This window comes from Apodemus sylvaticus, chromosome 4, assembly GCF_947179515.1.
Source record: "Apodemus sylvaticus chromosome 4, mApoSyl1.1, whole genome shotgun sequence".
Taxonomy (NCBI): domain Eukaryota; kingdom Metazoa; phylum Chordata; class Mammalia; order Rodentia; family Muridae; genus Apodemus; species Apodemus sylvaticus.
The window spans coordinates 168,833,412-168,905,500 of NC_067475.1; positions in this window are offsets into that span (position 1 = coordinate 168,833,412).

The window sequence follows — 72,089 nt, forward strand, 5'->3', positions numbered from 1 at the left end:
TGGAAAAATCCCCCATGCTCATGTATCAGCAGGATTAATATAGATAAAATGGCCATTTTGCCAAAAGCAATATACAGATTCAACACAATACCCATCTAAATGCCAACTGAATTCTTCATAAAGTTAGAAAGTGCAAATCTCAAATTCATCTGGAATAACAAAAAACCCAGGATAGCTAAAACTATTCTCAACAACAAAAGAAGTTCTGGGGGAATCAGCATGGTATTGGTACAGTGACAGGCAGGCGGATCAATGGAACAGGATTGAAGATCCAGAAATGAACACTTATACCTATGGCCACTTGATCCTCGACAAAGGGGCTGAAAACATCCAATGGAAAAAAAGATAGCCTTTTCAATATAAGTGCTGGTTCAACTGGAGGTCAGCATGCAGTAGAATGGGAATTGATCCAACCTTGTCTCCTGGTACTAAGCTCAACTCCAAATGGATCAAGGACCTCCACATAAAACCAGACACTCTGAAGCTAATAGAAAAGTAACTGGTGAAGACCCTTGAGGACATCGGTACAGGGGGTATGTTTCTGAACAGAACACCAGTAGCCTATCCTCTAAGATACAGAATTGACAAATGGGACCGCATTAAATTACAAAGTTTCTGTAAAGCAGAGGACACCATCAAAAGGACAAATCGGCAACCAACAAATTGGGAAAAGATCTTCACCAACCCTACATCAGATAGAGGGCTAGTATCCAATATATACAAAGAACTCAAGAAGTTAGACCCCAGAAAAGCAAATAACCCTATTAAAAATGGGGTACAGAGGTAAGCAAAGAATTCTCACCTGAAGAACTTTGGATGGCGGAGAAACATCCTCAAAAATTCTCAACTTTATTAGTCATCAGGGAAATGCAAATCAAAACAACCCTGAGATTTTACCTGACACCTGTCAGAATGGCTAAGATTAAAAACTCAGGAGACAGCAGGTGTTGGCGAGGATGTGGAGAATGAGGAACACTCCTCTACTGCTGGTGGGGTTGCTTATTGGTACAACCACTCTGGAAATCAGTCTGGCGGTTCCTCAGAAAACTGGGCACCTCACTTCCTGAAGATCCTGCTATACCACTCCTGCGCATATACCCAGAGGATTTGTCAGCATGTAATAAGGATACATGCTCCACTATGTTCATAGTAGCCATATTTATAATAGCCAGAAGCTGGAAATAACCCAGGTATTCCTCAACAGAAGAATGGATGCAAAAAATGTGGTATATATACACAATGGAGTACTATTCAGCCATTAGAAACAATGAATTAATGAAACTCTTAGGCAAATGGATGGAGCTAGAGAACAGTAATTGATCCCATGAGTGGTTGGCAGCCATTGCAACCTGCACATACACTCCAACAGCAAACCCAATCTGACTACCATTGCCTTCATATCGACCTTCTCCTTGTAGTATGTTAGTATCCCCCTCTGGATTACCTACCTGAGCATTCATTGAGGCAGTTCTCTTACTAGCTTCTTGCCATTCAGAACTCCAATGCAAGAAATCTCCTCCCAACAAAGTAGATTCATTACATAGAATCTTCCAATCTCATGGGGTTAAATTTGACTCCATCACAGTGTCCAATAAAGTTTGTGTAAAAGGAGCTATAGGGCCATACTGTGCCACAGCTATCTTTAGTTCTTGTATAACGTTGAACTCCAAGGTCTGATATTGTCTAATTCTATTCTGCTGGTCTGTGATCTCAACAACAGGAAAAGCCAGCAGGTCAGATGTATCCTGTCCTCCCACTCGCACCTGACTTACAGCTCTTTCTATCAATCAGTGGTGATTGGTGCATCTCAGGATCACTGCTCTGTCCTGCACTTGATACCCGTTTTAGCTTCTGTAGCTCATTAGTCAATTTCTGAAGCTTAATTTTGAACTCCAATTTGTGTAGTTGCATATTCATCTGGGTATCATCTCATACAATAGAAGCAATAGGTGGAGCAGAAGGTGCTCTAGGAGGCCAATCCTCACCATTATATTTGGCAGCTCCTTCATCTGAATAAGCTTTCTCCTCTAATGCTAGCTCATCAGTAGGATCTCTATATCTTTCTAACTTAGGGTTGAGAGGACCCTTTTCTGAGAAACTCCTCTCTGGCAGGCTTCGTTCTTGAGATTCCTCAAGTTCTTCCTGTGTGCTCTCTGATGCCTATGAGGTCTCTTCATCAATAGCATCTTTTATAAACGTCCAGAGGCATATGGTAGTATTTTCCGCCCTAGTGGCTCTTAGCGCTTTTTCAATTTTTTTCCCAGGCTCTCTTATCTAAAGTTCTTTTTTCTCAGAACCCTGGGCAACATGAATCTATGTGATCTAAAAAAGTCTTTTAACCATTTTTCTTCAAAACCTACTCCTTTTGTCTGAAGCAGCTCTTGTAGGATTCTAACAAACGCCTATTTAGAAATTCCTATCACATTTTCCACTCTCAACCCCTAAGCAAGTTCAGCTTTAGGTCAACAAAGTTCCACCTAGATTGTGTCCTTCTGCACTTACAACAACAGCTTCAAAAAGATGAAATTTTAGACTAGTGCTAGTATTTAAGTCCTGTAGCTGCTCATCTTGCAGGATAATGTATTTTTCTGTTTTCTGCAAAGCTTCGCCAAGACAGGGTCTCCTCAGAAGACCATTTCTTGTTCAGTCACACATTCAGGTACCAATCTGTAACTGCCCAGTTACATTGAATAGGTTACCTGGAAGGGGAACTGGGGATGTGTGAGAAGGTGGCAAAAAGAGATTGAGACTCAGATGACACCTGCTGCTCAAAGTCTCAAAGTTTAATGGAGAACTCAGAATTTTAAGGTTTCAGGAAATATCCTTCCCCCAAATTCCAGGCTGTGTTCTAGGGAACTAGTCTGTCTATTAAATGGGCATTGGCTCAACTGGTCAGGTGGCTGCGCTGGTCACATGCTTAATTAAGGAATTTGTAAATCTGGAGAAACAATGAACTTTACTTTGGTCTGAGTGCTCCACTCTAGGTGGAGGGGATTATGGCTAACACAGGAATTCTAGCTCAAAGGCTGGGAGAGGAACTTCACCTTGGTAAATGTCAAGTTCCTACCATGTGGCATGGTATCCCAATAAGGCTCTCTAAACTGGATATCTTAGATGTTTGTGGACAGGAACTTTTGGCATTTTGCATTTTCTTTGACTGCTGCGTCATGCATCCTTTCTATGGTATTTTCTGCATCTGAGATTCAGTCTATCTCTTGTATTCTGTTGTTGATGCTTGCATCCATGACTCGTAACTTCTTTTCTAGCTTTTCTAAGTCCAGAGTTGTTTCCCTTTGTGATTTCTTTATTGTTTCTACCTCTGTTTTTAGACCCTGGATGTTTTAGCTCAATTCCTTCAGCTGTATGGTTGTGTTTCCCTGTAATTCTTTAAGGGCTTTGACCTGTTTACCTGTGTTCTCCTGTATTTCATTAAGGAATTTATGTCCTTCTTGAAGTTCTCTCTCAGCATCATTAGATGTGGTTTTAAATACAAATCTTCCTTTTCTGGTGTTTTGGGGTATCCAGGACTTGCTGTTGTGGGAGAATTGAGTTCAGATGGTGCCATGTTGCCTTGATTTCTGTTAGTAATATTTCTATGTTTACCTTTTATTATCTCCCGGGGTTAGTTGGTCCTGCTGTCTCTGGATGGTGCTTGTCCCTCCAGTGTTCCTGAAAGCCTCTTTGAACACCCTGGGGTGTCTTGCAGGTATGGCCCTGGCAGTTCGTGTCCCACTCTTCTGACACTCAGGTGTTTTCTGTGTTCCTGGCTGAACCCATCAGCTCAGTTACAGGAGCAAAGATGGTGGCCTCGATATATTCTTGATGTATATTTCACATGTTGTTCCCACTCCTGGTCCCCAACACTGAAAACCACATAACCATTCTCCCTCCCCCAGTTCAGCAATGCACCCACTCCCTCTTCCCTATACTGAGGCATCAAACCTTCTCATGGCCACAGGTTACTCCTCCCTTTGATGGCCAATAAGGCCATCTTCTGCCACATATTCACTTGGAGCCATTTGTCCCTTCATGTTTACACTTTCATTGGTGGTTTAGTCCCTGAGAGCTCTGGAGGTATTTGATGATTCATATTGTTGTTCCTCCTATGGGGCTGCAAACCCTTACAGCTCCTTGGGTCCTTTCTCTAGTTTCTCCTTTGGGGACACTGTGCTCAGTTCAACAGTTGTCTAAAAGTATCCCCACTATATTTGGCAGAGCCTCTCAGGAGACAGCTATATCAGGTTCCTGTCAGCAAGCCCTTGTTGACATTCACAATACTGTTTGTGTTAGGTGACTGTACATCGGATGGATTTCCAGGTACGGCAGTCTTGGGATGGTCTTTACTTCAGTCTCTGATCCAAAATTTGTCTTTGTATTTCCTCCTGTGGGTATTTTGTTCCCCCCTAAAAAGGACCACAGAATCCATAAGTCTTCCTTCTTCTTGAGCTTCATTTGGTCAGCGAAACTTCTGAACTAATATCCAGTTATCAGTGAGTGAATACCATGTATGTTCTTTTGTGATTAGGTTACCACACTCAGGATGATATTTTCTAGTTGTATCCATTTGTCTAAAAATTTCATGAATTCATTCTTTTTAATAGCTGAGTAGTATTCCATTATGTAAATATACGATTTTTTTTTTATCCATTCCTATGTCGATGGAGAACTAGATTTTTTACAGTTTTGGCTGTTATAAATAAGGCTGCTATAAACATATTGGAGCATGTGTAACAAGATCCTTATTACATATTGGAAAATCCTCTGGGTATATGCCCAGGAGTGGTATAGCAGGGTCCTCTGATAATAAAGCACCTAACTTTCTGAGGAACCACCAAACTGATTTTCAGAATGGTTGGTACAAGCTTGCCATCCTACCAGCAGTTGAGAAGTGTTCCCCTTTCTCCACATCCTTGCCAGCACCTGTTTTCTTCTGAGATTTTGATCTCAGGGTTGTTTTGATTTACATTTCACTGATGACAAAGCAAGTTGAACATTTCATTAGGTGGTTCTCAACCATTCCATAGTCCTCAGGAGAAAATTCCCTGTTTATCTGTCTACTCCATTTTTTTTATTAGATATATTCTCTATTTACATTTCAAGTGATTTTTCCTTTCCTGGATCACCCCTCCCCGAAATCCCATAAGCCCTCTTCCCTTCCCCTGTTCCCCAATGCAACACCTTCCCACTTTCCTGTTGTGATATTCTCCTACACTGCTGCACTGCGGCTTTCCAGGACCAGGGGCCACTCCTTCCTTCTTCTTGGACATCATTTGGTATGTGCATTGTGTCTTGGGTATTCCAAGCTTCTAGGCTAATATCAATTTATCAGTGAGTGCATACCATGAGTGTTCTTTTGAGACTGAGCTATCTCACTTAGGATGATGCTCTCCAGTAGCAACCCTTTGCCTAAGAATTTCATGAATTCATTGTTTTCAATGGCTGAATAGTACTCCATTGTGTAAATATACCACATTTTCTGTATCCATTCCTCTGCTGAGGGACATCTGGGTTCTCTCCAGCTTCTGGCTATTATAAATAGGGCTTCTATGAACATAGTGGAGCATGTATCCTTTTTACATGCTGGGGAATCCTCTGGGTATATGCCCAGGAGTTGTATAGTGGGCTCCTCCAGAAGTATCATTCTCAGTTTTCTGAGGATCCACCAGACTGACTTCCAAAGTTGTGTACCCCATTTTTAATAGGGTTATTTTGTTCTCCAGAGTCTAACTTCTTGAGTTCTTTGTATATATTGGATATTAACCCTCTATCAGATGTAGCGTTAGGAAAGATCTTTTTCCCAGTCTGTTGGTTGCTATTTTGTACCTCTGAGAGTGTCTTTTGCCTTACAGAAGCTTTGTAATTTTACAAGTTCCCATTCGTCAGTTCTTGATCTTAGACCATAAGTTATTTGTGCTCTGTTCTGGAAAATTTCCCCTGTGACCATTTGCTTGAGGCTCTTCCCAATTTCATTTCTTTTAGTTTCAGTGTATCTGGTTTTATGTAGAGGTCCTTGATCCAGGTGGACTTGAGCCTAGTACAAGGTGATAAGAATGGATCAATTTTCATTCTTTGGCATGCTAATCACCAGGTGGAAAAGTACCATTTGGTGAAAATGCTTTCTTTTTCCACCAGATGGTTTTAGCTCCTTTGTCAGAGATTAAGTGACTGTAACTATGTAGGTAGGGGACTTCAGTTATATTCTATTTGCTGAAGTTGGCCATCAAGTTTAGGAGTTCTCTGTTGGAATTTTTGGGGTAACTTAATATACTATCATATCATCTGCAAATAGTGATATTTTGACTTCTGCCTTTCCAATTTGCATTCCATGGACCTCTTTTTATTGTCTAATTCTTCTGACTTAGACTTTGAGTACTATATTAATTAGGTAGAGTGAGAGAGTGGGCAGCCTTGTATAGACCCTGTTTTCAGTGTGATTGCTTCAAGTCTCTCTCCATTTTGTTTAATGCTGACTACTGGTTTGCTGATTATTATTTTACTATGTTGAGGAATGAACCTTGAAATCCTGATCTTTCTAAGACTTTTATCTTGAAGATGTTTTAGGTTTTTTTCAAATTCTTTCTCAGCATCTAATAGAATGATCATGGGCCTATTTTTTTTCATTGAGTTTCTTTATATAGTGGATTACATTGATGGATTTCCTTATATTGAACCATCCCAGCATCCCTGGAATGATGCCTACTTGATCACGATGGATGATCATTTTGATGTGTTCTTGGTTGGCAAGAATTTTATTGAGTAATTTTGCATCGATATTCATAAGTGAAATTGCTCTGAAGCTTCCTTTCTTTTTGGCGTCTTTGTCTTGTTTATGTGCCAGAGTAATTTTGGCTTCATAGAACACAATGGGTAGTGTTTCTTCCATTTCTATTTTGCTGAATAGTTTGGAGAGTATTGGTACTAGATCTTCTGTGAAGGTATGTTAGAACTCATTTCTAAACCCATCTGGTCCTGCCCTTTTGTTGGTTGGGAGACTATTGATGACTACTTCTATTTCACTAGGGGTTATGTGATTGTTTATCTCATTTACATGATCCTGATTTAATTTTGGTACCTGGTATCTTTCTTGCAGATTGTTCATTTCATCCAGACTTCTCAGTTTTGTTGAGTAAAGACTTTTGTGGTAGGATCTAATGATTTTTTTTTTTGGATTTCCTCATTTTCTGTTGTTATGTCTCATTTTTCATTTCTGATTTTGTTAATTTGGATATATTCCCTATGCTCCATCCTTCATCTGGCCAATGGTTTATCGGTCTCATTGATTATCTCAAAGAACCAGCATATAGATTGCTTGATTCTTTGTATAGATTCTGTTTGTTTGTTGCTACTTGGTTGATTTCAGCCCTGAGTTTGATTATTTCTTGGTGTCTATTCCTCTTGTGTGTATTTGCTTCTTTTTCTTCTAGAGCTTTCAGATGTGCTGTCAAGTTCCTAGTGTGTCTACTCTCCAGTTTCTTTTTGCAGGCACTCAGAGCTGTGAGTATTCCTCTTAGAACTGCTTTCATTTTGTCCCATAGGTTTGGGTATGTTGGGACTTCCATTTTCATTAAATTCTAAAATGTCTTTAATTTCTTTATTTCTTCCTTGACCAAGTTATCATTGAGTACAGTGTTATTCTGCTTCAATGGATGTGTGGGCTTTCAACTGTTTTTGTTGCTATTGAAGACCACATTTACTCCACAATGATCTGAGAGGAAGAATGGGATTATTTCAATCTTCTTATATCTGTTGAGGTCTATTTTGAGACCAATTACATGGTCAATTTGTGAGAAGGTGCCAAGAAGTAGTGAGAAGAAGGTATATTCCTTTGATTTAAGTTGAAATGTTCTATAGATATCTGCTAAATCTATTTGTCAATAACTTTTGTCAGTTTCACTGTGTCTTTGTTTATTTTGTGTTTCCCTGATTGTTCCATTGGTGAGAGTGGGGATGTTGAAGTCTCCCACAATAATTGTGTGAGTTACAATGCATGCCTCCATCTTTAGTAAAGTTTCTTTTACCAATGATGGTACCCTTGCATTTGAAATATAGATGTTCAGAATTGAGAGTTCTTTTTGGTATAATTTTCCTTTAAAGAATATAAAGTGTCCTCCTTATGTTTTTTGATGACTTTTGGCTGAAAGATGATTTTATCTGATATTAGAATAACTATTCCAGCTTGTTTCCTTGGACCATTTACTTGGAAAATTGTTTCCCAGCACTTTACTCTGAGGTAGTGAGTATCTTTAGTACTGAGGAGTGATTCTTGTTTGAAGCAAAATGCTAGGTCGTGTTTACATATCTAATCCGTTAACCTATGTCTTTTTATTGGGGAATTGAGTCCATTGATGTTAAACGATATTAAGGAATAGTGATTGTTGCTTCTGTTATTTTTACTGTTACTTTTTGTTTGTGTGGCTATTTTCTTTAGGTTTGTTAGAGAAGTTTACTTTCTTGCTTTTATAGGGTGCAGCTTTCCTTCTAGCATGGGAGTTTTCCATCTATTATCCTTTGCAGAGCTGTACTTGTGGAAAGACGGTGTGTAAATTTGGTTTTGTCATGGAATATCTTGGTTTCTCCATGTATGGTAATTGAAAGTTTTGCTGGGTATAATAGTCTGGGCTGGCATTTGTGTTCTCTTATGATCTGTATGAGATCTTCCCAGGATCTTTTAGCTTTCATGGTCTCTGATGAGAAGTCTGGTATAATTCTGATAGGTCTGCCTTTATATTTTATTTGACCTTTTCCACTTACTACCATTTTTTAGATACATTCATTATTTACATTTCAAATGATTTCCCCTTTCCTGGTTCCCCCTTCCCTGAAAATCCCATAAGCCCCTCCCTCTGTTCTGCAATCAACCCCCTCCTGCTTCCCTGTCCTTGTATTCCCCTACACTGCTGCATCAAGCTTTTCCAGGACCAGGAACCTCTCCTTCCTTCTTCTTGGGCATCATTTGATATGTGAATTGTGTTTTGGGTATTCCAAGCTTCATACGATACATTTAGTGTTTTGATTATTATGTGACAGAAGGAATTTCTTTTCTGGCCCAGTCTATTTGGAGTTCTATAGATTTTTTGTATGTTCAAAGACATCTCTTTATTTAAGTCAGGGAAGGTTATTTTTGGTATAATTTTATTGAAGATATTTACTGGTCCTTTAAGTTTGGAGTCTTCACTTTCTTCTATAGCTATTATCCTTAGGTTTGGTCTTCTCATTGTGTCCTGGATTTCCTGGATGTTTTGGGTTATAAGCTTTTTGCATTTTGCATTTTCTTTGACAGTTGTGTCAATGTTTTCTATGGTATCTTTTGTACCTGAGATTTGCTCTTCTAGTTTCTTTTGTTGATGCTTGTATCTATGACTCCTGATTTCTTCCCTAGGTTTTCTTTCTCCAGGGTTGTCCCACTTTGTGATTTCTTTATTTTTTCTACTTCTATTTTTATAAGCTGGATGTTTTTGTTTAATTCCTTCACGTGTTTAGTTGTATTTTCCTGTGTATCTCTTTTTTAAAACACAGCCAAGATCTATTTATTATATGTAATTACATTGTAGCTGTGTTCAGACACCCCAAAGGAGGAAATCAAATCTCATTACGTATGCTTGTTAGCCACAATGTGTTTGCTGCGATTTGAACTCAAGACCTTCAGAAGAATAGTCAGTGCTCTTAACCGCTAAGCCATCTCTCCAGCCCCAAGTAATTCTTTAAGGGTATTTTGTGGCTCCTCTTTAAGGGCTTCTACCTGTTTATCTGTGTTCTCCCGTATTTCTTTAAAGGAGTTATTCATGTTCTTTTTAAAGTCTTCTATCATCATCAGGAGATGTGATTTTTAAATCAGACTTTTGCTTTTCTGGTGTGTTGGGGTAACCAGGACTCACTTTGTTGGGAGATCTGATGATGCCAAGTAGCCTTGGTTTCTGTTGCTTGTGTTCTTGCTCTTGACTTTTGCTACCTGGTTATCCTGGTTTTACGTGGCTTTGCTGTCTTTGACTGTGGCTTATCTTTCCTGAAAGCCTGTATGTCAGTACTCCTGGGAGACCAGTTCTCTCCATGTGGAATTTAGGTATGGAGAGATGTAAAACTGTGTCAGCTCTATGCTCACTGGTATGTAGACACTCTTTGGAGACCAACTCTCTCCTGGCAGTATTTGGGTATGTACCTCTGTGGCCCAATATCAGCTCTGGGCATAGACACAAATCAGAAGCCTCCAGTCCCAGGCTAATCCTGGGCTCCAGTGTCTTGAGAGTTCTGGGTAGATTCCTCTAAGCAGCAGAGGTCTTCCTACTTGCATTCTCAGTCATGTCAACACTCCTGGGAGGCTAGCTATCTTACTGCACCAACTGGTTATCGAGACCTGTGGGAGAGAATCACCTGTAGCTGCACTCATGGGCCTGTCAGCTCTCCTGGGAGGCTTGCTATCTCCCTGTGCAATCTGGGTATGGAGCTCTGTGGCATAGAATCCTCTCCAGCAGCAGACAGAAACCAGAAGGCTCCTGTCCCAAGGCTGTCCCTGGGTTCCTGTGTCCTGAGGGTCCCAGATAGGTTCCTCTGAGCAACAGGGGTTTTATTATCTGCATGCATAGGCCTGTCTGTACTCCTTAAACACTACTCTTAGTGCACTGCTTTTGTGCCTAGAAATTATCTTACAAGGTCATGGTAGGACAGTTCTGGAAAATTGGTAATACATTTCTAAAGAGAGAACAATATGGATCAGCAACTTGATTGTCTTTGTAGAGCATGTAGACACTGTTGTTACATTTTAAAAGAAAAGGTAAAATTATCTTATACAAGTTAGTATATTTACTTAAACATTCACATCAATTTTTATTTGAAAGTACACAGAAACAGGTCCACCTCAGTGACAATCAGCCCCATATTAGATGGTAGACTTCCTGGATTTTGTGTTTTCTTTTCATTGTTTTTTAGCATGCAGAATATAAGGATTTTAATTTTCAAAATGTGCACTACGGAGCAAGCCATAACTACTGCAGTATAAAAATCATCATTAGTATTTAGAAATAATACTTAAACCTTTTTATTATTATGTTTAAATATGTGTATGTGTGTGTGTGTGTGTGTGTGTGTGTGTGTGTGTGTGTGTGTCTGCCCTGGGTAACAGTATGTGAGTGCAAATGCCGAAGCCAAAGGGGTGAAATCTCCTGGAGGTAGTTGCAGGTGATATGAATGACTAGAGAAGGATGAAGGAAACTAACTCAAGTTCAATACAAGAGGACCATACTGGCTCTTGAACCACAGAGAGTTCTCTCCAGTCTGATAAATGGCATTCCTTTGCTAATGTTATGTATCTACCGATCAATAACCCTACTATAAAAAACTATAATTTTTTTTTCAATACAGGATCTCACTGCATAGTCCAGGCCAGCTTTGAACTTAAAATGATCCCACTGGGATTTTGATGGGCATTGCATTGAATATGTATATTGCTTTTGGCAAAATGCCCACTTTAACTATATTAATCCTGCTGATCCATGAGCATGGGAGATTTTTCCATTTTTTGAGGTCTTCTTCCATTTCCTTCTTCATAGACTTGAAGATCTTGTCATACAGATCTTTCACATGTTTGGTAATAGTCACCCCAAGGTACTTTATACTGTTTGTGGCTATTGTGAAGGGGGTCATTTCCCTAATTTCTTTCTCAGCCTGCTTATCCTTTGAGTATAGGAAGGCTACTGATTTGCTTGAGTTGATTTTATAACCTGCCACTTTGCTGAAGTTGTTTATCAGGTGTAGGAGTTCTCTAGTGGAAATTTTTGGGTCACTTAGGTAGACTATCATATCATCTGCAAATAATGATAGTTTGAATTCTTCCTTTCCAATTTGTATCCCTTTGATCTCCTTATGTTGTCGAATTGCCCAAGCTAGTACCTCAAGTACAATATTGAAAAGATAAGGAGAAAGGGGGCAGCCCTGTCTAGTCCCTGATTTTAGTGGGATTACTTCAAGTTTCTCTCCATTTAGTTTGATGCTGGCTACCGGTTTGCAGTATATTACTTTTTCTATCTTTAGGTATGGGTCTTGAATTCCTGTTCTTTCCAAGACTTTAAGCATGAAAGGATGCTGAATTTTGTCAAATGCTTTCCAACATCCAATGAAATGACCATGTGGTTTTTTCTTTGAGTTTGTTTATGTAGTGGATTACATTGATGGGTTTCCATATATTGAACCAAACCTGCTTCCCTGGAATAAAGCCTACTTGATCATAGTGGATGATTGTTTTTATGTGTTCTTGGATTCGGTTGGCAAGAATTTTATTGAGAATTTTTGTATTGATGTTCATAAGGGAAATTGGTCTGAAGTTCTCTTTCTTTGTTGGATCTTTGTGTGGTTTTGGCATCAGCGTAATTGTGGCTTCTTAGAAGGAATTGGATAGTGTTCCTTCTGTTTCTATTTTGTGGAATAGTTTGAAGACTATTGGTGTTAGGTCTTCTTTGAAGGTCTGATAGAATTCTGCACTGAAATCAATTCTTCACAGAGTTAGAAAGAGCAAGCCTCAAATTCATCTGGAATAACAAAAAACAAAAAACAAAAAAAAAACAAAAAAAAACAATCAAACAACAACAACAACAAAAAAAAAAAAAAAACAGGATAGCTAAAACTATTCTCAACAATAAAAGAAATTCTGGGGTATCAGTATCCTTGACCTCAAGCAATACTACAGAGCAATAGTGTTAAAAACTGCATGGTATTGACACAGGGACAGGCAGGTGGATCAAAGGAACAGGATTGAAGATCCAGAAATGAACCCACACACCTATGGCCACTTGATCTTTGACAAAGGTGCAGAAAACATCCAATGGAAAAAAGATAGCCTTTTCAACAAATGGTGCTGGGTCAACTAGAAATCAGCATGCAGAAGAATGGGAATTGATCTATCCTTGTCTCCTTGTACTAAGCTCAACTCCAAATGGATCAAGGACCTCCACATAAAGCCAGACACTCTGAAGCTAATAGAAAAGAAACTGGGGAAGACCCTTGAGGACATCAGTACAGGGGGAAAGTTCCTGAACAGAACACCAAAAGTGTATGCTCTAAGATCAAGAATTGACAAATGGGACCTCATAAAATTACAAAGTTTCTGTAAGGCAGAGGACACCATCAAAAGGGCAAATCGGCAACCAACAAATTGGGAAAAGATCTTCACCCTACATCATATAGAGGGCTAATATCCAATAAATATAAAGAACTCAAGAAGTTAGACTCCAGAAACCCAAATAACCCTATTAAAAATGGAGTAAAGAGTTAAACAAAGAATTTTCACCTGAAGAACTTCAGATGGTGGAGAAGCATCTTTAAAAAATGCTCATCTTTATTAGTCATTAGGGAAATGCAAATCAAAACAACCCTGAGATTTCACCTTACACCAGTCAGAATGGCTAAGAATAAAAACTCAGGAGACAGCAGGTGTTGGCGAAGATGTGGAGAAAGAGGAATACTCCTCCACTGCTGGGGGGTTGCAAATTGGTACAACCACTCTGGAAATCTGTCTGGCGGTTCCTCCAAAAACTGGGCACCTCACTTCCAGAAGATCCTGCTATACCACTCCAGGGAATATACCCAGAATACTCCCCAGCATGTAATAAGGATACATGTTCCACTATGTTCATAGCAGCCCTATTTATAATTGCCAGAAGCTGGAAAGAACCCAGATATCCCTCAACAGAAGAGTGGATGCAAAACATGTGGTATATATACACAATGGAGTACTATTCAGCCATTAGAAACAATGAATTCATGAAATTGTTAGGCAAATGGATGGAACTAGAAAACATTATACTAAGTGAGGTAACCCAGACTCAAAAGATGAATCATGGTATGCACTCACTAATAAGTGGTTGTTAACCTAGAAAACTGGAATACCCAAAACATAATCCACACATCAAATGAGGTACAAGAAGAATGGAGGAGTGGCTCTTTGTTCTGGAAAGATTCAGTGAAGCAGTATAGGGCAAAACCAGAACAGGGAAGTGGGAAGGGTTGGGTGGGAAAACAGGGGAAGGAAGGGGGCTGATGGGACTTTCGGGGAGTGGGGGTCCAGAAAAGGGGAAGTCATTTGAAATGTAAATAAAAAATATATCAATTAAAAAAAAGAAAAAAGAGAATTTCATGAATTCATTATTTTTAATAGCTGAGTAGCATTCAACTGTGTAAATGTACCACATATTCAAAAAAAAAAATGATCCCACTGCTTCAGCCTCTTGAAGGTTGAGGTTACAGGTGTTCATCACCATATGGAGCCAAAATATATGAATAACAAATACCCACCAATGATTTGTCAGTCCATTTTTCTAGAGGATCATTGATTCACTAGTAAATTGAATTCTTTTCTCTTATGTAAAATTATCTTGCTTGATTTATTTTATCCAAACTAGTAAAACATACCTTCTGTCCTCAAAATTAAAATTGCTTTCCAAGAAATCATATTTTTTGATTGTTTTCTCAACTTGCTAAAGGATATACATGTGTTCATTTTTTTTGCATGATGTTTGACTCACACAAAATTATTGTTTAGCCAAAATATCTGAGCAGCAAACTGTAATGCTTCTGGAGAAAGTAGAGTTGAGCTGGTCAGCCAGATATGAGCATATATCCTGTGTACCACAGTTTGTTGTGATGAGAGGACAGCTGATAACTGGATGTGCAGTATTACCAGACATTCCTGAGCCGAAACCCTTTCTCTGCCTTGGTTAAACATAGTAGATATTCCATTCCCTTCATAGTCTGCTTTAATCTTCAATCCTGCGTGCCACAGAACAATACACTGATGGCTATGAAGATGGAATTTGGTGTTGACTTTTCACATAGAACTTACCAAATTTCAACAGGTCATCTTAAATTTTTCACAGTGAGCAGCACAATGTCAGAGGGTGAACCTGTCAGTACTACAACTCTGCGCTGATTGACTATAGAAGCAGCTCTACTTGTCTGCAACCCACTCAGAGCTTTTCTTTACCATCAGGACTCCTTCCAGAATTATTTTCTTGAGGTCACTCTGTTTCTGATGGCTTTGATTTCCCTATGGTTAGGGTCTGCAGAATCATTCTCAATGACATCAGCAAGAACAGTCTTGTTTGTAGTTGCATCAACACCAAAGTCTATCTTTGTAGCAGTCATTGTACTGTTCTGGGGCAGCCAGGATGTGCTCAGTATTTCATAAACAGCTTGTGTCACATGACTCATCATGTCTACCTCAGTCTGACATATAACAAGTGCAGCAAAGCAAAATTTATAGTCCTAAGTTGCTTCTCAGATTACTGTGGATCATTATGGATATTGTCCTTAAGAGCATCTCCACTTTTGGTTGGAAAAATATATAATCTACCTTTACACCAGTGTTACTTTTGAGAAATGTTCACTTGCTATTCTTAAGCACACACTTGCATTTGGAATCATTTCATTTGGGGATGCAAGGGAAGCAGTCTCCTCACAGTTGCTGTTCTTCTCTTAAAAAAATATTGTATTTCAAATTGACATGTATATTTTCCCGTTTTCAGGTACAAAATGGTGTTTAAAAGTATGTCTGCATGTGTATACATGCATATATATGTTTATATAAATGTGTGTATATATATATATATATATATATATATATATATATATATATATATATGAACACTTGTGTGCACTCGATAGAAGTTGATCTCTAAGAAGTAGAGGGGAAACATGTGGATACTTAGGATGAGGAATTTGGAGGGGAAGATTGAAGAGTTGTTATTCAAAGAAATACATTTACCAGGTAAATAGGAAGAAGTAGAGGGGAAACATGTGGATACTTAGGATGAGGAATTTGGAGGGGAAGATTGAGGAGTTGTTATTCAAAGAAATACATTTACCAGGTAAATAGGAAGATTTCATTTAAAAATCTGTATCAGAGCACACTGGTAGTAAATATTGGCAAATTTTGCATTCTTGGAAAATATTGAATATTTCATTTTGACCATATTCATTTTCATTTTTATATTCTAATTCATCTCATTGCTCTAAAACCTCCTCTTGAAGGAGTAACCAAAAGAGATTTGTTGGCTTGGGTGCTGTGATACTTATCACACCTGCATGAAATGAGCTCCCCAGAGTGGATATATCCATAAAGTATTCAGCATCAAAACATATTCAAATGCAGAATGTGACAAGGTGAAATGGAAGTCATACCCAGAATTTATATTTTCTTAATACATATATATATATATATATATATATATATATATATATATATATATATATATATATATATAAATTTTCTAACAAGAATCTCTTAGCCAGAAAACTGAGATTCATAGCTTCTTCCATTTGATTCTTAATTTAACAACTCATTTCAAACTTCAGTAATGCCAAAACATTTGGTAAAAGCTTAAAACTACATTCCGGTTTTTGATAATTGTCTTACCATTATAAGGCATTTTACAAAACTGATTCCCTAATAAACATGTTTAATAAAGTAACCTGTATTCTGTTATATACTTCATATATTTAATCCACACACAATGACAATTATGAAGCCACATGATTTGGGTCAATCCAGCAACATAACACAGAGAAAAATAATCTCTCAGCACATTCTACACCACATAAATAGCATGGCCCAGTAACAGAATACTTTTCCCTGAAGGAATTCCTAGATGGAACTAGCCATTGGTATAGAGTGTCAGGAATACTATGCTCTCCTTCCATATGAGTGTTTGATGTTCCCAAGTCTCAGTTTGTTGCATTAATATAAAGTGATGTGATTTGGTTAGCTTCAGACAATGAATAGGGTCCAATTAATTTAATTAATTAAGGGTGATTGTGGACCATCTTGGGCTGAGCTGCATTTTCTGATTTTGCTTCTGGCTCTAGGAACAAGGGAGTTCCAGGGAGTGTGTGGTATGTCGTATTTCACAGCTTTCATTTTTACTTCTGAGGGATTTTGTAGCTCTTTGGAAAAGTACAAAATATATAATAATGCTTTCAAATGCATCTTTTAGTTCAATGAAAAGATAAATGCAGTATGATATTATTTGTTAAACAACAATATTTTTACATATAAAATCCCAAAATTACTGCAGATGTCTTGGTGCTATAATACGACCAAGTAAAGATTTTTATTTTCAGAAAACTGTTCACTCTGAAAACTGACTTTTTTGCCTCATAAAATACAGAGCATAAGTGAACATGGGCTGTGGATAGTCTGGGACTGCTGGTGACCTAGGGAAGCGTGGCAAAGAGAGCCCAGATCTTAGTTACCTATGAGTCCCTCCCTGGAGCCTGAAACAAGTGAAGTACAATAAGAAGGAGGAAGTTAGATTGTTAAATAGTAACCAGTTCTTATAACATGCAATTTGAATATATTATATTCTAAAATATCTATTTTATATATGTACATTTTACCTGCATGTATGTTTGTGCACAATATGGGTGCTTGGTGACCACAGAGTCTATAAATGAAAATCAGGTCACCAGAAATGATTGATGCTTATGAGACATAATGTGAATGCTGATAATTGACAAAGACCTCTGAAAAAAAAGATAGCCAGTCTTCTTTAACTACTGAGACAACTCTCCAGTCCCTCAAATCTATATTTATCAAGTAGTACTATCTACTACCATAAACATTTTGTTGTGGTGGTCTTCAGTCACATTTTGCCTCTTAATATTAATTTTAAGGTGAGAACTTTATTTAGGAAATGTGTGTTTGTTTAGTGTGTAGTGAACAAGCGCCATCTGGCTTAGACTTCAGTTTGCACCTCTCTTGGTGTGAAGCACAGACTAGATCTATTAGAAGCAGGCTTGGAGTTAGATATTAGTGTGAATGAGCTTCACTTGAGAATCTCCAGGGAATCACTACAAGGACAGGAGAATTGGGAGAGAGATGCATAGATTAGCTGAACTGTGACAAACACTGCTTCTCATGCAGGTTCCAAGACAGAGAAAGAAACAAGTTGTCTCAGGTTGAGGCCAAGTTTCTCCATAATATTCACTGAGTGTAAGTCTCCCAAGAAAAAGAACATGACTTTAGGACCAAAAACATCTGTTGAGCAGAAACCATTTCCTTAGGAAGTTGCTGGAAGCTAGTGTCAATCTCAGGTGGCATTTACAGCAAGTCTGAAGGGGATTGGGATCATGTACCCCAGCACTGATCATGTTGAGTTAAGAACAAAAACTTGTCTAATGATATAATGAACTCTAACCGAATAGCTAGAAGCTCGGATATTACTAGCAAATCTCTAATATCAGTAACTGTATTGTTTTTTACAACTTTTTTTTTACCAGAAAGTATATATTTAATACAGTAAAACCTTACAAACTAAAAAACTGTATATCCATGTACACTTCCGAAAATCCTAACATAAGCCTACAACAGTCATTACTCAGTTTTCCTTACACAGAGAAGACTGTATTGTATTGGTTTAAACTGCTGCATGACAGGGGAGCCTTATGGAATGAAATTCATCCATACTCAACTTTGGAGTCCTAGTCCTACAAGAAGACTGAGTATTTAAGATTGTATTTAATAAAATCTGCCTCCCCACTCCAGCAACAGCATTTTCTAGCCTGTAATAAGGTAGATATACTCTACCAAGATCCTTATCACTTATCTCATTTTCATATAAATGTAGTGAACACATGCCAATTTTTCTTTCTTTCTGATACTGCCCATGGCCAAGTTAGCAATGATCAAAGGAAGTCATTTCTGTTCAGTCTAATATGTGCAATAGTGTAAAGACTCAATATGTTTAGCAAGCATGCAGATCACATAGGTCTTCATTATTGGTCCCAACACACACACACACACACATACACACACACACACACACACACACACACACACACACAGCCTCCATGAAATATACAGAATAGGAAAAATACATCATGTTAATGCACCTAGGTACTGTTATTTGTTGTTTGTTTGTTTTTAGAACACCTTAAAATATCTACTACAGAATCCCCATAGAATTAAAGATTAATGAAGTAAAATATTTCAGGAAAAAATCCTGTAGTTACTGCTATTTGTACTAAAAAGTCAAAATGCTTATGAATTTCACTAAATGTGACCAACTGTAACATATTTATTGTCACATTTTCACTATTTGAGATACTACTGACTATATAAATAAATGTAATATCGAGTCAAATCATTGGCATTTTTAGTTTTTAACCATATTCTCATCTGTTTACATGTAGGAAATTGCTTGCAGATACAACACATTTCTAGTTCTTCAAATCAGAGTATTTAGGTAATAGTGCCACCTATTGCTGTAAAGTTAAAGTATCCATAGTTGTTATTTCCTTAGTATTTGATTCAATTCTTTTATTTTCTGATTGCATTGGTTCTTTTAAGATGTTATAGTGATTAATATGCAATTTTAGATCAAAAATTTTCAAGTATATATTAAAAGTTAAATATATAATATTTCAAGAGCCATCAAAATATTAAAAATTAATTAAGCTTGCCTTTTAATCTTTATCTTTGCAAAACCACATATGCTATAGTAAAAACTAAATTACAATTAAATCATATTTTTAACATCACCAATATTTAGCAAAATATTTAGAGGTACATTTCAAAAATTTGTTGGAATAAACTAATGAAATTTTCTTGCTTTAGTAAAAACTGAAAATTTCTCTAATAGACTGATCAGTCCCTTAATTTGGATTTACAGTAGAATACATGGCAACAGGGTATATATTTTATATCTGTTTATGTTTTGGAATAAGAATACAAAAAACTATATACACATGCTTATATGAAATTAGAGAACAAATGCTATATATTAATATCAATGCCTCTTTTAAACAAAATACTATTGTGACTTTTCTACTGTAACCAAATGTTCATGTACATAAATAAAGCATGTATTTGATTAATGAAATTTTAAAACCTTATTTTATGTTCATGGTTTATATGGTAGTATACTCTCATACTTTTACTAGATATTAAAAGTCATATATGGTTTTATGTAATAGGTTGCTTCAAATATTAAGTAAAGTGCTTGTCATTTTTAGTGCTAAAGTCTCCAACAAATCCAGATAAAAGGAAAGCAGAATTGCTACTGTTTACCCCAAAGTAGCAATTACAAAATTTTAAAGATACTGTAGATGAACAATGGGTGAGGTTTTAAAACACATGATAAGCTTCGTGCAATTATTTGGGATTGTAATATCAATCATGCATTTATTAATATTATGTATGTAGATCATATGGTTTTGAAATCAAAATTCCTACTCAGCTTGTGTAAAATATTTGTAATTTAAAGATAAACGTATTTAAATCTCTCAATTACATTTTTATTTTGTAGTAAATTACACTGAATTGTTCATTGGTATTATCCTTATATAAGATGTAATAATCTCTTTAGATTATCTCAAATATTGCATTTTAAACTCAAAGTATTAGAAATGCTTCATAATGTCTGAATATGCTGAAAGGATAGAGTTTAAACTTAATGAGTGACTATTGTCTGGATAGCTGGTCATATAAATGCATTCAGCATTTATGAAGAATGGTCAATCTTATTGCTAGCAGAATTCAGATTGAATCTTTTTCTGGATTGTTACATGATTTGTACTGGAAAGGAAGTATAATAAAGTACTTTACAGATCCAAAATTCATAGCATTATCTATAATCTCTAGGGCCATCCATGGCAAACAATTCCTACTAAACAAGTGTTTGCTAGGAGAATTTAAGAATATATGCAAGTGGTGGATAGCTTTTTAAAAGATCAAAGATATTTCTGCTCATTTCTCTGACTACGATTGTACTTACTGAGATCAAATGACTATTTAGAAACAATTCTATTCAAGCATGATTCTTTTCACAAATAGGCTAACTGAAATACGCAAAACAGTATATATTTCAAAGGAAAAAGAATAAAAATTCAAGAAGCCTGTTAATAGTCTCATATGAAACAAAAGAGAATAATTAAGATGTAGCCATTGAGTACAACTAGCATTTAGAGATTCCCTTTAATTTTGAAAGATTTGCTACTATGTTTAAGCAAAAATATAGGAATAAAATTAAAAAGGACAAGGCAAATTGTAAAAAAAAAATCCCAATAATCATTTTATTGTGGGTGTGTAAACCTTAATCTATATAGCATAAATAAAATTCAAAAAAGATACAATTACATAAGAAATACATATTTTACAGTCAGAACAAATAAGGAATATATATATATATATATATATATATATATATATACCATATATATACATACACATAAATACATATATATGCAGATATACAGTCTGAGCATTTGAATTGTAACAGCTATTTTGTATAAAGATCTCTGGCCTCTTCTGAGGTCCTATTCCTGTAGTATCATCATTAATATTAACTTAATGTGGGATGAGTGAAGCTTAAGCAACTGGGTCAAATGCACAGAATTTCCCTAAGATGTAGACTTGCATCTTAGATTGATAGGATGGCATGGTTACACACCGATAGCTAATACCACCCATGCTTTTATATCTTGCTTTGATTTGATCATTGCTTAAATGATCATCAAGAAATCAGCGAACCTTCAGGTATGGCATTCCCCTGACATCAGGATCATTTTCAATTTGTTTTTCCATAAATGCCATAATTTAAACCTTTTTCTTTCTTATTCAATGAAATGAAATAATAAATTCTCCATTTTGTGTGATTAAAGATGATGGAAAGGCTTGAGTATGCGGATAAAAATCAAGGCTCCTAGCTGAATCTGTGTACTTTATATGTCATAATCCTTCCAGCTTGCTCTCTGTTAATGGCAGGAAAAATAGCATGTCTGTAGCCTAGAAAGAATCTAAAGACAAGGATCCTATTTTCTTCAGCTCATATTTAAATTGCTTTCAATATTTTACTATAATTAATAATTTAACTTTTGCCAATAATTTAGTTTCATTAGAAAATAAAAGGTCACAAGTGTTTAGTGATATTTATATTTTAGTAACTAAGGATAAATAAACAGAGAATAGAAATATAGCACTATGGCAAACCCAGCTACAGAATGACGTGACTTTAAACTCTGATAACCTTGGCCATACAGTAGCAATTATTTCCTCATTATTATTAAAAAAAATCACATGGAAAATTTTTCATTTAGAATATTATTTTTTGTGACTCCTTTTCTTTACCATTCATCTTTCCATAGGTCACTCAGAACTGTATGAATCAACCACAAGTACATAAATCTATGACTCCATTGCTTCCATACATGGCATTTGAAAGAATACTAAGAACCCAGTTTTTGGCCTAGAACTTACTAGCCTTCTTGACTGATTCACATTATTTTCTTAAAACCAATGTTAAAAGCCACGACAATTGTGAACACTTTGAAGCACTCACCCATATCTGTGTCAGTAAGTTAATTTATCAAAGAAAGTCATTCTCTGATAACAACAGAACACACCTGTCTTAGGTAATTTTTCCAGTCAGGAACACACATTTCCTGACACAAGTTTTGTAGACATATGTACCATAGAAGCTTTGAATGTTTTCTTTTTCAGTCTTTCACTTTCTTTCTTTTGACAGAAAAATTAATATCCTTTGATTTTTTTTTCTTCATCAAGGTAGGTTCTGGATGGCAAAATCTGGGCTACACAATGCTAATTTCTAACCTAACACCATGACAGCAATAACAGCCATCACAGGGATGGAATAAAGAGAGCAATCTAACCTCTCGGGCTATGAGTTTCTCATCAGTGCCCGGCAGACTGCTGTGAAAGCTTAGAGTAATCCCATTGGACAGCCCTGGTTGATGAAGCCTGGGAATCAGCTGCAGGATGTGAGGAGCTCATAATTGCTAGCATTTGTCCATAATTTAAAGCTGTATGAGAAACAGAGAGGATTCATCTAAACAACAAGCTGTAATTTTACCTGAGTAACATTTACTCAGTTTTTAACCCATTAGCTCCTCCTTTCCTCACACACGGCCTCCCTTGTTTATAGAATAACTGTCTCACTAGCAACATGCAAACACCTAGCTCAGGCTTATTTGTTAAGCTGTGAAATCCTGCCAGGAGAATAAAAGCTTTTTGTTTGGAAATAGCGTCACTGAGTGACATTTCTAAATCTCAAACTTGGCAGTTTTTGATAGTTTCCTCAAATGCTATGCTTTCAGTACTTGGCATCCATTTTAAGCATATCACAAGCATATCTATGCTAGTATTTAACCTTTTTTTATTTTCAAATATGCTGAGTCTGACCATCTATTGTTTCAGCCTGTGATATTAGAAAAGTGTAATGATTGAGGCTAGTACATTTCTCCAGCTAAGATAAAACTGCTCCTGCCTGCCTGGTTGTTGAACAGCAGAGCTGCACTCCTGGTTTCTTGCCTGATATGCTACTCACAGAGCTCCATTAACAGCATCACTTCAAGAAAAGGAAACAAAATTCCTTAAGTACTCAAAATGCAGAATTATTGTAATTACCTGCATAAAATGTATCTCCTATGGACCTTGTGTCTGTGTATGGTTCTATTGCTCTAGTGTACTCACTAGTTTCTTTTAACCTTAAGGTATCTTTTATTTGTTTTGTTTTATTTTTAATTTTCATTGTATACCTATATCATATATGGCACTCCATTATGTAAGGACAGTTCATACAAGTATATAAGGAATGTTGACCAATTCGTTTCTATCCCCACAAAATTCCCATTTTCTTACCTCTGTGTCTTCCTGTTAGTAACCTTTGTGGTTTGTTTGTTTGTTTGTTTGTTCCTTTTGAAAGTCTTACTCCAGAGCACAGTTTGACCTGAATTTATTATATAGTCTAAATTGGCCTCATATTTGAGATTTTCTGAGGTTTTCTAGTGCACTGTATATCAAATAAATTTAACTGCATGGCAGGGTTTGCCTGCTCTAAAAGGCCAGAGAATAATGTTAGTTGACTTCCCCTTATCTTCTCCTTCTCCTTCTCCTTCTCCTTCTCCTTCTCCTTCTCCTTCTCCTTCTCCTTCTCCTTCTCCTTCTCCTTCTCCTTCTCCTTCTCCTTCTCCTTCTCCTCCTCCTCCTCCTCCTCCTCCTCCTCCTCCTCCTCCTCCTCCTCCTCCTCCTCCTTCTTCTTCTTCTTCTTTTTTCTCTCTCTCTCTCTCTCTCTCTCTCTCTCTCTCTCTCTCTCTCTGGTAAATGTTCTTTAATTCAATCTTCTCCTCACTCTTTCTGCTAGAGTAGAAGTTAATTGAGGCTTGAGACTCCTTTTGCCTGATCTACTGAACATGGAACATCGACGCTACATATAAGCACTGATGAACTCAATGTCTTCCTTCCTCAGTCTGCCATTTTAATTTTTAAGAAAAATCTGAGAGTTTCTTGCTCTAGCCTTTTTATTTCTATATTATTTTCAGGTAAAGATCCATAAGAAACCTTCAGATATGTGCCCTGATTCTGCCAGCCTGCATTTATCCATGTCTTAAAATGCATTTAAACATTCCTCTCAGGTCTCTATTTCTTCAAGACACTTGGAGCAGGGACTTAATTACCTTTAGGAGTGATTCCTTTGAGTCTATGTAAAGCACAAAAATCTCCTTGTTATTGATGTTGACTATTGCCATACAAAATCCTCCACTTATTTCAGATTATTAAAGAGCAATATTTTATATCTGTCATGCTGTTTTAATTAAATAGATGAATAATAAATAAAGTTATTTGTCTAATTGTTTGTAGATGCTTTCTCCTAAAGTCTGTTTCATCTTTATAATTTATAAACACTTGATTTTGACTAAAGACTGTAAAGAAACAAAAAGAAATCTTTGTCTAAAATACACATCTCTGTAAAATCTGAGAGTTGTTTTGTGTTCTGATGATTTTGACTGTCATGGTAGCCAAGGTCACAGGGGATCTGGAGATGTCATAGAAAACCTCCAGGAAACTACTCTTTTGAGCTCTCCTCATGCCAAGACCCATCATGCAGACAGACTTTGTTGATTCAGTCCAGAGGCATATGTCTAAGTGGGAAAATGATCAAAGAGTGTCTGCACCATGGATTTCTTATCTTCAGTATATAATCCCTTTCACGTTAAATGATTGCCTCACCTGAACATGCTCTATGGAATTTTATTTTTTCTGAAATACCCCACCCCAAAAAAACATTTCCAGAGACATTCAACCACTATCACCTGGTACTTTCTAATTCATGCTTTATTTCAGATAAAAAAGCCAAACCAAAGAATTGTTGATTTCCTATAACATTTTGAGAAAATAAACTTGGTTTCTTCAGAGCATGTCTAATTAATATTGAGAAAGACACACACACACACACACAGAGAGAGAGAGAGAGAGAGAGAGAGAGAGAGAGAGAGAGAGAGAGAGAGAGCAACTCCCAGGAACTCTGTTTTTTTTCAATATATTTTTATTTACATTTCAAATGATTTCCCCTTTTCTGGTCCCCACTCCCCAAAAGTCCCATAAGCCCCCTTGCCTCCCCCTGTTCTCCTACCCACCCCCTTCTCAATTCCCTGTTCTGGTTTTGCCTATACTACTACACTGAGTCTTTCCAGAACAAGGGGCCACTCCTCCGTTCTTCTTGTACCTCATTTGATGTGTGGATTATGTTTTGGGTATTCTAGTTTTCTAGGTTAATATGCACTTATTAGTGAGTGCATACCATGATTGATCTTTTGAGACTGGGTTACCTCACTTAGTATGATGTTCTCCAGCTCCATCCATTTACCTAAGAATTTCATGAATTCATTGTTTCTAATGGCTGAATAGTACTCCATTGTGTATATATACCACATTTTTGCATCCATTCTTCTATTGAGGGATACCTGGGTTCTTTCCAGCTTCTGGCTATTATAAATAAGGCTGCTATGAACATAGTGGAAGATATATCCTTATTACATGCTAGGGAATCCTCTGGGTATATGCCCAGAAGTGGTATAGCAGGATTTTCTGGAAGTGAGGTGCCCAGTTTTCTGAGGAACCACCAGACTGATTTCCAGAATGGTTGTACCAATTTGCAAACCCACCAGCAGTGGAGGAGTGTTCCTCTTTCTCCACATCCTAGCCAATGCCTGCTGTCTCCTGAATTTTTAATCTTAGCCATTCTGACTGGTGTAAGGTGAAATCTCAGGGTTGTTTTGATTTGCATTTCCCTAATGACTAATGAAGTTGAGCGTTTTTTAAGATGCTTCTTAGCCATCTGAAGTTCTTCAGGTGAAAATTCTTTGTTTAACTCTGTACCCCATTTTTAATAGGGTTATTTGGTTTTCTGGGGTCTAACTTCCTGAGTTCTTTGTATATATTAGATATTAGCCCTCTATCTGATGTAGGACTGGTGAAGATCTGGTGAAAATCTTTTCCCAATTTTTTGGTTGCCGATTTGTCCTTTTGATGGTGTCATTTGCCTTACAGAAACTTTGTAATTTTATGAGGTCCCGATTGTCAATTCTTGATCTTAGAGCATACATATGCTATTGGTGATCTGTTCATAAACTTTCCCCCTGTACCAATGTCCTCAAAGGTCTTCCCCAGTTTCTTTTCTTTTAGCGTTGGAGTGTCTGGCTTTATGTGTAGGTCCTTAATCCATTTGGAGTTGAGCTTAGTACAAGGAGACAAGGATGGATCAATTTGCATTGTTCTGCATGCTGAACTCCAGTTGAACCAGAACCATGTGTTGAAAAGGCTATCTTTTTTCCATCGGATGTTTTCAGCTTCTTTGTCAAGTATCAAGTGGCCAAAGTGTGTGGGTTCATTTCCGATCTTCAATCCTGTTCAATTGATCCACCTTCCTGTCACTGTACCAATACCATGCAGTTTTTAACACTATTGCTCTGTAGTATTGCTTGAGATCAGGGATTCTGATTCCCCCAGAATTCCTTTTGTTGTTGAGAATAGTTTTAGCTATCCTGGGTTTTTTTGTTATTCCAGATGAATTTGAGAATTGATCTTTCTAACTATATGAAGAATTGAGTGGGGATTTTGATGGGTATTGCATTGAATCTGTATATTGCTTTTGAAAAAATGGCCATTTTAACTATATTAATCCTGCCAATCCATGAGCATGGGAGGTATTTCCTTTTTTTTTTTTTGAGGTATTCTTCCATTTCCTTCTTCAGAGTCTTGAAGTTCTTGTCATACAGTTCTTTCACATGTTTCCCAGGAACTTTGTCAGGAGATTAGTTTATGGAAGTTGAAAAGGTCAAGCATAGGTCGTTCATGTTTAAATGGAACTCTTGTGCTAGTAATTGAAGAAGTAGAATTCAGATCAAGTCTAGAAGTCTCCCAAAAGCAGGAAAACATTGCTAAAACTATTGGCTAATAGGCTTCCAAGTGTGATTCCTGTGTGAGACCTGAAGTGCTAAAAAAAAAAAATATTAGAAAATGCAATTTTTATATCTAAATTAAAGAGATAGCTACTTTCCTGATACAGGAGTCATTATGGTCTCCAGGATATCACAGTGAACTGAACTAATAAATAAATATTAAGAACTTTGTTTTAACCTTCCTTATTTTGAATTTATGATTGGGGCCTTAGGTGTTTTTTTTTTTTTTTTCAAATAGAAGTAAATGCCTAAGGACACTAACTTTAAAGGGGGAAATTTTTACTCTGATTCATATCTCAGAATTTTCCAAACCCCTTGCTGATTTCAAACCTTTAACCTCTGAAGGCAACAGCACATAATCAATAGAGAATCAGTAGAGGCAACAGAAAGAATCAATAGAGAGACCACTCATTTCATGAGTCAGGAGAGAGAGGTCATAAGAGAAAGAAAGGGAGAGAAATAAGAAGAGGAAGAAGGGTGCAGGAGCCACAAAGTTCTCTAATGGTCTGTCCCCAGTGACCTTGGGTGAAACCTTACTTTTCACAGGTATGAGACACCTTCCCACTGGTATCACCCTAGTACAAATCCATTAACACAACCTTTAGTGGGCATTCATTAACCACACTATTGTCTTATCCTACATCATTTACTCACTATTGAATGCACAATGCATTCATATGGTTGTATGAGGAAATTTCTATTAAATAGGAGAAGCCACAAAGGCACAATACAGAATAAACACAAAGCTTAGTACAACGATCTAATTCTTGTCCCAGATGTATTGTTCCCAATCATAACTCCAAGTGAAAGAGAATGGAAACATGGTCATTGGCACATAGAAAGGAATAACATTTATACAATATCTGTTTTGAAAAATGAGTGATTTCAAAGATCACTGAAAGTCCAATGCACCATCACAGGGAAGACCAAGGAAACTCCATTTTTTAATTGGAATGCTTTCCATCTTTTATCCTCCAGCTCTTGACACCAGGTACCTCTAACTAGAAAGAAAGTAGAAAGCAGTCATGGAATAGATAAAGAGTAGAACTAGAGAGGTAAATGAAGGTTATTTCAATACTATTTCCTTTAGATTTTACCCTTGGACATTGTCCAAGTGAAATTTTGTGTCTCTAATACAAAGGATACAAAAACATTATCACCTATTATCCAATATTGATGTCTGACAGTTTGGTCAAATAGTGTACCACAGAGTCCTCTCCTGTAGTTCATTCCTTCCACAATGTACGTTTTTCTCTACTTGTGTTTGATATTCTTAGAAGAAATTTTCCCTGGTGTAGTAAATCCAAACTCTGTTAATTCAATTTCTGAAACATTTTTCTTGTATTTATTTTTTTAATTCAACAAGTATAATATTTTTATGAGAACAAATATATTTACATACCTATAACTAATGAAACACATGAAAGCTGAAATAAAGTTATATCCAATGGATTAGTTACAATATAGTCAGAGATATGCAAAGATGGGATAGGTATGAAAACATTTTCACTAGGATTACTAATCAGAAGAACGAATACAACCTTGAGATAAACTGGAACATATAATCAGAAATTTAACTTTTAAATATTTCTTCTCTTAATACTAGGCTATTTTCTAGTTATCATTTACAATTTTAAATTAAAATACAATGAGATATATTTCATGTTGGTATTTTATGGTATATGCCATTTCATTTTTCACTTGCTTATCCCTTTATATTTTCTACCTCTAGTCTCTCTTGCCATCTCCTTCTTACTCCAATATAATTCTCCCCCTGTTTCCCTGTCATATCAGTATATTTATTTACTTAGATACTATTCTATTAAATGAATTGTTCTTAAAGTTTCACTAAAATCCTAGAAGAATAAAGGAATTCTTCTAGGCTAGAAGGATCACTCAATGGGCAGCTAAAGGAACTTGCTTCCAATGTTTGACAATCCACGTTTGATCCCACATTGTGGAAAGAAAATACTGACTCCTCAGTTTAAAGCCTGATCTCCATATAGAAGTCACTGCACATGTGCATGCACAGATAAATGACAGATTATAATAAAAGGATTCTTCTTCACTTCTATTATGCAGCTGGATGATAGTTTCTTTTATCAGAGGTTGAAATCCAATATTATGGAAATTGAAAAAACTGCATATTCTCTGTTTTAGTCATATGTTATTCCCTGTTTTGTTCATTTTTAGGAGCAAATATAGGATAGAACTTACTAGATGCTGTCCATATTCCCTGGAAGAAGCTTTCTTTCTCTGGGGAGAACAATCTTAAATTCTTCAAATCCAAGATGATAGAGATAAGAACATGGTGATGTGCTATGTGCTTGGGGAGAGAAAACACAGTAGAAAAAAATATGGAGAATGAATCTAGTTGTAAAAGGAACAATGTCTAGTAAAATCAATGTTATACTGACCATTTTATGTCTTGTTTTTATATTTATTACATTATCAGTAACTCAAAAGCAGTCTTCAATTTTTGTAAGGTATTCCATTATACAAACATTCCACAGATAATGTACTCAGCTAGTAAATATTCAATCTAATATCACGCTCATCTTCTGCTTTGAAAAGGTTTTATTGAACCCATGTAGCTTGCTATTTGCTCAGATTTGATGCTACACCTTGAGTTAGTTTGTAGAATTTGGATTGCATAATTTTCATTTTCCAGTGATGTTTAGTAAAAACACTCTCCAGAATTTTATTCCATTTTATGCTTTTTCTGAAGTGTTTTTTTCACATTTGTTCAAACAGTTTATATATAAGAAAAGACAAACATTAGATATTAGCTGTTAATTCCATAATAAGAAAGCTATAGCCTATAGAACCATAGATGTTGGGTATAGAGTAAGGGACTTAGAGGTGGGAGACACATAGCTCTCCCTAGGAAAAAGATGAATGGATTGGGGTGGGAGCAAAATGGGAGGATCAAGTGGAGACAGTGAGGGAAGAGAGGGATGAGGAAAGGAATACAGAGTTATAGCTAAAATTAGGGGTTATTAGAGGAATGATATGGAACCTTAATATAGTAGTAGGTTCCTAAAATATATACATTATATGAACATCTAAATGGAAAGGCCAAATAAGAGGGATACAGAGACACAGCCTACTATCTCATGTCCTCAAATTTAGTTTCCAATTCCAAAATTTGGTTACATCTAATTGAGTTGACAAAATGAATCCCAGGGGAGCCTCCATGCTATAGCCAAGACTTATAGAGTGATGTTCACACACTGACAGGAAGTTTCCATTTCTGAAGACACCATCTACATATCTCATTGAAAATGGAAAAACTGAGTTAGTGCCTACATAGAGCCTTCATCAGTACTTGATAGAGTCTTTGGTATTTGAAGAAATTCCAACACTACCAAAGGAGAAATGTAAATACTAACACTTGGATCTACAATGGCTCCTGACTGCCAGATATGCTAGCACAATGATGGCATGAAACCTGTGGGATTAAACCCAAGTAATATCTGATTTGACTGAAGGCCTGCCCCATAAAATGGAATCCAAAGTCTATGTTGCTTAGGTATCCAAGAACCTGACATGATATAGCCCAGGGACCTATGGTAAACCCAAATACTATTTTTCTACTACAGGGACACAGCAATAAGATGACTACTAATAACATTTTGTATATGGTTGTGGGGTCCTGCATATGCTCCACCACAGGGCTCAGCCAGTTTGGAGAGGCAGAACTCAGGAAGTTGACTGTGCTTACCCCACTTTGTTGCTGGGCAGGTGTTGGGCTGTAGGGAAGCCACAGGGTACCAGGGTTGGGGAAGCACAGTCTGAGGTGCAGGACAGCTAAAGCTGGCTGGGGGTTCCCTGGACTTGCAGGGAGGTTGGATTATCAGGCTCTCAGACACCCAGTCACTGCTGGATGCCTTGGAAGATCTGAGAACAGAGTGGGGGCCTGCAGACTGGATCTAGCAGGGGCTAAGGGGGAAAAGAGGGGAGCTCAGGCTGGTCTGGTGGGGAGAGTTCTTGGCTTGTTGGAGGACAGCTGGCTTGGGCTTAGCTTATTTGTATCCATGGCTGGGAGTAGAGAGTCTATGTGAGATTACACAGGGGCTTTATAGGCAAAGACCTTCTCTATGACTTCTCTCAGCGGATTCTGATGAAAAGAGGCACTCCATTGTTTTAAGGCATTTATTGTCATGATGGAAAGTAGATGAGTAAGACTGTACCCCACTTCTCAGGGTGGGGTTGAGGTTAAATACCTTTTAAGGAGGAGTGTCTAGGAAAGAGAGTTTATTGGCAAAGTGTGCCAGGTCTTTAAGTACCTCATTAAAATGAAGATCTGTTTTGAGTCTATGTGACCACAGGTCATATTCTCTGCCTGTGCTGGGGTTTGGAACATTGCTCTTACAAGACTGATGGCCACAAATCTATAGAGCGCATCAGCCTTGCACCAGGAGCCTGGTGCCTGGGAATAGGCAACATACCTACCATCCCTTCAGGATCACCAACAAGGATCAGGATCAGGAACAAGGCTGCATTTCACAGTCCTACATCTACCCCATTTACTTTTTTAAAAAAGACATGTATCACTGGAGTGACTGTATCATTTGTAGCGAAAATTTTGGGTGGTATGGAAATATTAATAAAAACAATACACAGGCCAGAGTGGTTGGGAAGACAAGGGCTTATTGAACAAGTTAATTATTTCATAGGTTCTACAGTTTGGTATATATACTATATATTTTTTTTTGCCTATATTCTTTGTTTATATTCCAAATAATTTTTCCTTTCCAGATACCGCCCCCACAAGTCCCATAAGCCCTCTTCCCTCTGCCAGTTTCCCAATCAACACCCTCCCACTCCTCTGTCCTGGAAATCCCCTACAATGGGGCATCAAGCCATTCCAGGACCCATACCCTCTCCATCCTTCTTCTTGGAAGTGATTTGATATGTGGTTTGTGTTTTGGGTGTTCTGAGCTTCTGGGCTAATATCCACTTCTCAGTGATTGCATTCTATATATGTTCTATTGTGAATGAGTTACCTCACTTAGGATGATATTTTCCAGTTCCAACCATTTGTCTAAGAATTTCATGAATTCATTGATTTTAATTGCTGAGTAGTATTCCATTGTGTAAATACACCACATTTTCTGTATCCATTCCTCCATTGAGGGACATCCGGGTTCTTTCCAGCTTCTAGCTATTATAAATAAGGCTTCTATGAACATAGTGGAGCATGTGTCCTTATTGCATGCCAGGGAATCTTCTGGGTATATTCCCAGCAGTGGTATAGCAGGGTCCTCTGAAAGCATCCTGCCCAGTTTTCTGAGGAACCCCCAGATTGATTTCCAGAGTGATTGTACCATCTTACAATCCCACCAGCACTAGAGGAGTGTTCCTCTTTCTCCACATCCTTACCAGCATCTGCTGTCTCCTGAGATTTTAATCTTAGCACCAGTTTTAAACAACATTTGATTAATCTAGATAGACATCATGTTTTCTTTACTATAATGCAACTTTTCCCAAGTTCAATAGCCATTTGACTTTGGCAAGAGAGTTCATCTGTTGCTGGAAGGTCCCAGGTGTGTTCTCTGTGGATCTCAACTGTCAACTGTGGATCCCAGTGTGTATTTTGGGAGTCTTTAGTCAGATGAGGTGTCTGGAGAAGGCACCTTTGTTTTTCCTGGCAGTTCCAAGGAACTACTGGTCAATCTAGTCTGGATCTGTAGGAGCAGCACTCTCATTTTCTTTTGTAGGGATAAGCCTGTAGAGTAACACACAACAGAGGAGCAGAACCCCAGTAGCAGATGTCTTCACAGGGTGCGTAACATGTGCTATGCCTGTAAGGCTTTTCTTGGGAGCACATCACAGTCCATTGTTATGATTCTAGAAAAGCAAATGTGTTTGAAGAATTTAATCATGGAAGGCATCCTTTAAGTCTACTTTGGATGGAAGAAAATATCATGGTATTATATATCTAGGATAAGCAGTGACAGTTTCTCTGTAAAAGGAAACTGGTTGTAATTAAGGACTATATAGAGCAATTAGGGTCTTTTTCAACCATTATAAGAGAATCTTTCTCATTCAGTGAATGGGAACAAATATAGAGACCTAGAAGCAGATACTATTCATAGAGTGCAGAATCTGGGTATATTCAGTTCTAAAGTCATTGTCCCCATGAAATCTCTCACTCAGGCTTAAGGAACCTCTGAGGAAGAGGAGACAACAGAGTATAAGAGCCAGAAGAGGTGGAGGACACCAAAGAAATGAGGCTCTCTATGTTTTTTTCTTTTTTTAAAAATTATTTTCTATATTCTTTGTTTACGTTCCAAATGATTTTCCCTTTCCTAGTTTCCCCCTACCCATAAGTCCCATAAGCCCTATTCTCTCCACCCATTCTTCAATCAAACCTCTCCTACTTCTCTGTCCTGGCAATCCCCTACAATGCTGCATCAAACCTTTCCAGGACCAGGGCCCTCCCCCTCCTTCTTCTTGGGAATGATTTGATACGTGAGTTGTGTCTTGTGTATTCAGAGCTTCTGGGCTAATATCTGCTTATCAGTAACTGCATTCCATGTGTATTCTTTTGTGAATGAGTTACCTGCCTTAGGATAATATTTTCCAGTTCCAACCATTTCCCTAAGAATTTCATGAATTCATTGTTTTTAATTGCTGAGTAGTATTCCATTGTGTAAATATACACATATTCTGTATCCAATCCTCCAGTGAGGGGCATCTGGGTTTTCTTCTAGCTTTTAGCTATTATAAATAAGATTGCTATGAACATAGTGGAGCATGAATCCTTATTTCATGCTGGAAACGAGGCTCTCAAAATCAACAGTTTCAACACAAATATAAACTCACAGGGACTGAAAGAGCATACACGGAACCTGCACAGGCCTGCACCAGACTGTGCTCTAACAATGAAAAAAAAAAAGGTAGACACATGCTTTCATCTCTAACATAGAAGCCATCTCCATTTGATAACCAATTGCAAATGAAAATTACTTTCCTCCAAGGGAAGAAAACTAAAGTGGGTAAACAAAATATTCTTAGGAGAAGCTGCATGCCCAGCAGTGGTCAAAGGGAAATGACGTCAACCTCATCTTTGGAGATTCCTTGTCTCATAATGTAATACGAATGGTCTTCTTTAATATATATTAACATATATAATATATATGTATATTTCCTTTGTGTATGCTTTATAGCTTCAAGTTTAGCATTTTAAAGCATCTCTGAATGTGCATTGAATAGATTTATGTTTCTTGGGAGTTCTTCTGGAATCTTTTACTTCAAATCCAAATTTGCCTGATATTTTGTATTAGGTTAAGTATTATCTAATTTATGTTAATAGCAGAAAATTTTAGTATTCATTATAGAAATAATAAAACTGTCTCATGAATCTAGAAACTCATCCCTACAAACAGAAAATAAGGCTGGGTGTGGCAGACTCTGGACAAGGAAGTTGCATTTAATGGCTCTTCAAAAATGTCAATGCTGCCCTATGGGAAGGAAAGGGTTTGTTTGATGGGCTTCATTATTTTGGAAACCAGGAAACAAAAATGAACTCCTTTAAACTCTACTCCCCAACACTCAAGCCAAGGTTCGATTTGAGCAGACAGGCACTGACCTTTCCTAATAAGCCTCCTTTTACAGCAGCTGGCCCAGCTCCCTTCCCTCTGTAAATAACATTGGTTTTGTTTATACTCTTCTACAGCTTACAGTTTTCATTCACATAACTTTTTAAGGGTAGCTATGATTCATTTAATTGAACTTCATATATATGACAAACAACTTAAATGTTTTCATTTTTCACTTTGAGTGCAAAAAATAAAGTTTTACTCAAATCAACTTAAGAAGGAAACTACCCTGAAGAGAAGCTGCATGCCCATCAGTAGATGGTCAAACCTAAGACTACTGCTTTAAATGATTGCTTGCACGCTCTTTCTATTCATAGTAGAGGAACTGTGATTTATGAACATTTTTATTTAAAGCATAATCTTGGATTTATTCCAGATACTTGTCATCTTTGAAATGTTCTTAATCCAGGCTAGCCAGAAGGATGCCCAAATTAAAGTATTATATCAGATCTCCTTAGAATCTGCCTATTGGTCTCGGGAGCATTTTATACCTCTACCTTTTTATCACAGAGCATCTTCTTTCACATTTAGATTTAATCCATTGACTTCTGTGATTTCCTTTGTACCAGAAAGCACATAAAACACAGGAGAAAATGAGTAGCCATATTCACTAAGCAGAAGTCTCCTTCCCATCTCTCTCTCTTTCTAACTGAAACTCCATTAGGCAAAAGTGCCTCTGGTATTAACATAAAATGATTAGCTGTGAAGTGGAACAGAAAGGCAAGCTTGAGGTTGAGCCATCTGAGGGTGGAAAGATGCCTGGAAGCTAAAGGATCAAGAAGAACATGAGTTTAGTAGGCAAACTTCTAGACAAAGCCCAGAATTGGAAATCATGTTAGCAGCAGCTGCAAGTCAAATGAGAATAGTAGACTAAGGGTAAAAAGATAGATAGATAGATAGATAGATAGATAGATAGATAGATAGATAGATAGACAGATAGATAGGTAGAGAGATAAGTTATAAAATGTAGATTCCTAGGTATACTAATACATAGTTACATATATAGATACAAACATATATAGACTATTTACACACATATGGTGATTTTATATAGAGAAAGATTACTACTAGGTTACTAGGCTTGAGTTAATATGCCCATTGTATGGAAATACTACTGGTATATTTCAGTTTAATTTTTTCCTTTGTTTTATTTCTAGTTCTATTTTTAAAAGAATCATTATCTTTGTACTTCTTTTTAAAAACTCTTTTGCATTTGGACAGTCTACTATTATGCTAGAATTAACACTGCTTACAACATGATATCCCATAAATAACCTAGCCTTGATCACAGTAGATTTGCTTCTTGCATGCTAACATATAAGATAAGAGTTTACTGCTGAAGAAACCATACCCTTTGGACAATGCACATGCAGGAAGCAAGGTGATTCAGACCTGTAAGCCCCCTATCAGAGGAAGGGGTCCTGAAAGCAATTGTGAAAAGCAATCAGTAGTGCTCCTGACCTTACAACCACAATTACTTGGAAAGATTCTCATAGTGAAATAGCAATGTATAGAATGTGCTGGTTAATTTTATGTTGATTTGACACAAGACTGAGTTATCTGAAAGCATGGAGCCTCGGTTAAGAAAATCTTTCATAAGATCCAGCTGTAAGACATTTCCTTAATTAGTGACTGATAGATTTGCTAATAATCTACTAGACTGAAAATTATGGAACATTCATTAGGAAACTAGGAAGATGGTTCTCTCCATTCTCTATTCTTCCAAATGATAATCATAATGGCCTTACACATTGTTTTAATAATTGTTTTGTATCTGCCCTATGAATAGGAAACAAGATAGAGTAGTAGGCTTTAGCTTGCAGAATAAAGATTGGGTAAATAAATAAATAAATAAATCAGTTAAGTAAGACATTGAAAATGGCTACAATGACAATATTATTTTGACACTAAATCTGTGAGAAGAAGATTTGGTAAGAAGATTAAGGGAGGTCTTTGTGCTTTTCAGTTAGCATATGGATGAAATAATGCAACAAGCCCACACTTTGTAGACATAAGACCTTTATATAAGAGATGCCATTGCTTTAAGAAACAGAAGGAATTCTAAGGTAATTGAACACCACAGTGAAAATAAATTGAAGGGAGCAGTGGAATATGATGCCATAAAATTTGTAGTTGGAATTTCATATTAAAATCTATCTCTATGAGTCAATGTTTGGTATATATAAGGGGACATATGTGATAACTCAATTTACATTTTCATGATCTCAGCCTGGGTAAGGTACAGATAGTGGATATACATAAAGGACCCAAGTCCTCAGTAAGACAGTCCAGTAATGCAAGCAAAGATCCTGGAGCCTGGCTCTGTGGGACCGGGTACTATTAGCTAGTATGAAGGATGAGAGGTGAACTTGCCTTAAGAAACATCAATGGGAAAATGCTTTTGAAAATCTATAAATCACTCTCATGTGGTCACTTACTATATCTACTCACAGTCTGGACTTAATCATGAAAGCATCACCTGATACAGACTACCTCTGTGGCCTGAGATACAGAAGTAAGGGCAAACTACTTCCTTTAATATACTAGAAATACAAGCGTAAATTTGAAATAAATTATCACCCTGCCACTAATCTTGATTGGGTTTCCATGAAGAGACCACCAGTGAAATATTCACTTGGCTAGTCAAGGAAATAATAATGGGGCCTCCAAAATGAATAATTGTTCTAAAAATAATTTGACCTACATTGTAATATAGTATGAGGACATCACTCAAATTTCCTATGTGTGATTTGAAGCCACTGCTGTGAAATATCCAGGAGCAGAAGTTCCATTTACCATTCCTATGGTCTGGAGTGCAGGGCAAGTCATTGCTCACCATGTAGCACAGTGTAATTTCACTGGTGATAAAAGACACACAAGGACAGAGGCAGAAGATGGTTCATTTAATACCAATCTTCAGCCTTTGATAGCTCTTAATGAGTTCTATTGTTTCTATATCACAGCAAGCACTGTATCAAGCAGAACTAGAAAAAGATGTTAAATAGAATAAGTATAACTTTAATGATCATCTTCATGCATGTTTTCAATGAGGATGAATTGTTTGGAAAGGAGGATTGTTTGCTCAAATTGTTAGGGTGATTTCTTATATATAATCATTAAACATCTTATAACTATGCTTAAAGTAGAATTGGCACCAGGGAGCGAGAAGACTCCACAGGCTTCTGTGCACAGCCCACCAGAAGAGAGCAATCTTCCAGCAGCACATTCACTTCTGAGCCCAGAGGTGACATTTCCACCTTCTCACTGGGGGGGGGGGTGAACAGCTAGGAGCACACGGCCTAAGATCAGTGGAGCAGCTGGGATGGAATTCTTCCTGCCAACATTGGCACCAGGGAACCGGGAGACTCCACACCCTTCTGTGCACAGGCTGCCAGGAGAGAGTGATCTACCAGTAGCACTTTCACTTCTGAGTACAAAGGTGAGATCTCCAATTTCTCTCTGGAGGGAAACAGCTAGGAGCACACAGGGACTAAGATCAGTGGAGCAGCTGGGACTGAAGTCTTCCTGCCACCATTTGCACCAGGGATCCAGGAGACTCCACATCCTTCTGTTTACAGCCCGCCAGAAAAGAATGATCTACCAGCAGTGCTTTCACTTCTGAGTTCAAAGAAGTAAGAGCACAGGCTTACAGGTCCACAAGAGGAAAAAACACCAGCCAGAGACAGCAATACAACTAGCACCAGAGATAACCAGATGGTGAAAGGCAAGTGCAAGAACCCTACCAACAGAAACCAAGGCCTCATGGCAACATCAGAACACAGTTCTCCCACCACAGCAGGTCCCTGATACCCTAACACACAGGAATAGCAAGAGTTGGATTTAAAAACATACCTCATGATACTGATAAAGGGCTTCAAGAAAGACTTAAATAGCTCTCTTAAAGAAATACAGGAGAACATTTGTCAACAGGTAAAAGCCCTTAAAGAGGAAACACAAAAATCCCTTGAAGAAATACAGGAGATCATGGGTCAACAGGCAGAAGCCCTTAAAGAAGAAACACAAAAAACCCTTAAAGAATTATAGGAAAAAACAATCAAGTGAAGGAACTGAATGAAACCATCCTAAAAGTGGAAATAGAAACAATAAAGAAATTACAAAGTGATACGTCTCTGGAGATAGAAAACCTTGACGGAATTCAGGAGTCATAGATGCAACAACAGAATACAAGAGATAGAAAAAAAAGAAAACCTCAGGTGCTGAAGATACCATAGAAAGCATTGACTCAACAGTCAAAGAAAATGTAAAATGCATAAAGCTGGTAACCCAAAATAATCCAAGACCACCAGGACACAATGAGAAGACCAAACCTAAGGATTATAGGTATAGAATTAAAGGGCCAGTGAATATCTTCAACAAAATTATAGAAGAAAACTTCCGTAACCTAGAGAAAGAGATGCACATGAGCATACAAAAAAAACCTTCAGAACTCCAAACAGACTGGACTAGAACAAAAACTCCTCCTAGCACATAATAATTAAAATAACAAATTCACTAAACATAGAAAGAATATTAAAAGCAGTAAGCGAAAAAGGTCAAGTAACTTATAAAGGCAGACCTACCAGAATTACACCAGACTTCTCACCAGAGATGATGAAAGCTAGAAGATCCTGGGCAGACCTCATACAGAGCCTAAGAGAACACAAATGCCAGCCCAGGCTAGTATACCCAGCAAAACTCTCAATCATCATAGATGGAAAAATCAAGATATTCCATGATAAAACCAAATTTATGCAATATCTGTCCACAAATCCAGCCCTACAAAGGATAATAGATGGAAAATGCCAACACAAGGAGGGAAACTGCATCCTAGAAAAATCAAGAAAGTAATCTTCTTCCAACAAACCCAAAAGAAGATACCCATACAAACATAAAATATTATCAAAAATAACAATCACTATACCTTAATATCTCTTAACAGCAATGGACTCAACTCCCCAATAAAAAGACATAGACTAACAGAAATATGTCTCATGTAAATTTTCAATTTTATCAGAAAATGTTTGTAATTTCCCTTTTAATTACTGTAGTAATGTTTTTATGTCTATCATTTTATCTGAATTATTTTTCATGATAATCTTCAAATTTAATGTCTTTCTATGTATTTTGTCTATTTGATCTTGAATGTTTTCAATGTAAATCTTTGATTTTATCACAAATATTTCTAAGTCCACCTTCAATTAATTTAGAGTTTTTATATCTACCATTTTATATTTAAAACGTTCCATGAAATAGTCAATTTTAACTTATTTTCCTATATATTTCTTGAATTTTACCACAAGAATTTTCCAGGTAAATCTTCAATTTTATCTGAAAAAGTCTATAGTTCTACTATCTATCAACTTAGAATTATCTTTATGTCTAACACTTTATCTGTATAATTTCCATGATAATCTTTAATTTTAACATGTTATTCTATATATTTCTTCAATTTTATCAGAAATATTTTCCATGTAAATCTTCAAGTTTATCAGAAAATGTTTATAATTTCACTTTTAATCAATTTAGGATTACTTTTATGCCTACCATTATTACATCTATATAAAATTTTCAATGATAATTTTCAATTCTAACATGTTTAAAATTTTTAACACCTAAATTTTTCTACAATTTTATTAGAAATATTTTCCATGTAAATCTTCAATTCTATCATAAAATGTTTCAATTAATTTAGCAATGTTTTGCATGTCTACCACTTTACTCTTTAATTTTCTATGAAAATTGTCAATTTTAATGTGTTTTTCTATGTATCTCTTCTATTTTATCTGAAATATTTGTATGTAAATATTTAATTTTGTCATAAAGTGTTTTTACTTCCCTTTTCAACATAAAAAGAAAAAAAAAGAAAGTAGAATCATGGGTGGATGGGCATTTCTTTGCTTGAATAATAACCTCAGTGCTACAAAATAAGAATCACTTACATTGGCTATTCTGCAACATGAGCTACGAAGTACGAAGGGCAAATATCTTGAGAATAAAACATGAAATATATTATAGTGGACAATGGCTCCTTAACATAAACAAAGGAAATCACTTACAATGTAAATAAAAAAAAAAAAAAGAAAAAAAAAAGATACTGTCCTCAGACCCAAAGGTTCTGGTTCCGACTGCATGTTCTCTATATCATCTCCAGTCCAAAACTTGAAAAAATACATGACCACATAACCTAGTTAATGTCTGCCAAGTACCTTCTGCATTTTTGGTTATGTATATACCGCAGCTATTTACTTTATCTTCTCCTTATCCTCTTCCAATAAGAGTTTATATAAGAATTGGATGGTTTTCAGAATAATGGCATCAACATGTCCTTGAATACTTGTCTATAATGTACAAGATCCTGTATTAAAACTCCAAAGGATACCATCAAAAGGACAAATCGGCAACCAACAAATTAGAAAAAGATCTTCACCAACCCTACATCAGAGAGAGGGCTAATATCCAATATATACAAAGAACTCAAGAAGTTAGACACCAGAAAAGAATAACCCTATTAAGAAATGGGGTACAGAGTTAAACAAAGAATTTTCACCTGAAGAACTTTGGATGGCTAAAAAGCATCTTAAAAAATGCTCAACTTCATTAGTCATTAGGGAAATGCAAATCAAAACATTCCCTGGATTTCACCTTACACCAGTCAGAATGGTTAAAATTAGAAATTCATGAGACAGCAGGTGTTGGCTAGGATGTGGAGAAAGAGCAACACTACTCCACTGCTGGGGGGGGTTGCAAATTGGTACAACCACTCTGGAAATCAGTCTGGCGGTTCCTTAGAAAACTGGGCACCTCACTTCAGAAAGATCCTGCTATGCCACTCCTGGGCATATACCCAGAGGATTCCCCAGCATGTAATAATGATACATGCTCCACTATGTTCATAGCAGCCTTATTTATAATAGCCAGAAGCTAGAAAGAACCCAGGTATTCCTCAACAGAAAAATGGATGCAAAAAATGTGGTATATATACACAATGGAGTATTATTCAGCCATTAGAAACAATGAATTCATGAAATTCTTAGGCAAATGGATGGAGCTGGAGAACATCATACTAAGTGAGACTAACCCAGTCTCAAAAGATTAATCATGGTATGCACTCACTAATAAGTGGATATTAACCTAGAAAACTGGAATGTCCAAAACATAATCCACACATCAAATGAGGTACAAGAAGAACGGAGGAGTGGCCCCTTGTTCTGGAAAGACTCAGTGTAGCAGTATAGGGCATAACCAGAACAGGGAAGTAGGAAAGGGTGGGTGGGAGAACAGGGGCAGGGAAGGGGGCTTATGGGACTTTCGGGGAGTGGGGGGCCAGAAAAGGGGAAATCATTTGAAATGTAAATAAAAATATATCAAATAAAAAAAAACTGCAACAACAAAGGAAAAATAATTAATAGTACCTAACTTTTCAATACTGAATAATTATGAGAAGAGTATCTCTCCTTATCAATCTTATGACTTATGGAAAGACAAGACCATGCCCAAACCACCCAGGTGAAAATCATCATATATAATCATCTTATCTCTGAGGATCGTAGTGTTTTTATTTATTCTATACCCATCAAAACATTATTCCCTTGATGTTTTAAATTACTAAATAGTCATTGAACATTCAAACTCTGCAAAGCATTAGATGTAGGCATATTACACAGAAAGTAGTGAGGAAGATACATTTACCCTGTCCTCTGACAACAGCTGGCATCATATAGAAGTAGACTTATAAAAAATTACTGTGTCCTCAGAGCTCATTTTACTCTGCACAAAATTACCAAACAACTATGGCTTATTTTAATCTGAAAAAATCATGAGGGGAATCTAACTCAAGACTTTCTCCAGGATTATAATTAATAGTAATAGATTTACCAACATTCAAGCAAATGGGCATGACCAAACCCTTTATCATTTAGGAAATCTACTTCAACAATTTTCTGACATACAAAATGTATGCCCATCCAAGTTATGGACTCATAGTCTCCTGAACATTAGAAGTACTGTATGATAAGGACTAGTCTTTAAATAAAGTCCTTAATATAAGATCTATATGAATCATATAGGATCCATATCTTTAAACAAAGGGTAATTTGCATGGACTTTTTCAGAATAGTCTCCTATAGTTAATTTCTCTCATATTTTCTATATTTCTTATATTCTATTTCGAGAATTGCTTGAGAAATGATCTATCATCCTCTTCATCATTACCACAGCCACAATGTGCTTTTCAGCTTTGTGCATTCCTTTTTTTCCATTCATCTGATGCATCCTACCACTTACTGATTGATTACATGTATCTAATAAAAAGCAGGTAAGGTTGCTTCCTTGTTCTTTGACTATACATTTCTAATAATTAGTGTATTTAGTGGATAAAAGTCCCTGAAGAAGTGGCTGGAGAGATACCTCCTTGGTTCAGAACACTCCCTGCTCTTTCAGACAGTTCAAATACAGCATCAACATGGTAGCTCACAGCTAACCAACTCTAGTGTTAGGAAATTTGAAAGATTCTCCTGGCCTACTTGCACAATAGACACTTAAACAAACTTCCCTGCACATAAATTTATGAAATGTTGAAAATGTGAAGTAAAAATAAATAGAAAAATAAATTACTGCAACAAACCATTTGCAGCTTCTTATAAAACCCTAATTTCTGATGTCTTTTATAATTTCATTGGCAGAAACAAGTGATAATAGAATTTGGAGCCTGAACCACAAAGCAAACCATTGTCCTACTGTTTATGATTGATTTCTCCTTTTCTCCAAAGAAGAATTTTTTTCCACAAACCTCTAGGTCAACTCATTTCTTAGGTCTGCCTCTCCTAGTGCAATGTTCTGAGTAACTTGTCATCTCATGTGTTTATCTAGTATTTCCCTGTGTACTTATTAAAAGTCTTTCAAATAACATTCAACCAGATTAAAATTGTAGGAGAAATTACAGTTTGTACATTTATTGGAAGGGGGTAGAATGGGAAGTATTTAATAAATGGATAACATTTTCTAAACTACTTCCAGTGATTCACATTGAAAAATATTGCTTACTTTATTGCCCCTATCTAAATAACATATTTGTGTTAAAACCCTGATCAAAGCACATTCTTTAGTACTACAACATCTTTTAGTATTAACATTCTTAAATTGTGTTGACTTCTCAATAACAGTAATCATAAGTGAAGTCTAACCTTAATAAGTGAGATCGCATTTAAAATATTCATGTACCCCTCTTGAGTATTTAGAAAGTGATTTGATATCAAAGGTTAAATACATTGTAGCAGGGAATAAAACTCTTCCAACAGCTAATAGAGTAAATATAGATAAATGACACTAGAGTTTTGTCTCTGTCTATTTGCCTATTGGGGTAAAAAAATAAATAAAATAAAATAAAACAAAGCAAAATAAAATAAAAACCAACACACTCAGCTGTGAATCAGTGTTAAACCTTGATATTGACTATACAGGGAAGTGACTGATTTGTGAGTGTCTGAATTTTCTGATTTGTGAGTTCAAAGAGTGTTGTCTCCTCAGTTCGTATTCTAGTGACCTTTCAACACTGAATTTAGATAAAGCATGAGTCCCTAATAATAGAATTTGCTATAGATTTTACCATGTACTCTACTAGTCTATGAAACTGAAAAAAAAAAAACTGAGAGCAGGGAACTAAAGTGAGCAAAGAATAGGAGTACACATGATTTAAAAAATAAGCCAGACATTTGGAGCCCTTATAAAACTTCCTATGTGTTGACTTATAACAATTGTGCTTGTTAAATGTGCATCCAGCTCATGTGTTCTTAGGTTGAATAAGCCTGATGGTGATGCAGGTGCTTCAAGCTGCTTTTCATGCTTAAGTTGGTATTCTGTTTTATTACAAACAAAATGCACAGATGTTGCAGTTGCCTAAATTTCTACCAATTATCAACTTAATTTTTACACACATTTAATACTTATCTCATTTCAGACTCTGCTCTGCTGAGAAATTTTCTTTTAAAGAAAAATGGTTTATCCACTTCACTTCCTGCCATAATCAAGGTCTTTCTAACCTGCTATCTGAAGGTTATGCTTCAGTGAATAATTCAGTAGGTTAGTGAAACTCTGGCAGCAAAGAAAGTGCTAATCTTAGATGGAAGCTGTGAGGGATATTAAGAAACAATTGCTAAAAGTGACATATTTAATAGAGAAAGATTACTCTGTGCTACATCTATTTAATTTGAATTGAATAAATTTTGCCAGTGTTTGATGAGAGCCAGACTGGAAATTGTGTGAAACTTCATAGTGTCAATAAAGACTAGGCAAGAATATAAAGGGCCCCAAAATATGTTATTGTGATTTGTAAAACTTCTCACTCATTTGGGAGAATATAGAAGGAACTAGAAGTTTTATTAAAGTTTTAATAATTCAAATTAAGGCAGTGAATGATAGTAGAAGGCTCTTTACCAAAAGAGGGATAAGAGAAAGGTTGAGGGCTGAGAGTTCTTGATGGCAAGAAGTTCTGCTTGGATTGTGACTGAGTGAGACTTTCTTTTTCACTTTCAAAGGAAATCCAGTTGATCTGGCTAAGACAATTATGAATATTTGCAAGTATGAAAACTAGTATAACATAGCTTGTGCCTTTCACTACTAAAGATATGTTCAGCTGAGCAAGTATCTGATATAATTATCTCTTGCCATGTGTTCACCTGGTGATTTATAAAAAGGGAACATAAATATTTCTATAACCTAGCACTGAAGAATTTAAAAGTTTTAAGATAACAGCTTCGCTAAGACATAACACTGATCAGTATTTATCTGGGTTGACATCTGCTATGCTATATCACAGGAAGTTTTCTTTTCACCAAGAACGTGCACAACAATTTCCACTGTGCCAGAACAAAGAATTGTGAGAAAGGGTACATTTTGTACACTTTTTTCACCTTGGATATTCACAACATAATTTAGCATATTTCAATATAACAAAGACAAGTAACTAAATTATTTAACTATGTACATGCATATGTGTATGTATAAGTCAACAAATCATAGCTTAATCTTGCATGCCCCTAAATTTATTGATTTAATTTATTTTTATTAATAGAGTCTGTCAATGAATTATATCAATAAAATTTTCAGGCATCATCTCTTCTGGAAGTAAATTTTAATCCACATACACACCAAAAAGACATGTGTGTGTGTGTGTGTGTGTGTGTGTGTGTATTTGTGTGTATGTATGTATGTATGTACGTATGTATGTATGTATATTATACATTGTACATTATATAGTACATGTAAGTGTATTTTGCATCACAACCTTAAGGAGAATCCTTACTCTCCCACAGAGGTAATCCATTGCCACAATGTTCTTTAGCCAGGCCTGCAGAGATGTAATGGAGATTTTAAGAGTCTTCTCCTGTTTCAAAGGATACAAGTTGTGTACCTAGAACCCAGATTATATGAGTGACAATGGCCTATAACACCAGATCCAGTGAATATAAGGCCTCTGGTCCTGAAGGGTACCTTTACTCAAGTGTCCAAACCAGCATAGAGACACATATACACATAACTTAAAAAATGAAAATAAATCTTAAAATATTTTCTGGCAACTATCTATACCCTGAAACTATATCAGGCTCTTTTTTCCTGACTTAGCTCCTTCCTCTGAGAAACACATTTTTGATGTTTAGGATTCCAAAGTTTCCATGTGCTTTGTGCATACCTTTAAGCAAAGTAAGGTATGTTTCCCTCTAAGAAAAATCCACTTTTACTTCTTTAAATATGTAAATATGTATATTCAAATATTAACTGCCATCTTACATGATGACTGAGTCACCTTAGACTATGGTTAATATACATTATTAACTTCACTGAATTTAGAATTATGTAGGAAACTCACCTCTAGGACTGTTTGTGAGGTTATTTCCAGAGAGAGAACACTGAGGAAAGAAGTCCTCTTATGTGAGCAGGAAAATTCTGTGAGCCAGGACTCCAGCCTATAGGAAACAGAAGAAGAAGAAAACAGATTTGATCATGATCAATCTGGCTTTATGTGGAGGTCCTTGATCCATTTGGATTTGAGCTTAGTACAAGGAGACAAGGATGGATCAATTCGCATTCTTCTGCATGCTGACCTCCAGTTGAACCAGCACCATTTGTTGAAAAGGCTATCTTTTTTCCATTGGATGTTTTCAGCCTCTTTGTCGAGGATCAAGTGGCCATAGGCGTGTGGGTTCATTTCTGGATCTTCAATCCTGTTCCATTGATCCTCCTGCCTGTCACTGTACCAATACCATGCAGTTTTTAACACTATTGCTCTGTAGTATTGCTTGAGGTCAGGGATACTGATTCCCCCAGATTTTCTTTTGGAAGTGAGGTACCCAGTTTTCAGAGAAACTGCAAGACTGATTTCCAGAGTGGTTGTACCAATTTGCAACCCCACCAGCACTGGAGGAGTGTTCCTCTTTCTCCCCAAGAATTTCTTTGGTTGTTTAGAATAGTTTTAGGTATCCTGTGTTTTTTGTTATTCCAGATGAATTTGAGAATTGATCTTTCTAACTCTATGAAGAATTGAGTAGGGATTTTGATGGGTATTGTGTTGAATCCGTATATTGCTTTTGGAAAAATGGCCATTTTCATTTTTTAAGTTATGTGTATATGTGTCTCTATGTGGTGGGGTTGCAAATTGGTACAACCACTCTGGAAATCAGTCTGGCGGTTCCTCCGAAAACTGGGCACCTCACTTCCAGAAGATCCTGCTATACCACTCCTGGGCATATACCCAGAAGACTCCCCACCATGTAATAAGGATACATGTTCTACTATGTTCATAGCAGCCCTATTTGTAATTGCCAGATGCTGGAAAGAACCCAGGTATCCCTCAACAGAAGAGTGGATGCAAAAAATGTGGTATATCTACACAATGGAGTACTATTCAGCCATTAGAAACAATGAATTCATGAAATTCTTAGGCAAATGGAAGGAGCTAGAGAATATCATACTAAGTGAGGTAACCCAGACTCAAAAGGTGAATCATGGTATGCACTCACTAATAAGTGGATATTAACCTAGAAAACTGGAATACCCAAAACATAATCCACACATCAAATGAGGTACAAGAAGAAAGGAGGAGTGGCCCCTGGTTCTGGAAAGACTCAGTGAAACAGTATTCAGCAAAACCAGAACGGGGAAGTGGGAAGGGGTGGGTGGGAGGACAGGGGAAGAGAAGGGGGCTTACGGGACTTTCGGGGAGTGGGGGGGGCTAGAAAAGGGGAAATCATTTGAAATGTAAATAAATTATATCGAATAAAAAAAAGATTATAAAACACAAGCTGGACTTTCTAGATAATTTTTTATAAAAATATATGTTAAATAAATGTATATATATATATATATATATGTACATACACACATGCACAAACACACACACACACACACACACATATATATATATATATAATTTTAAAGACATTAAATGGTACTCATTGAAAGAGAACACTTCCTCTCAGATCCAAAAGAATTAGGGTAGGGATCTGTTTCCCAGATATAAAGACTTTCTTTTTTTTTTTAAGAATTTTTTTATTCAATGTATTTTTTATTTACATTTCAAATGATTTCCCTTTTTCTGGCCCCCTACTCCCCAAAAGTCCCATACAACCCCTTCCCTCCCCCTGTTCTCCCACCCACCCCTTCCCACTTACCTGTTTTGGTTTTGCCCTATACTGCTACACTGAGCCTTTCCAGAACAAGGGGCCACAATTCCATTCTTCTTGTACATCATTAGATGTGTGGATTATGTTTTGGGTATTCCAGTTATCGAGGTTAACATCCACTCATTAATAAGTGCATACCATGATTGATCTTTTGAGACTGGGTTACCTCACTTAGTATGATGTTCTCCAGCTCCATCCATTTACCTAAGAATTTCATGAATTCATTGTTTCTAATGGCTGGATAGTACTCCATTGTGTATATATACCACCTTTTTTGCATCCATTTTTCTGTTGAGGGATACCTGGGTTCTTTCCAGCTTCTGGCTATTATAAATAGGGCTGCTATGAACATAGTGGAACATGTATCCTTATTACATGCTGGGGAATTCTCTGGGTATATGCCCAGGAGTGTATAGCAGGATCTTCCAGAAGTGAGGTGCCCAGTTTTCTAAGGAACCGCCAGACTGATTTCCAGAGTGGTTGTACCAATTTGCAACCCCACCAGCACTGGAGGAGTGTTCCTCTTTCTCCACATCCTAGCCAATACCTGCTGTCTCCTGAGTTTTTAATCTTAGCCATTCTGACTAGTGTAAGGTAAAATCTCAGGGTTGTTCTGATTTGCATTTCCCTAATGACTAATGAAGTTGAGCATTTTTTAAGATGCTTCTCCACCATCCAAAGTTTTTCAGGTGAAAATTCTTTGTTTAACTCTGTACCCCATTTCTTAAAAGGGGTATTTGATTTTCTGGGGTCTAACTTCTTGAGTTCTTTGTGTATATTGGATATTAGCCCTCTATATGATGTAGGGTTGGTGAAGATTTTTTCCCAATTTGTTGGTTGCTGATTTGTCCTTTCGATGGTGTCCTTTGCCTTACAGAAACTTTGTAATTTTATGAGGTCCCATTTGTCAATTTTTGATCTTAGAGCATACACTATTGGTGTTCTGTTCAGAAACTTTCTCCCTGTACCGATTTCCTCAAGGGTCTTCCCCAGTTTCTTTTCTATTAGCTTCAGAGTGTCTGGCTTTATGTGGAGGTCCTTGATCCATGTGGAGTCGAGCTTAGTACAAGGAGACAAGGATGGATCAATTTGCATTCTTCTGCATGCTGACCTCCAGTTGAACCAGCACCATTTGTTGAAAAGGCTATCATTTTTCCATTGGATGTTTTCAGCCCCTTTGTCAAGGATCAAGTGGCCATAGGTGTGTGGGTTCATTTCTAAATCTTCAGTCCTGTTCCATTGATCTGCTGCCTGTCACTGTACCAATACCATGCAGTTAACACTATTGCTCTGTAGTATTGCTTGAGGTCAGGGGTACAGATTCCCCAAGAATTTCTTTGGTTGTTTAGAATAGTTTTAGGTATCCTGTGTTTTTTGTTATTCCAGATGAATTTGAGAATTGATCTTTCTAACTCTATGAAGAATTGAGTGGGGATTTTGATGGGTATTGTGTTGAATCCGTATATTGCTTTTGGAAAAATGGCCATTTTAACTATATTAATCCTGCCAATCCATGAGCATGGGAGGTTTTTCCATTTTTTGAGGTCTTCTTCCATGTCCTTCTTCAGAGTCTTGAAGTTCTTGTCATACAAATCTTTCACATGTTTGGTAAGGTACTTTATACTGTTTGTGGCTATTGTGAAGGGTGTCATTTCCCTAATTTCTTTCTCTGCTTGCTTTGAGTATAGGAAGGCTACAGATTTGATTGAGCTGATTTTATAACCTGCCACTTTGCTGAAGTTGTTTATCAGCTGTAGGATTTCTCAAGTGGAGTTTTTGGGACACTTAAGTAGACTATCATATCATCTGCAAATAATGATAGTTTGACTTCTTCCTTTCCAATTTTTATCCCCTTGACCTCCTTATGTTGTCTAGTTTCCCGAGCTAGGACCTCAAGTACAATATTGAAAAGACAAGGAGAAAGGGGGCACCACTGTCTAGACCCTGGTTTTAGTGGGATTGCTTCAAGTTTCTCTCCATTTAGTTTGATGCTGGCTACCGGTTTGCTGTATATTGCTTTAACTATGTTTAGGTATGGGCCTTGAATTCCTGTTCTTTCCAAGACTTTAAGCATGAAAGGATGCTGAATTTTGTCAAAGGCTTTTACAGCAGCCAAAGAAATGAACATGTGGGTTTTTTTTCTTTGAGTTTGTTTATGTAGTGGATTGCATTGATGGATTTCCATATATTGAACCAACCCTGCATCCCTGGGATAAAACCTACTTGATCATGGTGGATGATCATTTTTATGTGTTCTTGGATTCAGTTGGCAAGAATTTTATTGAGTATAATTGCATTGATGTTCATAAGGTAAACTCGTCTGAAGTTCTCTTTCTTTATTGGATCTTTGTGTGGTTTTGGTATCAGCATAATTGTAGCTTCATAGAAGGAATAGAGTATTTTCCTTATGTTTATATTTTGTGGAATAGTTTAAAGAATATTGGTGTTAGGTCTTCTTTGAAGGTCTGATAGAATTCTGCACTGAAGCCATCTAGTCCTGTGCTTTTTTTGGTTGGAAGACTTTCTATGGCCTCTTCTACTTATTTAGGGGTTATGGGACTGTTTAGATGGTCTATTTGGTCCTCATTTAATTTTTGTATTTGGTATCTGTCTAGGAAATTGTCCATTTCCTCCAGATTCTCCAGTTGTGTTGAGTATAGGCTTTTGAAGTAGGAGCTGATGATTTTTTAATTTCCTCAGTTTCTGTTGTTATATCCCACTTTTCATTTCTAATTTTGTTAATTTGGAAGCTTTCTCTCTACCCTTTGGTCAGTCTGGCTAAGGGTTTATCTATCTTGTTGATTTTCTCAAAGAACCAGCTCCTGGATTCGTTGATTCTTTGTATGGCTCTCTTTGTTTCCACTTGATTGATTTCAGCCCTGAGTTTGATGATTTCCTGTCTTCTACTCCTCCTGGGTCAATTGGCTTCTTTTTGTTCCAGGGCTTTCAGGTGTGTTGTTAAGCTGCTAGAGTATGCTCTCTCCATTTTCTTTTAGGTGGCACTCAGGGCAATGAGTTTTCCTCTTAGCACTGCTTTCATTGTGTCCCAAAGATTTGGGTATGTTGTGCCTTCATTTTCATTAAATTCTAAAAAGTCTCAGATTTCTTTCCTTATTTCTTCTTTGGCCACGGTATCATTGAGTAGAGTATTGTTCAGCCTCCATGTGTATGTGGGCTTTGAGTTGTTTTTGTTGCTATTGAAGACCACTCTTTCTCCATATTGATGTGATAGGAGGCATGGGATTAGTTCTATCTTCTTATATTTGTTGAGGACTGTCATGTGACCATTTATATGTTTGATTTTGGAAAAGGAACCATTAGGTGCTGAGAAAAATATATATTCTTTTGCTTTAGGGTGAAATGTTCTAAAATATCAGTCAAATCCAATTGGTCCAAAGCTTCAATTGGTTTTACTGTGTCCCTGTTTAGTTTCTGTTTTCCTGATTGATTCATTGAGGAGAGTGGAGTGTAGAAGTCACCCACAATTATTGTGTTAGGTGCAATGTGTGCTTTGAGCTTTAGTAAAGTTTTTTGTTTTTTGTTTTTTGGTTTTTTTTTTTTTTTTTTTTTTTTTTTTTTTTTTTTTTTTTTTTTTTTTACAAATGAGGGTGCCCTTGCATTTGCGCACAGATGTTCAGAATTGAAAGTTCTTCTTGGTGGATTTTTCCTTTGACCAGCAAGAAGTGTCCTTCTGTGTCTCTTTTGATGACTTTAGGTTGGAAGTCAATTTTATCTGACATTAGAATGGCTACTCCTGCTCGTTTCCCGAGACCACTGGCTTGTAAAATTGTCTTCCAGCCTTTTACTCTAAGGTAGTGTTTGTGTTTGACACTAAGGTGTGTCTCCTGTATGCAGCAAAATATAGGGTCCTGTTTCCTTATCCAGTCTGTTAGTCTATGTCTTTTTATTGGGGAATTGAGTCCATTGATGTTAAGAGATATGACGGAATAGTGATTATTTCTTCCTGTCATTTTTGATGTTATTTTTATATTTGAGTGGTTATCTTCTTTTGGGTTTGATGAAAGAAGGTAACTATCTTGCTTTTTCCAGGGTGTAGTTTACCTCCTTGTATTGGAGTTTTCCTCCTATTATTCTTTGTAGAGCTGGGTTTGTGGAAAGATATTGTTTAAATTTGGTTTAGTCATGGAATACTTGATTTCTCAATCTATGGTGATCGAGAGTTTTGCTGGGTATAGTAGTCTTGGCTGACATTTGTGTTTTCTTAGAGTCTGCATGAGATCTGCCCAGGATCTTGTAGCTTTCTTGGTCTCTGGTGAGAAGTCTGGTGTGATTCTGATAGATCTTCCTTTATATGTTACTTGGCCTTTTTCTCTTATTGCCTTTAATATTCTTTCTTTGTTTAGTGCATTTGTAGTTTTGATTATTATGTGACAGGAGATATTTCTGCTCAGGTCCAGTCTGTTTGGAGTTCTGTAGGATTCTTGTACATTCATGGGCATCTCTCTCTTTAAGTTGGGAAAGTTTTCTTCCATAATTTTGTTGAAGATATTTGCTGGCCCTTTCAGTTGTAAATCTTCACTCTGATGTATACCTATAAGCCTTAGGTTTGGTCTTCTCATTGTGTGCTGGATTTCCTGGATGTTCTGGGATACAAGCTTTTTGCATTTTGCATTTTCTTTGACTGCTGAGTCAATGGTTTCTATAGTATCTTCGGCATCTGAGATTCTTTCTTCTATCTCTTGTATTCTGTTGTTATTTTCATTTATGGCCCCTGATTTCTTCTCAAGGTTTTTTATCCCCAAAGTTGTCTCCCTTTGTGATTTCTTGGTTGTTTCTACTTCTATTTTTAGATCCAGGATGGCTTTCCTCATTTCCTTCATTTGTTTGTTTGTGTTTTCCTTTAAAGGTCTCTGCTCTACACTTTGCCTCTGTAAAATATAAAATATAAAATAATATGAAGTATAAAATAATACAAAATAGAAAATAGAATATAATATAAAATACAAAACGCAACATGCAAAATACAAAATACAAATTATAAAATATAACATAAAAGTGTATAATAAAAACATGATAAAGGTATCACACCCTTTCTGGAGAAATCCCAATAAATGAGCAGTTTTAGTCAAAGATTGTTTTGTTATTTTGCCTTAAACTACAGGACCATGTTTCTTTGGGGGGGAAAAGGAGAAGTGTTGGCTAAATGTTTGTTCTTGTCTCTGAAATTAGAGCTTTGTACTCAATTCACTCATAAACTTGGCTAGTCTGAAGGTTCAACAGAATACTTTATATTGCTATCTTTAAATCTTAGTCTGTTGATATGTAGAGAAGAATGTTCTTCTCCCTTGCTGCCTTCAAAGAACATAAGAACTTTGGCTTCCAGAGTAGCATGTGAACAAAAATCATGGAAACTATCTTGTCCTCTTGCAACGAAGGAACACAGAAGTCAGATGTTGATATGTCTAGAAATATGTGACTAATGACAAATAGGATCCTATAAAATAAGTTCCATCAAAAAACAGAGAGAGACAAAGAGAACCTTTTTACAATAGATACTATTTTTAGCTAGTACCATGATTATAAAGCTCTACAGTGTATTGCATATTTGATATATATCATACATTTTGTGTTATATAAAAACATAAATATGTGATTGTATCTCTTTCACAGACAGGTGATAAATCAATAGGTAAATGATCACTGGGAAACAGATAAGCAAGCAAACCTAGAAACAGACTTCTTAAACTTAAGAAAGGGAAACCAGAAGAAGCAAGCATGGGAGGTGAGGTAGGTTTTTACACAGAGCAGACGTTGCAGGATATAAAACCACTTCATTTGCTTTTATATCCTTGCTGCCTGGCAGCTCTGCAGCTAAGTGCTTCCCTCTTACCTGGAATAGAGAATAAAGGAAAATCTCCTACCTCTTCTTTGCCAACCTTTCAGTTAAATCCCAGCCAGCAATCTGCACTTAGTTCTAAAGTGACTCTTTCTAATACTTGGAATTACATTAAATATATTAGGATTAATGATACCCCTTATTTGACTGTAACCAAAAATAGAAATTACACCAGGGAAACCAATGTGTCCATTGTCTAGATTTCAGAATCCCGAATAAAGTGACAACAAAAGAAGTGCCATCTGTTATAAATAATACAGGTTGATATCAGAGTATTTACTAAACACCAATTAAGTGATATTTGCTCAAATCATGAAGATGAATATTCCTTTCACAGAACAAGGTAAATGTTCAATCCAAAAATATAATTATATCTCCACCTGGTGGACAATGATGATAGAACATGTATAAAAGGTAAAATATATAACATTTTCTGTATCCATTACTCTGTTGAAGGATATCTGAGTTCTTTCCAGCTTCTGGTTATTATAAATAAGGTTGCTATGAACATAGTGGAGCACGTATCCTTACTATATGTTGGAGCATCTTCTGGATATATGCCCAGGAGTGGTATGTCTGGGTCCTCAGGTAGTACTATGTCCAATTTTCTGAGGAGCCACCAACCTGATTTACAGAGTGGTTGTACCAGCTTGAAATCCCACCATCAGTGGAGGAGTGTTCCTTGTTCTCCACATCCTTGCCATCTGCTATTACCTGATTTTTTTATTTTAGCCATTCTGACTGGTTTGAGGTGGAATCTGAGGGTTGTTTTGATTTGCCTTTCCCTGATAACTAAAGTTGTCAAACATTTCTTTAGCTGATTCTAAGCCATTCAAATTTCTTCAGTTGAAAATTCATTGTTTAACCCCTTCTTAATATGGTTATTTGATTCTCTTGGGTCTACCTTATTGAGTTATTTGTATATATCAGATATTAGCCCTCTATTGGATATAGGATTGGTAAAGATCTTTGTCCAATCTATTGGTTGCCATTTTTGTCTTATTGACAGTGTCTTTGCCTTATAGAAGCTTTGATATTTGATAAGGTCCCATTTGTCATGTCTTGCTCTTAGAACCCAATCCTTTAGTGTTCTGTTCAGGAAATTGTCCCTTGTTCCCATGTTTTTGAGGCTCTTCCCCATTTTCTCTTCTATAAGTTTCAGTGTATTTGGTTTTATGTGGATGTCTTTGATCCACTTGGACTTAAGCTTTGTACAAGGAGATAGGAATGGGTCGGTTTGAATTTTTCTACAAGCTGACAGCCAGTTGAAACAGCACCATTGGCTAAAAATTCTGTCTTTTTTCCATTGGATGGTTTTAGTTCCTTTGCTAAATATCAAGTGACTATAGTTGTATGGGTTCATTTCTGGAACTTCAATTCTATTCCATTGATCTTCCTGTCTGTCTCTGTACCAATATCATACAGTTTTAATCACTATTACTCTGTAATACCACTTGAGGTCAGGGATGGTGACTACTCCAGAAGTTCTTGTATTGTTTTTTTGTTTGTTTGTTTTATTTTATTCAAAACAGGGTTATAAAACACGCTATAGCCCTGGCTGTCCTGCAACTCACTCTGAAGACTAGGCTGGCCTTGAACTCAGAAATCTACCTGCCTCTCCCTCCCAGAGTGTTGGGATTACAGGAGTGTGCCACCACCACCCAGCTTAAAGATTTATTGATTTATTTTATGTATGTGCATTCAGACACCCCAGAAGAAGGCATCAGATTCCATTAGATTAATCAGATGGTTGTGACCCACCATGTGGTTGCTGGGATTTGAAGTCAGGACCTTCAGAAGAGCAGTCAGTGCTCTTAACCCCTGAGCCATCTCTCCAGCCCAGATCTTTTATTGTTGAGAGTTGTTTTCCTATTCTTGGTTTTTTATTATTCCAAATGAATTGGCAAATTGCTCTTTCTAAAGATATGTAGATTTGCATTGGAATTTTGATGGGGATTGCTTTGAAACTGTAGATTGCTTTTGGCAAGATGGCCATTTTTACTATATTAATCCTGCCAATCCATGAGCATGGGAGATCTTTCCATCTTCTGAGATTTTGGATAATGTAGTGCTACCCAGCTATTAAAAACGATGGATTTATGGAATTCTTAGGCCAATGGATGGAACTAGAAAATATTATCCTGACTGAGTGAGGTAACCCAATCACAAAAGAACACATATGGAGTGCACTCATTGATAAGTGGATATTAGCCCAGAATCTCAGAATACCCAAGATACAATTCACAAACCACATGAAGCTCAAGAAAAAGATTGAGCAAAATGTGGGTGCTTCAGTTCTTTGGAGAAGGGGAACAAAATACTCACAGGAGCAAATTAGGAGATAAAGTGTAGGGCAGAGGCTGAAGGAAAGGCCATTCAGAGACTGTCCCCACCTGGAGATTCATCCCATATACAGTCACCAGTTCCTGACACTATTGTAGATACCAAGAAATGCTTGATGAAAGGAGCCTGATAATGGTTGTTTACTGAGTGGCCTTGCCAGAACCTTACAAATACAGAGCCAAATGCTCTCAGCCAAAAACTGGACTGAACACGGGGTCTGCAATGGAGGAATTAGAGAAAGTACTGAAGGAGCTGAAAAGGTTTGCAACCTCATAGGAAGAACAACAATATCAGCCAACCAGATGCCTCCCCCGCGCCCCCCCCCAGCTCCTAAGTACTAAGCCATCAACAAAGGAGTACACATGACTCCAGTTGCATATGTAAGGGATGATTGCTTTGTCAGGAACCAAAGGGGAGAGAGGTCCTTGGTCCTATAAAAGCTTGATAGATGCCCCAGGATAGGGTAATTGAGCACACAGAAGTGGGAATGGGGTGGGTGGTGGAAAAACCTCATAGAAGCAAGGGGAGGGAGGATGGGATAGGGAGTTCCTGAAAGGGGGGGAAACCACAAAAGGGAGCAACATTTGAAATGTAAATAAAGAAAATATCCAATAAAAGAAAAGTAAAATCTAAGAAATTTTCAATACTAAAAAACAGCAAAGCCCGATTGACATGAAATTCTTAGTGAAAAAAGCATAATTTGCTTACGATATCTTATCATGATGACTGTGACTATTTTAACATCACAATATTGGCATCACTTCTCATTAAGAAGTGCATTTAGAATAGGATAGTTTATCTGTGCATTATAACTTGTCTTATATGGGAAGATGTGGATATTTAAAATAGTATTGAAAATCACTTTCTTTGGCTTAACGGATATTTGGGAAATTCTGTGAAAATTCTGAATAAAGACAGTAAGAGATATTGATAGTTATCAGATAAGTGAAATAAAATTCAGAATAAAGCAAAATCAAAGATGAAAAGACATCTATGATTCTTGAAAAAAACCTATCTACTTATAGCTATTCTGATGTCACTGGGTGAAAAGCAAGTTGCTCAAGTAAACCCAATTAATATCATTGATTAGGTAGAGGTTACCACATGTGACTTAAGTTCTTAAAGCACACAGTTTTGTTTTTGTTTTTGTTTTTTTTTAACTAGGGCAGGCATTTCTACTCTAATAGAAATTTGTTTTATCTTGTCTTTCTCCCTTTAAAAGTTCAAGGGGATGTCATAAATATTTAAAAGTTGTGATATACAGCCATAGGAACAAGAATCAGTGGATTGAAGTAATCTGTATCTTGTAGTATATTTAGGACAATTACATTCATCACAAAGCTGTATATGTATGATATATGCTGGGGGGAGGGTGAGAGAAATGGAAACCACAGAGCCTAGGGACAGACACCACTCACTGAACTCAGCTTCCAAGCCAAAATGTGCTTTGGAATAAGCCATTTAGAAAACCAGGATCAGCAAAGTTTTCTTCTTAGTTATTGGAATCCAACTGAGAGTGATTTTAAGTATCATAATTATTGTTTAAAGGCAAGCTAAAATTTGAACTAACTTAATGAACTAACTTAATGCCAAATAGCAGAACCATAGAAAACTTGTAATTGAAGGAATGGAGGCAACCTGTATAGAAAAGTATATTTTTATAACTCAAAAAAGAAAAATAGAAAAAGAAGAAAATCAAACTATTAAAAATTATAGGTGCCAGGAAGTAATTAAATAAACGGCAACAGGGAAAAAAAAAAACATCCTAATGTATCTCTGCAATTCGGTGTCTTTTCATGTATGCCCACTCCCACTCTTCCCTTATTGCTGGTTTTTAATTTGTCAGACTTGGAAAACATGACAGTTTGCTAGTCTTTTCACTCAGAAATGTTGTGATGTTAGCTGTTGTTGTAGATGAGTGTGCTAAATCAATTTCAAATCAAATTTAAGTAAAGTTCCCTCCCTGGTTATTGGCTCTGAGAAGATTGGAAGTTAATTTACAGTTGCACTGGTAGTAACCAGTTCCCTTTTGTATTTCCCTTGCTGTCTCTTCCTTGGGAAAGAGTTCATCTATTTCACGGCACTGGTAAATTTATGCTCTTTCTAATTCCTTAATTTTCATTAAGGACACACTTTTAACTCAATTACACTTAAAAATTGAGAAAGATTTGCAAAGACAGTGGTGAAGGTTTGGGATTTTTTAAAGCATGATTTAAATCTTATCTAAAAAATCAAAAATTGGATCCCATACATTAGAACTTGGTATAAATTGCAGACCCATGTCATGGTTACTGAGAAAGCGGATCTGCTCAGTAAGCAGCAATACCAAAGCTTTTCTGAATGTAGAAACCTGAAAACACTCTTATGCTTTTTGCTTAGGGTTTCCTCATTTCTGTCAAAACTAAATATAGATCCTGAGCTTGCTGTTGTTCCTCTACTAATGAGTTAAATTTAAGACATACTACATGTCTTAATGCTGCCTGTATAGACAACCCTAAAATTGTTTGAGTTACTGATGTCTGGATGACTGATAGGTGTCAACTTCACTGCCTGCACTGCATTTGGACTCTAGTCTGTTGACATTTGCCTGCAGCTGACCAATGTCTGCGTTTTAGATTTTCAGGAAACCTGTAAGTCTTACAACTCTAAGCCTTTGTGGCATAGTTCTTATGCTACATCCAATACAATAAAACAATTAAATCCTCAACAATGTTTCTTCCTTTCTCACATGGATGTTTTTAATTAAACTACCAGAGAAGATTGTAATCAAATGAAAGGCAAAGGCATTTGCTTCATCCCTTACCTAGCAAAAACAATTATTAAATTCCCTAGCTTCATATTTCTCAAATCAATAAAATTAACTCTGCAGCTCTAGAGAGATGGAGGAAAGAGAGAGAGGGAGGGGAGGGGAGAGAGAGAGAGAGACAGAGGGAGAGGGAACGAGAAAGAAAGAAAGAGAAAGAATGAAGGAAGAAACAAACAAAAAAAAAGAAAAGAGCAATCTCAAGAAATCAAAGCCTATAAAAGACTTCAGAAAAATAATGCAAAAAATGTAACTATGTTGTTAACCTACTCCTATATATTTTATATTAGCTTTCTTCATTTTTGCTTTATTGGGAAAGGCTTCTATATCTTACACACAATAACAGAACAATAGTCTTTAAAATGTGGTTATAAAACCTAATTATGTTATTTCCAAACCATGGTTATATAAAATAATGGTTTATCTGGAGTTGACTCACAGTTACCCTGAATGGAAAAGTTTGTCTTGCCTATGTTATGTTATAAATGTGTGGTTATTTAGAAAATGAATATGAAGAAAGGCTTTTTAGGCTGTGTGTCTATGAGACTGTGTTAGACATCTCATTACCTTGATTTGCTGTGACATATGACATTCCTACTTGTCACCTTGCATGCTGTTTACACTGCTCATACAAATTTAAAATTTATGTGAGAAACAATCACCCTTACATTTCAAACATATGGAGAAAACTAATTACATAATTTCCAGCCAGTGAGAAAACACAGAATTAGAAGAGCTGTGGAAGTGATAACTTCCAGGTAGTGAGCAATGGTTCCTGACAGCCCTCCACCTGATTTAGGCTCACACTACACTTTTAGTTAGCAACAGTCAGTGACAATAAGCTTCCTGGGGAGTCCCTGGGAATTAGTAGTTGACTCAAATATATCAATATGTATTTTCATCAGCTGTCTCTGAGATTAAGAACAGAAATTTGAGTATTTTTTACTCTCAACGTCTTAGTGGTAAGCACTCTATGAATGCTAAGTGAATTAATGAATATTAAGGAAATAAACAAAAATAACTGAAAGATAAATATTATGTTGCTAATCCAGACTCCCTTCTCTTAAGACAAAATGGTCAGAGAGAAACCTAAGCCTAACATGCAGTACAATATTGGTGAAAGCGGGAAGAGCACAAAACAAAGAGGGAGAGATACTCCTATGAGTAGGATGCTTGCATGAGAAAAATGAAAAATATTAAAGATGGACTTAATTTTACAATATTTCAATTATGAATCAAAGCATTAGGCTTTATAGATGGAAAAGGATCAATGAAGTCAACCCGTAGACTTGACTTTTTGTCTCTTTTTTACGATTAATTTTATTTGAATTCCAAAATAAATACATGTTCCTAGTGGAATGCTAACTAAAGTTTAAATAGTGATTTACTTGACGAGAAGCAGATTACTTAGACTAAAAGTGGTATTTGGTTAAGGATAGAACATAGGAAATGTATTTTTTTTATCTTTAGTATATACAATTCTTTAAATGTGAGGATGCTTTACACATTTACAGTTTTTATAGATGATAACTAGTAACTTGATAATTTTTAGGGTTTTGTTTTATTTTATTTATTTATTTATTTATTTATTTATTTATTTATTTATTTATTTATTTGGTTTTTTCAAGACAGGGTTTTACTGTGCATCCTGGCTACCCTGAAACTCACTCTGGAGACCAGGCTAGCCTTAAACTCAGAAATCCACCTGCCTCTGCCTCCCTAGTACTGGAACTAAAGTTGTGCCCCACCAATGCACAGCATAGTTATTTCTTTATTTTTGTATTTTACTTTACTCACTGAACACCCCCCTATAAAAAGCAACTTACAAATATGAATTGTGTATTTTATATATTGTTTGGTGTAAGAACAAAGGAGATACATGAAATAAAGAAGCAAGTCATAAAAAGTAAACATCCTAAAAAACCAAAAGATGGCCTGTTCCCAAATGTAATAGAAGAATATGAACGTAAAGCCACTTTTTAGATTTTCATCCTTAAACTTTCTAGTTTTATTTTTCACAAATGACATATTTGTTTTCTGTTAGCTAACATAAACAGAACAAATGCATCAAAACCACCATATAAAAATGAATATATAGCTTATAAAACACACCTGAACTCACAGGATAAAAACAATACTTTTTTAGAATGAAGTATTGTTTTATTTTCTCAAGCTTCCTTTAAAAACATGTTATTTCTGGGCTGTCAAGAGACTCAGTGGATAAAGATACTGCCACAAACTAAACACTTGAGCCATACACTCAGGTCTTATATGATGGGAGAAGAGAAATGATTCCCGTAAGATTTCCTATGACCTTCCAACATATACACTGTGATGTACATACACACACACACAAACACACAAACACACAAACACATTCACACAAGAGATCAATCAATTAACTAATTACTTAATTAATAAACATAATAAGACCTTGCTGTTTCAGTCTATGAGCTACTTATTCATGAAAATTAAGATCTATGATATAAGATATCTCCATATTTGGAAGGGAAATGTTACACATGTAATCTCAGCCTGCCTCACTGCAGAAACATCAATTTAATTTGCAATTTGGATTTTGAAAGTGAAATTTTATACAATAATCATTTCACAGAACATGTTAAACAGAAAGGAATAAAATAGGAACAGGACATCTAAAAATCTAGGGAAGATATCAAATGTCTGTCTACTAGACTTTGCTCACTATTATGTTTTACTTTGTTTCAGTAGAAAATGTTCAGTACACCCTGCTACTTGAGACACTTATTTCCTTATTTTTTTATTGCTATTATAAGAAATATGACCAAGGTGATTTTGTTAGTGAAAGTTCTTCTTTCAGCCTTACAGGTCAAGAAGATTAAAATCCATGACTATCATGACAAGGAACATGGCATCATGCAGACAGAGTGTTGGAACAGTAGCTGAGAGTTCACATCTTGAGACACGAACTTGAGGCAGACAGATGAGAATGATGTGGGCTCTTCAAATATCAGAGATTATCCCCAGTGACACATTTTCTCCCACAAGACCATACTTAATAACCGTTTATGAACAGTTTCAACATCTGAGGACTAAGCATTCAAGTATATGAACTATAGGGATATTCTTATTCAAACCATGAACTTAATGTTTTAAGTTATTTTTTTAAAAACATATTCTTTTATTAAAAAAGGAAGTAAACACATTTTATGATAAAATTAAAGATTTACATGGAAAATATTTTTTTGTTTTGTTTTGTTTTGTTTTTCTTTTTGTCTTTTTTTATTGTTATATTTTTAATTTACATTTCAAATGATTTCCCCTTTTCTGGGTCCCCACTCCCCACAAGTCCCATAAGCCCTCTTCCCTCCCCCTGTTCCTCCATCTACCCCTTCCCGCTTCCCTGTTCTGGAATCCCCCTATGCTCTTGCTCTGAGTCTTTCCAGAACCAGGGGCCACTCCTCCATTCTTTTTGGACATCATTTAATATGTGGATTATATCTTGGGTGTTCAAAGTTTCTAGGCTAATATCCACTTATCAGTGAGTGCATACCATGATTGAGTTTTTAAAACTGGGTTACCTCACTTAGTATGATGTTCTCCAGCTCCATCCAATTGTCTAAGAATTTCATGAATTCATTGTTTCTAATGGCTGAATAGTACTCCATTGTGGAAATATACCACATTTTTTGTATCCATTCCTCCACTGAAGGACACCTGGGTTCTTTCCAGCTTCTGGATACTACAAATAGGGCTGCTATGAACATAGTGGAACATGTGTCCTTATTGCATGCTGAAGAATCCTCTGGATATATGCCCAGGAGTGGTATAACCAGGTCCTCAGGAAGTGTCATGCTCAGTTTTCTGAGGAACCTCCAGACTGATTTCCAAAGTGGTTGCATAATCTTGCAATCCCACCAGCAGTGGAGGAGTGTTCCTCTTTCTCCACATCCTCATCAACACCTGCTGTCTCCTGAGTTTTTGACCTTAGCCATTCTGACTGGTGTGAGGTGAAATCTCAGGGTTCTTTTGGTTTGCATTTCCCTGATGATTAATGATGTTGAACATTTCTTAAGGTGTTTCTCAGCTCACCAAAGTTCTTCATGTGAAAATTCTTTGTTTACTTCTGTACCCCATTTTTTTAATTTATTGATATATTTATTTACATTTCAAATGATTTCCCCTTTTCTGGACCCGCACTCCCCAAAAGTCCCATCAGTCCCCTTCCCTCCCCCTGTTTTCCCACCCAACCCTTCCCACTTCCCTGTTCTGATTTTGTTCTATACCGCTTCACTGAGTCTTTCCAGAACAAGGGGCCACTCCTCTGTTCTTCTTGTACCTCATTTGATGTGTGGATTATGTTTTGGGTATTCCAGTTTTCTAGGTTAATATCCACTTATTAGTGAGTGCATACCATGATTCATCTTTTGAGTCTGGGTTACCTCACTTAGTATGATGTTCTCCAGCTCCAACTATTTGCCTAAGAATTTCATGAATTCACTGTTTCTAATGGCTGAATAGTACTCCATTGTGTATATATACCATATTTTTTGCATTCACTCTTCTTTTGAGGGATACCTGGGTTCTTTCCAGCTTCTGGCAATTATAAATAGGGCTGCAATGAGCATAGTAGAACATGTATCCTTATTACATGCTGGGGAATCTTTTGGGTATATGCCCAGGAGTGGTATAGGAGTTATTTGGTTCTCTGGGTTCTACCTTCTTGAGTTCTTTGTATATATTAGATATTAGCCCTCTGTCAGATTTAGGGTTGGTGAAGATCCTTTCCCAATCTATTGGTTGATGTTTTGTCCTTTTGACAGTGTCCTTTGTCTTACAGAAACTTTGTAGTTTTATGAGGTCCCATTTGTCAATTCTGAATCTTAGAGCATAAGCTATTGGTTTTCTGTTCAGGAACTTTTCCCCTGTGCCCATGTCCCCAAGGGTCTTCCCCAGTTTCTTTTCGATTAGTTTCAGTGTGTCAGGTTTTATGTGGAGGTCCTTGATCCATTTGGAGTTGAGCTTAGTACAAGAATGGATCAATTCACATTCTTCTGCATGCTGACCTCCAATTGAAACAGCACCGTTTGTTGAAAAGACTATCTTTTTTCCACTGGATGCATTCAGCTCCTTTGTCGAAGATCAAGTGACCATAGGTGTGTGGGTTCATTTCTGGGTCTTCAATCCTATTCCATTGATCCACTTGCCTGACATTGTACCAATACCAAGCAGTTTTTATCACTATTGCTCTGTAGTAAAGTTTGAAGTCTGGGATACTGAATCCCCCTGAAGTTCTTTTACTGTTGAGAATAGTTTTAGCTATCCTGGGTTTTTTGTTATTCTAGATGAATTTGAGAATTTCTTTTTCTAGCTCTATGAAGAACTGGGATGGGATTTTTATGGGGATTGCATTGAATCTGTAGATTGCCTTTGGCAATATGGCCATTTTAACTATATTAATCCTGCCAATCCACAAGCATGGAAGATTTTTTCATTTTCTGAGATCTTCTTCGATTTCCTTCTTTAGAGATCTGAAGATCTTGTCATATAGGCCTTTCACTTGTTTAGTTTAAGTCACCCCAAGATACTTTAAGCTGTTTGTAGCTATTGTTGAGGGAGTCATTTCCCTAATTTCTTTCTCAGTCTGCTTATCCTTTGAATATATAAAAGCTACTGATTTGTTTGCATTGGTTTTGTAGCCAGCCACTTTGCTGAAGTTGTTTGTCAGCTGTAGAAATTCTCTAGTAGAGTTTTTAGGGTCACATAAATATACTATCATATCATCTGCAAATAGTGATAGTTTGACTTCTTCCTTTCCAGTTTGCATCCCTTTGACCTCCTTATGCTGTCTAATTGCTCTAACTAGGACTTCAAAAAACTATATTGAAAAAAAAAATGGAGAGAGGGGGCAGCCTTGTCTAGTCCCTGATTTTAGTGGGATTGCTTCAAGTTTCTCTCCATTTAGTTTGATGTTGGCTACCGGTTTGCTGCATATTGCTTTTACTATGTTTAGATATGGGCCTTGAATTCCTGTCCTTTCCAAGACTTTTAGCATGAAAGGATGCTGGATGTTGTCAAATGCTTTTCAGCATCTAATGAAATGATCATGAGGTTTTTTTCTTTGAGTTTGTTTATGTAGTTGATAGCACTTATGGATTTCCTTATATTGAACCGTCCCTGTATCCCTGGGATGAAGCCTACTTGATCATGGTGGATGATCATTTTGATGTGTCCTTGGTTATGGTGGGCAAGAATTTTATATAGTATTTTTGCATCGATATTCACAAGGGAACTTGGCCTGAAATTATCTTTCTTAGTTGGATCTTTGTGTGGTTTTGGTATCATCATAATAGTGGCTTCAAAGAAGGAGTTCGGTAGTGTTCCTTCTGTTTCTATTTGGTGGAAAAGTTTGAAGAGTATTGGTGTTAAGTCTTCTTTGAAGGTCTGATAGAATTCTGCACTGAAACGATCTGGTCCTGTGCTTTGTTTGGTCAGAAGCCTATCTATGACCCCTTCTATTTCTTTAGGTGTTATGGGTCTGTTTAGATGGTATATTTGATCCTGGTTTAATTTTGATAATTGGTATCTGTCTAAGAAAATGTCCATTTCCTCCAGATTCTCCAGTTGTGTTGAGTACAGGTTTTTGTAGTAGGATCTGATGATTTTTTTGAATTTCCTCGGTTTTTGTTGTAATATCTCCATTTTCATTTCTAATTTTGTTACTTTGGATACTTTCTCTTTGCCCTTTGGTTAGTCTGGCTAAGGGTTTATCTATCTTGTTTTTGTTTTGTTTTGTTTTTTTTTCCAAAGAACCAGCTTTTGGTTTTGTTGATTCTTTGTATGGTTCTCTTGGTTTCTACTTGAATGATTTCAGCCCTGAGTTTGATGATTTCCTGTCTTCTTCTCCTCCTGGGTGAATTAGCTTCTTTTTGTCCCAGGGCTTTCAGTTGTTCCATTAATCCTCTAGTGTATGCTCTATCGAATTTCATTTTGGAGGCACTCAAAGCTATGAGTTTTCCTCTTAGCACTGCCTTCATTTTGACCCATAGATTTGTGTATGTTTTGCCTTCATTTTCAATAAATGCTAAGAAATCTTTGATTTCTCTCTTTATTTCTTCCTTGACCAAGGTATTATTGAGTAGAGAATTGTTCAGTTTCCATGTGTATGTGGGCTTTCTGTTGTTTTTATTGTTATTAAAGACCACTTTTACTCCATAGTGATCTGATAAGAGGCATGGGATTATTTCAATCTTCTTATATTTGTTGAGGTCTGTCTTGTGACCAACTATATGATCTATTTTGGAGAAGGTACCATGAGGTGCAGAGAAAAAGGTATATTCTTTTGCTTTGGGATGAAAAGTTCTCTCTCTATATATATCTGTTAATTCCAATTGGTCCAAAGCTTCAATTAGTTTCACTGTCTCCCTGTTGAGTTTCTCTTTTCCTGATCGGTCCATTGGTGAGAGTGGAGTGTTGAAGTCACCCACAATTATTGTGCTAGGTGCAATGTGTGCTTTGAGTTTTAGTAAAGTTTCTTTTATGAATGAGGGCACCCTTGCATTTGGGGCATAGATGTTCAGGATTGAGAGTTCTTCTTGTTGGATTTTTCCTTTGACCAGCAAGAAGTGACCTTCCATGTCTCTTTTGATGACATTAGGTTGAAAGTCAATTTTATCTGATATTAGAATAGCAACTCTTGCTTGTTACCTGGGACCATTTGCTTGTAGAAATGTCTTCCAGCCTTTTACTCTAAGGTAGTTTTTGTCTTTGACACTGAGGTGTGTTTCCTGTATGCAGCAAAATGTAGGGTCCTGTTTATGTAACCAGTCTGTTAGTCTATGTCTTTTTATTGGGGCATTGAGTCCATAGATGTTAAGATATATTAAGGAGTAGTGGTTATTGCTTCCTATCATTTTTTATTTTAATTTTATACATGTGTGGTTATCTTCATTGGGTTTCATGAAAGAAGCTTAATATCCTGCTTTTTTTCAGGGTATAGTTTCCCTCGTTGTAATGGTGTTTTCCCCCTATTATCCTTTGTAGGGCATGGTTTGTGGAAAGATATTGTATAAATTTGGTTTTGTCATGGAATATCTTGGTTTCTTCATCTATAGTGATGGAGAGTTTCGCTGAGTATAGTAGTCTCGGCTGGCATTTGTGTTCTCTTAGAGTCTGCATGGGCTCCCCCCAGGATCTTCTAGCTTTCATGGTGTCTGTTGAGAAATCTGGTGTAATTCTGATAGGTCTTCTTTTATAAGTTACTTGTCCTTTTTCTCTTACTGCCCTAAGTATTTTTGCTTTGTTTAGTACATTTGGGGTTTTGATTATTATGTGACGGGAGGTATTTCTGTTCTGGTCCAGTCTGTTTGGAGTTCTCTAGGCTTCTTGTATATTCAAGGGCATCTCTCTCTTTAGGTTATGGAAGTTTTCTTCCATAATTTTGTTGAAGATATTTGCTGGCCCTCTAAGTTGTAAATCTTCACTCTTATCAATGCCTATAATCCTTGGATTTGGCTTTCTCATTGTGTCCTGGATTTCCTGGATGTTTTGGGTTACAAGATTTTTGCATTTTGCATTTTCTTTAACTGGTGAGTCCATGGTTTCTATGGTATCTTCAGCATCTGTGATTCTTTCTTCTATCTCGTGTATTCTGTTGTTGATATTTGCATCTATGGTCCCTGATTTCTTCCCAAGGTTTTCTATCTACAAATTTGTCTCCCTTTGTGCTTTCTTAGTTGTTTCTACTTCTATTTTTAGATCCTGGAAGTTTTTGCTTAGTTCTGTCATTTGCTTATTTGTGTTTTCCTCTAATTCTTTAAGCGATTTTTGTGTTTCCTCTTTCATGACTTCTGCCTGTTGATCAAAGTTCTCCTGTATTTCTTTAAGTGATTTTTGTGTTTCCTCCCTATTGGCTTTTGTATTCTCCTGAATTTCTTTCAATGATTTTTGTGTTTCCCTTCTACGGGCTTCTAATTTTTGATCCATTTTCTCCTGAATTCCTTTATGTGTTCCTGTACCAGCATCATGACCAGTTATTTTAAATCCAAATCTTTTTTTCTGGTGTGTTGGGGTATCCAGGACTTGCTATTGTTGGAGAATTGGGTTCAGATGCTGCCATAATGCCTTGGTTTCTGTTAGTAACGTTCCTACGTTTGCCTTTAGCCATCTAATTCTCCCAGGTGTTAGATGGTCTTATTGTCACTGGCTGGTGCTTCAACCTACTGTGGATCTTTAAGGTTATTTCTGCAATACTGGATGACTGGGTTTCCTCTGGCACAGATTACTGATATTCTGCTTTCCTCTTTTGTGCCTTTGGAGCCCTTCTCAGTCTTGCCTCAAGCAATGTTATACTTAGGTTGTCAAGGTCAATCAGGTATTCTCTGTCTGCTCTATTATGGAGCAAAGATGGTGTGGTGGGTGTCACTCAGTTTGTTGATTCTCACAGAGGACACAGGTCCCAGGACGGGCTGGCTTGCAGACAAACCGCCTATGTGATCAGTTCCTTGGCACAGGCAGACCCCTGGCTGCTTGCACCACCAGAAACCTAAAGCTCAGGGTGATACAGTATCTAGTGACCCTTTTCTGTCCCGGCAGGCAGCAAATATGGCCGCAGGGCTTCTCTTCTTCTGCAGCTCTCTGGGCAGGACACAGGCCCCACTCCTGGTGGGCTGGCAGACAAACTGTCGATGTTCTCAGTTCCTGAGTGCAGGCAGACACACCTGGCAGTTTGTACTACCAGAGATCTAAATCTCAGGGAGATACAGTACCTAGTGACCCTTTTCTGTCCCAGCATGCAGCAAATATGGCTGTGGGGCTTCTCTCCTTCAGCAGCTCTCTGGGTAAGGCACAGGCCCCACTCCCAGGGGGGCTGGCTGACAAACCGCCTATGTGCTCAGTTCCTGACTGCAGGCAGACACACCTGGCGGTTTGCACTACCAGAGATATAAAGCTCAGGGTGATATAGTACCTAGTGACCCTTTTCTGTCCCAGCAGGCAGCAAATATGGCTGTGGGGCTTCTCTCCTTCCGCAGCTTTCTGGGCAGGACTCAGGCCCCACTCCCGGCAGGCTGGCAGACAAACCGCCTATGTGTTCAGTTCCTGAGTACAGGCAGACCCCTGGAGGTTTGCACCACCAGAGATCTAAAGCTCAGGGTGATAGAGTACCTAGTGACCCTTTTCTGCCCCAGCAGGCAGCAAATATGGCTGCAGGGCTTCTCTCCTTCCGCAGCTCTCAGGAAAATATTTCTGATAAAATAGAAAAGATATATAGAAAACCATGTTAAAATTGACAATTTTCATGGAAAATTAAAAAGTAAAGTGGTAAACACAAAAAAACATTGCTAAATTAATTGAAAAAGGAAGTAGAAACATTTTGTGATAGAATTGAAGACTTATGTGGAAAATATTTCTCATAAAATTGAAGAAATATATAGAAAAACAAGTTAAAATTGAAGATTGTCATGGAAAATTATATAGATAAAATGGTAGGCATAAAAATAATTCTAAGTTAATTGAAACACTATAGCTATAAATGTATTTGCCCATGGAGTAGACACACAGGCTAAAGCAGCCTGCTTTGAATGAGAATGGACAAAAACTAGAAACTATAAGAGGTGAAGGTTTTTGTCCTTGAAGCTTGACCTGAAGGTAGACAGATGGTAGCCTGGCACAGGGTTGATTGAGCCTTTGCATTAATCTGATAGCTCTGGTACCAGTAAGTAGCAAATAAGAGGGCCCAAGAAGCCAGAAATTTGGGTAGAACAGAGGAGTGTCAGTTCAAAGCATAAATATAAATTCTGTTCAGTCATGGCTGACTAGTGGTTCTGACACACACAAAAGTAGCCTACAAGCTGTATGTGCAACTAGTGCAAGAACCCAAGCTGAACTTGGGTATGAACTGCCCCATCCCTTGGTACAAACTATCCAATAATATAAAGAAATTAATTTAGTAATGAAAGAAAAGATGGTAAGTTTCCTATAGAAAAAAAATAATTCTGAACAAAATCCTGTCACTGGAATAATAAAATAAAATCCTATCCACCAATTGTTGTGAATGTGAAGTCCAGCTTTTGCAGATGTAACTCAGTAAAATGAAGACATTTTACTTAAAATGATTGGATTCTAGTGAATTTAAATGGAAAACTGGCATCCGTATACAAAGATTGAGATGTATGGAAGTGCCAATGGAGGATTCAGGAAAAAGATATTGTGAAACACTGAAGCTCAAACATCTGCAATTGTAAGAAGCCAGTAGTGTCCAGGAAGGCTTTCTCAGAACTTCTTATGGTTGCCCTGAAAAATAATAGCAAAATAAAATGCAAATTTTAAAAATTAAAGCAGATGTGCTAGTGAGATGGCCCTTGATCAGAGTAAGTAGAGAGCAATTAGTATTTACTCTAGCTTGCTTTCTCTTGTTGTGTTTTTCAGCATCATTGGCTTATAGGTCACAGTCTAACATCCAGGACAGGCAGTGCAGAAGATCAAAGCAGGAATGTGGAGGCAAATCTGAAGCAAAAGAACATGAAAGACTTTGAGACTTTAGACTAGAAACATGGTTGAATGTGGCAAGCATGTTTAATGGGACATCCTGGAAAAACAGCATAAAACAGTAGTGTTGAAAGTAATGTGGAACATGGAGGTCCTATTCAAGAGGTCTCAGAAGGTTTTAGCCATTGTGTTAGAGCCCCTTCTTTTGATATGTCTGCAAAGAAAATTGTAGCATCTGTCCTTATACAAAACAATTTGCTGGAGACTAAATTGAAGAGTTTTGGACTATTATTTTTGGCAGCAGAAATTTCAAGGCATGACTGCATCATGTGGTTATTAGTGATCACTTTTATATATATCTACATTGAAAAACAGAAGGAAGAAGAAAAATAAAAAAGATAAAATGTACAGTCATCCAGGAAATCGATCACCAGGAAAGGTAATCATGGAACCAAGTCACGTGTTCAAGAAGTTAAAAAGCTTAAAGATCAGCCTGCTTCTGGATACAATAAATGAAGTAATGCTCTTGGAGTGAGACTCCGCATAGAAATACTGCAAACTGAAAGAAAAAGGCACAAACAAAACCAATGTAATTCAAGGGTGCTGGAGGTGCTAGCCCTAACAGGGGGCAGAATTTGCCAGCCCTGGTCACAGGATTCTGACTTCACCAAAAGGATTCAATATTTAACTAATTGTTAGATCTTCCTCCAAGACTAAGGAAAGCTTCTGAGGCCAGGTAAGAATGAATGCCTAAAGAGACCATTGCATAAAGCTGTGATGATAAAACCTGAATTTTGTCAGCCACTCTAAGATATTGGAGATAACAGAAACATGCCAGCTGCCATGCTTCTCATGATGATAATCATGGACCAAACCTCTGTAAATATAGGCAATCCCTCTATTAAATGTTTTCTTTATAAGTTGCCTTTTTATGGTGTCACTCCATGGCAATGCAATTGTAGCTAAGACAATATGTATCCATATATTCAAAAAGAAAATACATATTTTTTTTGGATTTGTTTTTTTTTTTTGAGACAGGATTTCTCTGTATAGCCCTGGCTATCCTGGAACTCACTCTGTAGAACAGGCTGGCCTCGCAC